The 72,089-nt window shown below is 38.7% G+C and overlaps 1 long non-coding RNA gene and 1 other non-coding gene across 2 annotated transcripts; both read right to left on the minus strand.

Moving 5' to 3' along the window:
• Positions 1 to 50,193: 50,193 nt before the first annotated feature.
• On the minus strand, positions 50,194 to 52,275 carry LOC127075619 (uncharacterized). The gene is made up of 2 exons (XR_007786613.1): positions 51,756 to 52,275; positions 50,194 to 50,533 (listed from the first exon to the last, which is right to left on the minus strand). It is a non-coding gene; the product is annotated as an uncharacterized LOC127075619 (long non-coding RNA).
• A 10,511-nt stretch (positions 52,276 to 62,786) lies between these two features.
• LOC127077400 (small nucleolar RNA R71) lies at positions 62,787 to 62,893 on the minus strand. The gene has a single exon (XR_007787214.1). It is a non-coding gene; the product is annotated as a small nucleolar RNA R71 (small nucleolar RNA).
• Between the last annotated feature and the right edge of the window lie 9,196 nt (positions 62,894 to 72,089).

Genomic DNA, 72,089 nt, shown 5'->3' on the forward strand with positions numbered 1-72,089 from the left:
AGCTCTCCAGGCAGAAACTGAAGATACTGACGACTCTGAACCTGAAGACTCTGATGATGAAGAAGAGTTGTCCCTACTAACCAGAAGAGTTAAGCAACTCTGGAAAAAGAGGAACAACAACTTCAGAAGACCAAGACCCAGAGGGGATCGATCAGAGTCAACTTCAAAAGGTAAAGCTAACAAAGATATTACCTGTTATGAATGTAAAGAAACAGGTCATTACAGAAATGAATGCCCCAAGTTAAAGAAAGACAACCCTAGGAAAGAAAGCTTCAAGAAAAACACTTTCAGAACAAAGAAAGGACTGATGGCCACCTGGGACGATAGTGAATCTGGATCATCAGAATCTGACTCTGATGAACAGGCCAACGTAGCACTTATGGCTATCACATCCAGCAGCTCAGATGAAGAATCTGAAGAGGTATTTTCTGAACTTTCTCGATCTGACTTAGAATCATGTTTGTCAGAAACTCTTACCTCTTATCAGAAATTGAAACAAAAGTTTAAAAACATTAAAGGCTGTCTTAAAGCAAAATTTGAAGAGTGTAGTGAACTTGAGATGACAATTCTAGCACAAGAAGATACGATTAGATCTTTAACATTAGAAAGAGATGGAGCTAAGAGAAATAGCTTAGAATTAGAAGAAGCGTTGTCTCAAGCACCACAAACTTCAAATAAAATTATTTATAAATATGAAGAAGCCTTTCAAGAATTTCTGAAGAATGGGATAGATAGGAGTATTATGGCATCCATGATTTATGGAGTAAGTCAGAACAATAGAAGGGGAATTGGTTATGATCCTAAGGAAGATAAAACTTCTACCAGTGACCAAATTAAATCTCCTTTTTCATATCACTACACCCACACACAAGAACACAAATTTAAAAATGCTAGAAGACCCAAAGTTATAAGAAACTCTGGGAAAACTAATCTAAAAGGACCCAAGAGATTCTGGGTACCGAAAGATAAGATTATCTATGTTGCCGATATCCTATGCAGCAAAGTTCAGACACCAGTCATGGTACCTGGACTCTGGATGCTCGCGACACATGACGGGAAGAAAGTCTATGTTCCAAAGCCTGGAACTTAAAGATGCTGGATTCGTAGGCTTCGGAGGAGATCAGAAAGGAAGGATCAGAGGCTCCGGAACTATTGGTAATGGTACTCTTCCCTCTATATCTGATGTTCTTTATGTAGAAGGATTAATGCATAACTTGTTATCCATAAGTCAATTAAGTGATAACGGTTATGATGTAATCTTCAATCAAAAAACATGTAAAGCCATTAATCAGAACGATGGCTCTGTCCTTTTCACAGGCAAGAGGAAAAACAACATTTACAAAATAAATCTTTCTGATTTAAAAGATCAAAATGTTAAATGTCTAATGTCAGTTCACGAAGAGCAATGGGTATGGCATAGACGCTTGGGCCACATTAGCATGAGGAAACTTTCTCAGCTAACTAAACTCGAGTTAGTCAGAGGCCTACCTAAACTGAAGTTTTCTTCAGATGCTCTGTGTGAAGCTTGTCAGAAAGGAAAATTTTCAAAAACATCTTTTAAAAAGAAAAATGTTGTTTCTACCTCTAAGCCTCTGGAACTTCTTCACATTGACTTATTTGGTCCTGTGAAAACAGCATCAGTTAATGGAAAGAAGTATGGACTAGTCATTGTTGATGATTACAGTCGCTGGACATGGGTAAAATTCCTAAAGCACAAGAGTGAGTCTCACTCTGTATTCACCAGTTTCTGTTCCAAAGTGCAAAAAGAATTTGACTCCAAAATTGTTAGAGTCAGAAGTGATCATGGTGGAGAATTTGAAAATAAAGATTTTGAAGAATTATTTGATTCTAATGGAATATCCCATGATTTCTCCTGCCCTAGAACTCCACAACAAAATGGAGTTGTAGAGAGGAAGAATAGGACACTCCAAGAAATGGCCAGAACTATGATCAATGAAAATAATGTAGCAAAGCACTTTTGGGCAGAAGCTGTAAATACAGCGTGTTACATTCAGAATAGAATCTCTATAAGACCTATTCTAGAAAAGACTCCCTATGAACTGTGTAAAGGAAGAAAACCCAACATCTCATATTTTCATCCTTTTGGATGCTCTTGTTTCATATTAAATACTAAAGAACATCTGAACAAGTTTGATTCCAAAGCACAGAAAGGTATTATGTTAGGATACTCAGAACGCTCTAAAGGCTATAGAGTATACAACACAGAAACCAAAATTGTGAAGGAATCAATTCATGTCAGATTTGATGATAAGCTTGACCCTGAAAAGTCAAAGCTAGTTGAAAAGTTTGCAGATTTGGAAATCACTCTTGTAGAATCTGAGAAAACTCCAGAAGCAACTGTCACTCAAGACTCTGAAGAAATTAAATCTCCAGAAATTCCAAGGAAAGTTAAAAGTCGTATTAACGTATCTGAAGATTTGATTTTGGGAAACAAAGATGAACCTGTTAGAACCAGATCTACCTTCAGAACTTCTGAAGATATTCCTCTGGGACTAGTGTCTCTGATTGAGCCTACGTCCTGTGATGAAGCTCTTCAAGATAACGATTGGGTGGCAGCCATGCAAGAAGAATTAGATCAATTCTCCAAGAATGATGTCTGGGATCTTGTTCCTAAACCCAGAGGCACTCATGTCATTGGAACCAGATGGGTTTTCAGAAACAAGCTGAACGAGAAAGGAGAAGTTGTCAGAAACAAAGCACGACTGGTAGCTCAAGGTTATAGTCAACAAGAAGGTATTGATTATAATGAAACTTTTGCTCCAGTCGCGAGGTTAGAATCTATTCGTCTTCTTGTATCTTTTGCTATTAATCATTCTATCAAATTATACCAAATGGATGTCAAGAGTGCATTTCTTAATGGTTATATTTCAGAAGAAGTGTTTGTCAATCAACCTCCAGGTTTTGAAAATTCAAACTTTCCAGAACATGTTTTTAAACTTAAGAAATCCTTATATGGACTTAAACAAGCTCCCAGAGCTTGGTATGAACGTTTAAGCAATTTTCTTCTGGAACAAAATTTTATCAGAGGGAAAGTTGATTCTACACTCTTCTGTAAAAACCTTAATAATGATCTCATGATATGCCAAATTTATGTTGATGATATTATTTTTGGTTCTGCTAATATCTCTGTTTGCCAAGAATTTTCTAAGTTAATGCAGGCAGAATTTGAGATGAGTTTAATGCAAGAACTAAAGTTCTTTCTGGGAATTCAAATTAATCAAACTCCAGAAGTCACGTACGTCCATCAAAGTAAATATATTAAAGACGTTCTGAAGAAGTTTGACATGACTGAATGCAACTCTGCAAAAACTCCCATGCACCCAACTTGCATTCTGGAGAAGGAAGAGGTAAGCAACAAGGTTTGTCAGAAGCTCTATCGAGGTATGATAGGCTCTCTCCTCTATCTGACTGCTACTCGTCCTGATATTCTCTTTAGTGTCTGTCTTTGTGCCAGATTCCAATCAGATCCTAGAGAATCTCATTTAACAGCAGTTAAAAGAATTCTTAAGTATCTGAAAGGAACTCCTAACCTGGGCCTGATGTATGAGAAAACATCAGAGTATAGACTCTCGGGTTATTGTGATGCAGATTATGCAGGAGATAGAATAGAACGAAAAAGCACATCTGGGAATTGCCAGCTTCTGGGAAACAATCTAATCTCCTGGGCTAGCAAAAGACAGTCAACTATTGCTCTATCAACTGCAGAAGCAGAATATATCTCAGCGTCACTGTGCACAACTCAGATGCTCTGGATGAAGCATCAGCTAGAAGATCTACAAATCTTTGAGAGTAACATTCCTATCTTTTGTGATAATACTGCTGCTATTTGTTTAAGTAAGAATCCCATTCTACATTCCAGAGCCAAACACATAGAAATAAAACATCATTTTATCAGAGACTATGTTCAGAAAGGGATAGTAACTTTGAAGTTCATTGATACAGAACATCAATGGGCAGATATCTTTACTAAGCCTCTAGCTGAAGATAGATTTCTTTTTATCTTAAAAAATCTGAACATTCAAAATTGCCCAGAATGAAGTATGGCTCTGAAAAAGTAAAGTGAGACTCTGATGTAAACAAATATACTTCTGCCTCTGACTCTGATACTTCTACCAAGTTAAGAAGATATCTGAGTTAGAAATCTTCAGAAACCAATCCTTTGGTATTCCTGAAGATCAGATACATTAACACGTGGAGCATTAAACGTCTAACCCTAGAACTTCTAGACAGCTGTCAAAAGAAATCAAAGGTCAGAACGTTTGAAATCTCCTAGAGCAGTGTGCGTACTGTTGGGATTAGACATTCATTTATTAGCTGTAATCATTTTCCCCCCAAAACGTGCTATTTTGGTTTTTGTGCTAACGCTGGAATGTGTGTCGTTTTGCATGTGTTTGAACTTAGGGTATATAAACACTTTCTCTCACTTTTCACACTTATCACTCTCACTCACTCTAAAACCCTAAACCCTCTTTCGAAGCATTCTCTGCAAGTTCTTTTTCAATCTTCATCTTCTTCTTCATGGATGCTCAACAACAAGAAGTTTTTAACTTCTCTCAACAGATGGAATCAAGTTCTAATCCCCAAACCTCAAACACTCAAACTCCAACGGTTACTGGCGTCACCATAACCCCTGTTTACAAAGAACCTCACGTTCTTGACCGTGAACGCCACATTAACCTTTCAACTCCCTTTGAAGGTTTGGATGTGTTGTGCAAATCGTTGGTTGATTTCGACAACCTAAGAAGAAATGGCGTTGATCTAACTGGAGAACTGCGTCAACAAGGGTGGGAGAACTATTTCCAAAGGTTGTATGGTCCAATTTACCCACTTCTGGTCAAGGAGTTCTGGAGACATGCAGATGCAGATGACAACTTCATCGTCTCATTTGTTCTGGGAGTGAAGATAGTTATCACAGAAGGATCCATTGCCTCTCTGTTGAATATGGAAAGTAGTGGAGGAAAAAGGATCTACAACATTCCTCCTAGGTCAAAGCGCATAACAGATGTGATAAACCCAACAATCTTCAAACCAAATGTTGAAGGAAACCCATCTAAGAACAAGGAGCTACACCAGAACCTCAGAGTGTGGCTGAAGATTATTCTGGGAACTATCCACCATCGTCCAGCCTCCAACTCTTCTGATTACATTAATGCAGACCAGAAATGCATTTTGTACTGCATCCAGAAAGGTGTGAAGATCAACCTCCCTGCTCTCCTCTTCAGATATCTGAGAGATTCAGTCAGAGAAACCAGGAATAACATGAAGCCCAGATCCTACATTCCTCTGGGAAGATTGCTATCTGACGTCTTCATTGAGCATGGACTGGTAGATGAGCTGGAAAAGACCAAGTTGATGGATGATCTGGCAATTGATGTGGGGAAGCCTCTGAATGCCAGAAACCTCAAGAGTATGGGGATAATCAAGAAAATACAAGTCAAGCCAACTCTGGATATATCCTGGGATAGTTTGAAAGATCAGAGGAAGATGCCTCATGGCCTTGCCAGATTCTTCAAGAACGAACCCAGAGACGATGTTGCCCTCTATCTTCATCGTCTGCTGGAAGAAGGTGTTGATGTCTCTGATTTCAGCCTCGATGACTGTCTGGACTCTGAGGAAGATTTAGTCAGATACAAGAGAGGTATTTCTGAAAAGAAGATAGCACCACCAGCAAAGAAGGCCAGACTTGAAGGAGCTTCTGGAAGCGGATCTTCAGCTCCTCTGCAATTTTCTACTGGTAAGTCTGTTCCTCCTGCTACCTCCGAATTTTTGATGGCTTCCTCTTACCCTCTCTCTTCACAACCCATTTATACCACCTCTAATATTACACCCTCAATCACCAGAACCTCCCAACCTACACCAGTTCTAAATATAGCCCGCACCTTCATACCTCCCTCTAAACCTGCACAAACTCACCAAAGCACTTCATCTTCATCATCCTCAATGCCAGAATCACCACCTTATGTTTCTGTCTCTTCTGACCATGCATTTTCTGACCCTGAATCCCCAACTATAGCCACACTTTACGCTCATAGACTTGCTTCACAACAAACACAAACCACAGAACCTGAAATAACTTCACCACTACAACAAACAACCACCATCCCCTCTGAAACTCAACCCTCTGAAATTCAACCATCTGATCCCCACACCTCTGATATCACCCCACCAAAAATTCCCGCTGCACCTGAAGCAGAATTTGAACCCTTAGACTTAAACCCTCTTTACGCTTCATCCCAATCTTCTGAACCTCAACCTGAACCAGAAATTGAACCAGAACCTCTCACTTTAAATCTCAGCCCTCCAAACTCTCCACCTCACACCTCTGAACCAGAACCTGAACCTGAGCTTTCTAAACCTACCCTTAAGGAAGCCATCTTTATGATTGCAGAGGCTTCAGCTCAAAAGGTTGATTCTCTGGTCACTAACTCTGAAATCAGTGATGATCCTGAATCTGTAAGGACACACTGGAACAGAGTCATTGGCTGGATGACATCTGAGTCCTTTAGGCTGAAGAGCATATCTGAACAAGTCAGAAATGACTACATCAGAAATGCTGAGGCAAGACTCCAGAAGAGACTTGCCAGAGAGGCTGAAGCCAGAAGGCTAGAGGAAGAGCGATTGGCCAAGGAAGCTGAAGAAGAGGCAAAAAGGCTAGAAGAAGAAAGACTTGCTAAGGAAGCTGAAATCCTAAGGGAAAAGGAAGCTGAAGCCAAGGCTCTGGCAGATGCAGAAGCTCAAGCTGCTGCTGAAGCTGAAGCTCAGCAAGCTCTGACTCTGGGGGAGTCATCTTCTGTGATTCCTATGGTTCTTCAGACTCTGAAGGAACTCAAGCAAGATCAGAATGAACTCCGGGCCAGAATGGACAAGCAAGATACTGTCAACGATAACATCCAGAACATGCTTGCTATGCTGCTTCAGAGAATGCCTCCGCCTCCGAACCCTTAGGCACTTAGGATTTATTTTTGCTTGCCTATTGTTTTGCTTCTGTCTTCTTTTGACTCTGATGTTTTTCTTGTTCTTTTGAACCTGATGTTTTGTTTGTTGCCTTTGTGCTTCTATCTATGAATTTTAAGTTTTTCTCTTTATCTATTTTTCTCTTTACTTATTTTTACTATGTCTTTTTGATTCTGACAAAAAGGGGGAGAAAGTAATTATTAGCTCTGATGAAAATATTGTCTAAAACCATCAAGCATTCTGCAACATTTTTTTTATATATAAACAAAATTATCTAACTTGGACTTAAGAAATTGCAGAAAATCTCAGAAACCTCTTTACTTAAGAAACTCTGGTAAGAACTTCAGAACCTCTGAACTCCCTAGTACTATCTCAGGGGGAGCTTCTGTCTATCTGATCTATTTTTATTCATGTTTCATCTGCTAATTTAAGTTGTTTTGTCATCATCAAAAAGGGGGAGATTGTAAGAACAAAAATTGTTCTACAACAGATTCCTTGATTTTGATGATAACAAAGGATGAAACCAAAAATGGCACCCTAACGAAAAGTTTCTAAGTGTGCAGGGTTCTAAAGAAAGAAGTAAGAAATCTGATGATGTCATCAGATAGAGTATCAGATCAGAAGCATATTATCAAATGATCAGAAGCTCTGAAGAAGAAACAAGTTCAAGAAAGTCAAACTCTGAACTAAACAACAAGTATCAGAAGCATCTTAACAGGAAGTAAGTCCTAGAACCTCTGACTCTGAACAACGCTTTCTGAAGAATCTATTTAGATCAACATCAGAAGCAAGATTCCAAGGTTCTCCAGAAACACAAATACTCTGATTATGGATTTGCTAATCATGAAAGAGTAACGTTGAAGACAAGTAAAGATTTTCAAATGGATTTCCTAATTGAGAAAGAGACGTTAATCTCCAATTTCTAAAGATAATACTACTTGTGGTAAGTAGTCATTTCAAGAAGAAAAAGTCATCCTGCATTAGCTAATTATGTGATGGCGTAACTTCATCTCAATATCCACCAGTTTCAACTACTACTTCAACTGATCTATATAAAGGATTGCAAATCAACATTTCAAACACTACACAGATACGAGAAAAAATCATACTGAAACATCAACAAGAAAAACACTCTTGCTCTCTATCTTCACGAAGCTTTTGCTTATTACGTGAAAAACTCTTGTTCTTAATTTTGTAATACTTGCTTTCTTAGAAGCACTCTAGTTTACATAAATCCTTCTTCTATTGTTTGTTGATTTCCTCAAGTGACTCTGTGTAGTCTGTATACTTGAGAGGGCTAAGAGATTTTGTATCTTAGACGTTGTTTGTAATCTTTCAAGATTAGTGGATTAAGTCCTTGTTGAAGGCGAAATCACCTTGGCCGGGTGGACTGGAGTAGCTTTGTGTTATAAGCGAACCAGTATAAAATCCTTGTGTGATTTTCATTTTGAAAAGCGCTTATTTTTCAAAACAATTCAAACCCCCCCTTTCTTGTTTTTCTCACCTTCAGTTAAGAGTTGAAAAGATCTGACCAATGAGCTGCAATCCAATAGACAAGAATGTCATATAGAAACTCAAATTCCCTTGGACATTAGAATCAAGCAAAAAATAAGGCACACAATATTAACTTGAAGAGCAAGGCATCAAATAAAGATAGTCACATCCAAACATAACAATTCCATGATCTTCTTCAAATTTGCCCATGTAAGAGATGAATTCCACAATGTTACAAGTCACAGGTTCAAAATAACAGCTTCACAATGATCATGTTGCAGATGAACTCTAATGGATCTTCAATAATGTATCATATGAAGTTTCAAATTACAAGCATTTGGTTACATGAAAGTTGGCATTGGCCAAGTCCTTTGCATAGGGAGTGTTGCCTAAATTCTAAGTCCAATTGTCTCAGATCAAACCAACAGTCCACACAAGATGTTTTTTAGGGTTTTTGTTTTTATTATGTACATTAATGGCCAAAGACCAAACAACACAATATACACAAGCAAAATATGATCCAAATGGACAAAGTGAAAATGACATCAACATAAACAATTAGAATGGTATGAATAATGGCAAATGAATAGGGCTTAAAAATAAAGTGCATTAAAGTAAATAACTTGAAAGTAAATGTTAGTTGTTAATGAGTTAGAGGTTAGTATTGCTTTTGCTTTTTTTTTTTCTTTTTAAGTCATTCTTTGGAGAACACTCAACCCACTTATCACAAGCATGGATCCTTGAACCAAGACATCTTCCAAAGGAAGGAAAAAAGGCCAAGTTTCCACACAATACCATGAAAGAGGGGAGACTTACAATTTCACTAACTAGAATGATATGCCTTTTGTGTCAAAAATTTGCGCTATGTTAAGCAATCGTAATTAGACTTATGTAGAAGTCACAACTATTTGAGGTCGGGCAATAGAATTTTGGTGCTAATGCATGTTAGAGACATATTATAATGAACTATGCTCATGAAACATACCACACACAAAAAGAATATGCAAAAGAGGTGGCCTAATCTCATCCATACTTATGTTGATTTTCAATCAACTAGCCTTAGGATATTGAGATATCATAGGACCATGACATGAATGCATAAATAAGAGGAATAAGATGAAGAGGGAGGGGAATAGATCAAAACTCAAATTGGACAAAGGAGGATTTTTACCAAATTAAGATCATTCATTCATTTTGGGAGATGGAATGTACATTCCATCAATCCTCTAAATCAAATTATCTTAACCTGGCAAAGTCAAATCAACCTTGATCAAGGCCCAACAACACAAGTCAAACTCATACAAATAATCAAAATGGCTCAACACAATTATTTGACATTTATTCAATTTAAAAATACTAAAAATAATGCATTAAATTAAATATGGTTTATCAAATTCCAAAAATCTCATCAAAACACCAAAGAAATGGCCATGAGATTTATCATAGGTCAAACAAGGTCAAAGGACCTTAGAGAAAAAATTTCAGAATTTTTAGAGACTTAAAAGTATTTTTAAACAATTAAAACAATTCACAAAATCAATTAAATCATGAAAAATATTAATAATGATCCAAAAAATAATTTTAATTGAAAACATGAAAAAGGATTTTATTTAAATTTTTTTGGTTAAACTCTCATATTTTTTGGATCAATATTAAAATTAAAATCAGAAAATACAAAAAAACGTGGACCACTTGATCTCCCTCATTAATTGAGGTGGCAGATCAAGTGGTCATCAGCGCGCTTTCCACCATGGACTTAAGTCAATGCGCCACAGGGATGGTAATCAAAACCAACACGTGAGATTAAAACATTTTGAATTGATCATGTGGCTCAGAACCTGTCCAACATATCACCGGCACTAAACCTCCGGTCAACCTTCTCAGGCGAACCTCGTCGGACTGGTTCAGTCATCACCATCACATAAATGAAAAAGAAGGACATGATTTGAAAGAAAAAATGGCGTATAACACGAATTTGACCTCAATTTTAACTAACTCCACATATATAGAAATATAGGAGGAGTTGAATTTTGAGGTGTGTCAACTGAGTTGCTTCGATTTGACCTCAAAGCAACTCAACCTTCTTGCCTACATTGGTAGGACTTCAGACAACCAAAGATCCAAGAGAATTGATGAGAATTGAGTGAGAATCGAAGAGAAGAAAATTTCTGGAAAATACCTTCAATGTTGTGAAGAACTTGGTCTTGCTTGCTTCAATCCTTGCTTGATCACACTCAGGGAACTTGCAGAAGTGGTTTGGAAATGGAACAAAGCTTTGGATCTTGGAGTTTTTGAATCTCCAAACAGTAAGATTCCAACTCAATTTTCAAATTAAAAATTCTCAGGTTTTCCTTTGAATTGTGAGGGTTTGAAAAGAGGGGGCAAAGTTTGCGCGCAAGGGATCCTTCAAATGAGCTCAGAGGGCTTGTATTTATAGCAATTGGGAATGTTATTTGCACACTTGAATTTGCTTCCAAATTTGGCAATGTCATGCACATGCTTGCATGGGCGTGTACAAGCCCATGAAGCAATCCATTTTGGTCCAAATGCATCTAAAATGAAGTTGAAATGAAGCTTGAATTGCAAGGCAATGCTATGTGATGTTTTGAACATTTGATCTTTCCACTTGATATAGACCTGTTAAGACCATGCGCAGCCCTAGCAAACCTTGTCCAAAATGGATGAAATAGGACTCTTTGGAAAGCTTAGATCAAGAGGAATAACTCTTATGTTGAACACTTTTCCATTTGGAACTTGGATCAAGGTGAATTTTGAGGTGGAAGTTTGGAAATTTCAACATGTTGAAACTTTTTCTAAGTGTCAAGTCATATACTTCAATGTTCCACCTTACTAAACTTTTTATGTGAGCTCCAAATGAGAAAAGTGTATTCATAAAAGTTGTAGATATTTCAAAGAACTTCAAAATGGTCACTAATTTGACATCATTTTTATTTAGAATGAGAGAGTTATGCATTTTTGAAGTTGAGGAAAATCACTTGTTCAATGGTATAGGTAAAAAATGACCTATAATGTATCCTCATATCACATGATCATAAAAGTTGAATTAGCTTTCACTCCAAACATAAAAGTTGAAGTAGACATCTTGAATTTTGTTCTTCAACTTGGAAATATTTCATCTCATAAAAATTGCGCAAGTTATGGCTTTGGGAAGTTGACTTTCAAATTAGGGTTTAGACAAAATGACCTATAATGTTTCAACATATGAAATGACTTTCCAAGAAAAATTAGCTCTATACTTCAACATGAAAGTTGTTTGGAATGTCATTTGGAGTAACTTTTCTCTTGGAATCATTTTCATATGGTGAAAATTGTAGGATATAGGGTCTAGGGAGACCCAGTCTTGATTAGATGAATTTATTTGGCCAACCACCATCAACCAACTTGCTAACTTGCAATTCTCTTGACTTTTTAGGCTCATGGTAGATCATATATGCATAAGATGATGAAATTTGAAGTGTCCCTTGAGAAACTTGATCAATTGGAGAGGAAGCCTGTTGAAGAAGTTACTGAATATACCCAAACAATCTAGGGTTTCCAAGGCAAATTACCTCCAAACTCTTGAAGAATACTTTATCAAAGTAACATGTAAAGATCAATGGGGACTCATATATGATGATTAGAGACTTTGTGGATAAATCTTTGGTTGTGATCTTAGCCATGAGGGTCGTAAACCCTAGATATGAACTTGGTAAATCAAATGCGGATCATGCCCTTCCTATAAAAGAGTTAGGCAAATCCAAAGACATATTTTTGGTATTTTGGTTAGTAAAAATGATAATATACAAGTATGATACAATCACATAGTGCTTGGTGATCTCTCCCAAAACAAACCCAATGAAAAAAAAAGGGTAAGGAGGATGTCAAGGTATGATCCCAATGCTAATGCATATGATGAGATTGCATGAGGGATGTTAGGGTCAAAATTGGGGTCTTACATACACCTTGGATGAATAAGCTGAATATAATTAGGTTGATGTTGTAAATGATTTATGGAAACAATGAATTCATAAGGATAGACGATAAAGATTGAAATATCATATCCTTTGCATCGTGAAATATATGGTTGTCCCGGGAGATTGTAGGTATCTCGATAACAGACAACAGTAATTTTATCTTTGAAAGATAAGAATTTAAGTAATGAAGAACCATTATTAGGTGCACAATAGAACTGATATTCAAGTTGAATATTAGGTGCACAATATAATAATGAAATGCAAAATATGTAGATTTCATAAGTAGTAGTGTTTTGCAGTACAACATCTATATAGTTCGTTGTGTAAAAATGCCAAAAAAAATATTTGTACGTTTCATTCTTGCGCCTATTTGCTACAAGCATGAGGTTGGTCAAGATTGTCGTCACTCGCCCCGGTCAACGAGAATCCATTCACATTCCCCTATGCAGTAACGAAGTAAGTTTAAAATTTTACCTTCTAATTTATTAGAATTTATACTACAACTAACTGTAACTAATATATTTTCAATCTTTTCGATCTAGGTGGTCAGTTAAAGGGATGAACTACAATAGGTGTCCCAAACTCGCTGTAGTAGTCTATCACAATCTTTTATACCACATTGGACCAGACAATGTAATACTACTACACAACTCTACATTTGATTTAAAAAAAATATCCAATTACATATCCTCTAATCATTTCATATTCTTGTACAGTTTATCTTGAGGCTGTATCTGAGTCTTGATCATCAGGTTAACCATGATGATGTTGCAGTTTGGACAACAAAAATACCAATTATTGGATTCACTGCAATGGAGATAGCAAGTGTACTATTTTGCCTTTTATAGTAATAATGGGGAAATTCCCCGAATGTCGATCTCAAGGACTGCACGTTAGTATTGAGTTTAAATTATCATTCAATTAAACAAAAAATATTAATTTGGTTTTTGAGTGTAAAAAGAAAATAATACAGAAATATGAAAATAAGGGTTTATAGAGAAAAAGGAACAATGCCAGGGAAGGTGTATGATTTATCCCTGTAACAACTCTGGGTTACTATTGCATCAACAAATATCAATTACTACCAGTTCTCAAGGGTATTTTCTCCCAAGTCCTTGGTGAGAAAACCTTTAATCAATCTACCCTAATTCCTATGTCCATAGCCAATTAGAGTGAAGTTAAGCTGGATAATATCAAGAATGCTCTGGTTCATACAGGGTATCCCTAGTCCTAGGTGATATCTACTGCAGAGTAACCTGATGAAAACCTTATCATTGGCGGTCCAGCCTAAGTGATAACCATAGATCAATCTCAATTGGTCCGAAAGAGAAAGCAATAAACACATCAAAAGGTTATCGTACACAAAATATTATAAATGCAAATGTAAACTCAAATTCATTACAATTTTAAATCAGGGACACCCCCCTAGCATTTGGGGGTTTAGCTACTCATATTGTTTAAAACAAATTCAAGATAAAAATTACACATTAAAAGTAATTTGATGACTTTGATCTTCAATCGCTCCCGCTCATGAATCTCTTCATTTCTCCAAATACCTTGATCTTTGTAATACTTGATTGCTTCACAATACTGTGGTTTGCTGTATTCCAGGATAATTTTTCCTTTGGCAGAAGATCTCTTTTTATAGTGAAAGTTCCCAACAGTAGTTGGACAGGTCCAAAAATGTCTTCAAAAGCCCGAGAAAATTGGAAATATTGGGCTTGGGCTGACACGGCCCGTGTCAGCTGACACGGCCCGTGTCAGCTGACACGGGTGGCCGTGTCAGCCTACTGTTTCTCCTGACACGCCCATGGCAAACCTAACACTGGGGGGGGGGGGGGTTCTGCCTGACACAGGTGGCCGTGTCAGGGTACTTGTTTCCTTCTTCTGCTTCCCTTGCCCTGACACGGCCCGTGTCAGGTGACACGGGTGGCCGTGTCAGGTGACACGGGTGGTCGTGTCAGGCCTCCTGTACCGGGGTTTTCTGCTCTTTTGCGTGCCAGACTCTCGTACCGTCGAACAAAAACACAGCTATCCCATGCATAAAATCAAGATAAACAAAGTAAAACATAACAAAGATTAAAAATGCGTAAATAAAATAACGAAAGTAAAACTACTCGAATTGTACCTTAAATGCTTGCACAGTGTATCAAATGTCTCTGTTTTGCGTCGGATCAGCAATGAAAACTTACTATAAACGGTGACTGATCACAACCCCAAACTTAGCTCATTGGTTGTCCCAAGTAATGTTTCATTATCACTCCCCATAATTCTTTATGCTTTCCACCACTGCTGAGATCATTCGCGAACGTCTTCCCTTTTCCTTCCACAAATCCTACCCATCCTCGTAAGTCATCATTCACACTTCCACTTTAAAGCACCGTTTCACCTGTCAGTTTATTTCACATTCTCACCAATTCTCTCGGGGTTAGCTGTTTACACTCATAATTCAACGTATGCAATATCACTCACAAGTTTGAATAGTCTCTCTTTTCTCATCACGTACACATAACACACACACTTTTGAGGTCTTTTGGGTTGTAGCTTGGCTTAGGTTAGGGTATGGATTAAAAAAAAAGGGAAACAATGGGCTTTTGGTTCAGAGTCGATGTTGCATCCTGTGTTGGTTTCTTTTATTTCCTCGGTTTTCTTTTCTTATTTCTTTATTTTCTTACCGACTGCCTTTTTCCGTCCTTCTTTCTTTTGAATCATCGAGTATTTGATTTTTATTTTTCTTTCTTTTTCTCGATTCATCAATTTTTCTTTTTCTTTTGTTTTTGCACTTTCTAGGGCTTTGAGAGCTTTTGGGGTTTTTTACCCCAAACTTAGCTTTTCAACACAGCTGGAATATATTCTCATGACTCTGATCAGGGTGAGGAAGTGTTTTGGCCAATGGTTACATTCATGGTGTTTTAAACAAAAAAATGGATATAGGCTCAAAGGGGGTTAACGAGGGATATAATAATTCGGGATGGCTAGAAAGGCTTGGGGTTAATTACAAACAACGTGCCTCAGTGTGTGTATCATGCAGTGACAGTCCCAGAGAGTCTACGCAAATTTAGAGTGATAAAGACAAACCTGAATGACGCTCATGATGATTAATGTGTTTGGATTTTTATGACTCACTTGGTTTGGCTCAACTTTGACAGGATCCACAGTGCTCCTTAATTTGGTGCAATTGTTTTCTTACTTCGGAATGTGCAGGATACTCGTGTTGGTTAAGCTGTATACGTTGCGTCCGATCTTTATTTACAGCAGTGTTACTTTCTGGGGAGATCCTTCACAACAAGCCATGGTAAGTGGTATGATCTTTCATCCACTCTCAATTATGATCATTACTTTTCCAACCTGTCAACACAGACTTGACACACACATTTGCAGCATAATGTACATTCAACAAACAAATTCAATCTAGAATACAAAATTAAAAAGTAAAAATAACACAAAACAGGGTCCTACTGAGGAGGTGGGTGCGGGAAATGCAACATCAACTGTTGCATCATGCTGCTCATCTCATCCAACATCGCTCCCTGGCGGGCTTGCTCGATGCCTTGCCTTTGCTGTTCAGTCCTCAAGTCACCTATCTCGGTCTGTACCCAACTCCATTGGTCAGTTGACTAAGATGATGAACCTGCCGCCTATTAGGTGGGTTCCTGAGGTTGTGGAACAAACTGCTCAGGAGGTGCTTGAGGATATTCTTCTTCTCGTTCCGTTCCTTCTTCCTGGTCATCTACAAAGTGCTCACCTGCATTAAAATGGTCTGTTTCATGGCCTTCATCCGTATTGGGATCGGCGCTTACATGTAACCAATTAGCACAGTCAGTAATAACAACTCTGTCCGGATCCGGCAGAGTGATGATAAACCTTTTATGAATGAGTACGGAATAATAAGTAGGGGTAACCGCAATCATACCTTGGGAAATTAGAGCAGCCATGTCAATTTTTGTATTACCTGAAATTGGCGTGTCCTCGAGTAAAACAGCCTGATACCCGAAATGCAATGCAATTTGGGTGATCATACCTCCCACGGATATGCCTCCGGAGTTCGCTCGGTCGACTCTCCCCAAGTAGTCTACTGCAAATGCAGCTACATTGATGGTCTTGGTTTGAGCCATCGAGTACATGAAAAATAGCTCTCTCTGAGTAGCTACTCCTGTGTTGTCGCCTCTCCCGAACAGGGTATAGGCTAAACCTTTTAAGGCGTACCTGAAATAGGGATTATGGATGCCCGAGGCTTTCGCACCTTTGGAGGAGTAATCCGTCCTCCCAATTATGACGATCCAGAAATCCTTCGGAGAGAACCCGTCTGGGACCGCTCCAGGTCCGTTCAGCGGGAATCAGAGTATTGCAGCTAACTCCTCAACAGACAATTCATGATAATTGTTAAACAACCGGAAGCGTAAGGTGCCAAAATAATACCTGGTTGTGTTAATCCACCGCTTTTCCAGCTGGAACTCCAGGGTGCTGAGGAACTCGAGAGTAATGCGCTCGTAGGTCAGCGCCTCCAAACTCATAAACTCGAGCATGCCCAAAACATGGAACATTCGGTCTACCTCAATTTTCATCCCAAGAGCATTCAGAGTATGCTCACACATATACCTGGTTGGCGTGAGCTTGCGCTTCCGGTGAATTTGGTAACGTCGCTCTTGCTCTGGATTATCAAACACAATACTGTGGGGATTAGGATTCCGGCTCGGGCGTTTCCAGGACTTCGCCATCTCTACAAGTTGTTGCTTTCCGGTAAGGATTCTTCTCGGGGGCATTTTGGACCTGCAAAAAATAGCAATATTCCGAACTTTTGAGTTAGAAAAATCTGAAACCGTGGTTACGACTGGGACGACGAGGTGAGAAATATTTGTGAAAGGGTGTTTGAGCTATAGGTGAGTGGAACTTGGGTGCATGAAGGGTTTTGTGTGGTGAGGTGAGTGAGTTTTAATGGAGTTTGTGAGAGAGTGAGAGGAGAAGATGAAAAATGATGAGAGAGATTAATGAGGTATGTGGTAAAAATCTGATAATGATGAGGTGATAGGGAAAAGTGTGTGGTTAAGAATGGATTAAGTGGGTGGGCCCCACGAAAAATTAAAATTTTCAAAAAAAATTCAAAAAATCTGCACGCCTGACATGGCCGTGTCAGTCTACTGTTTTACCATTTTCCACAACTTCTTTTACAGTGTTCCTGACACAGGCCGTGTCAGCTGACACGGCCGGCCGTATCAGGCCACTATTTTACCAAACTCAAAACCCTTTTTCTTACAGTGCTCCTGACACGGCCCGTGTTAGGCCACTGTTTTCAAACATCCTTCATGCATTTTCCCTCAGTTAACACGGCCGGCGTCAGCTGACACGGGTGGCCGTGTCAGGCTGTCCTTTTGGCCGTTTTTTTGGTTTTCTTGTCAGGTTAACCGCTGGTTCCTCCTTGTAGAACTCCTGTATACCTACAAACACATACAACTGATTAGAAATAAAAAGCGTGGGTTGCCTCCCACGAAGCGCTTCGTTTAACGTCGCATGGCTCGACGGTTCTCCGTCTGCTTAGGTGAGACGGATTTTTTCTATAGGACTACCCTCCTGGTCTTGTATGTAAGGTTTCACTCTCTGCCCATTTACCTTAAACGTGTCTCCGTTCACTGGACTTCTTAGTTCAACGGCTCCATGTGGAAATACCTTCTGTATCTCAAAGGGTCCCGCCCATCGGGACCTCAGTTTCCCTGGGAAGAGTTTCAACCTTGAATTGAATAATAGCACCAGTTGTCCTTCCTGAAGGTCTTTCTTCTGAATGCGCCTGTCATGCCAGGTTTTGGTTTGTTGTTTGTATATCTTGGCATTTTCATATGCTCGATTCCTGAACTCTTCCAGCTCTTGTAATTGGAGGATCCGAGATTTACCTTCTTTGGCCAGATCATAGTTGAGGAATTTGGTAGCCCAAAATTCCCTATGCTCAAGTTCGAGTGGTAGGTGACACGCTTTACCATAGACTAACTGATACGGGGACATACCTATTGGTGTTTTGAACGTTGTTTGGTATGCCCAGAGTGCGTCATCGAGCTTGATTGACCAATCCTTTCTTGAGGCACTGACAGTTTTTTCTAGGATTTGCTTGATCTGACGATTGGATACCTCAACCTGTCCACTGGTCTGGGGATGGTACGGTGTGGCGATTCTATGCTTGGCATTATATTTCCGCAGTAGGTTTTCCATCAATTTATTTAGGAAGTGGGTACCTTCGTCACTAATCAGTGCTCTTGGCACCCCAAACCGTGCGAAGATACAATTTTTGAGGAAATTGATTACCACTTTTGCATCATTCGTGGGCAGTGCAACTGCTTCCACCCATTTTGACACATAGTCAACCGCAACCAGAATGTATTGCTTTCCAAAGGAAGGTGGGAAGGGTCCCATAAAATCTATCCTCCATACATCGAACAGTTCGACTTCTAACATGGCATTCTGAGGTATCTAATTTCTTTTAGATATGTTGCCTGTTCTTTGACATCTGTCGCACTATTTTACCACTGCTTGTGCATCTTTGAATAGTGTGGGCCAATACAATCCTGACTGGAGGACCTTGGCCGCGGTTCTGTCTCCGCTAAAATGTCCTCCATATTCTGAGTTATGATAGACTTTTAAGATGTCCCTCTGCTTTTCCTCTGGAACACATCTTCTGACTAGGCCATCTAATCCCTTTTTATAAAGGAATGGATCGTCCCATACATAGAACCTGCAATCATGCAAAAACTTTTTTCGTCTGTTAGAGTCAAAGTCATCAGGTATCAGTCCAACTACCACGAAGTTCGCGTAATCGGCGAACCATGGGATATGCTTAACGGCTAGAATGCGTTCGTCCGTGAACTCATCTCTGATGGGGTGCATTTCTTCTGTTTCTTGAATCGGAGTCATCCGAGACAAGTGATCAGCAACAATGTTTTCACTACCCTTTTTGTCTCTGATTTCCAGATCGAATTCCTGTAGGAGGAGGATCCATCGCAGCAGCCTCGGCTTGGATTCCTGTTTTGCAAAAAGATATTTCAAAGCAGCATGGTCAGTGTATACAATTACCTTTGATCCCAGCAGATAGGATCTGAATTTGTCAAAAGCGTATACCACCGCCATGAGTTCTTTTTCTGTGGTTGCATAGTTCATTTGAGCAGGGTTGAGTATATGGCTTGCATAGTAGATCACATGCAAGAGCTTCTCCTTGCGTTGCCCTAGTACCGCCCCCACTGCGTTATCACTTGCATCACACATTATCTCAAAAGGAAGAGACCAATCTGGGGCAATAACTATGGGTGCTGATACCAGCTCCTTCTTTAAGGTCTCGAAGGCTTTCCTGCATTCTTTGTCAAATAAGAACGGGGTATCTTTTACCAACAGACTAGTCAATGGTTTGACAATCTTGGAAAAGTCTTTTATGAACCTGCGGTAGAAACCCGCATGTCCTAAGAAGCTTCAGATGCCTTTTTCATTCACCGGTGGTGGTAAGTGTGTTATTACCTCCACTTTTGCTATATCCACTTCGATACCCTTGTTGGAGATCTTGTGTCCCAATACTATTCCTTCCCGGACCATGAAGTGACATTTTACCCAATTCAGGATCAAATTTGTTTGCTGGCATCTTTCTAAAACAAGTGACAGGTTAGTCAAACAGTTATCAAATGAAGAACCGAACACCGAGAAGTCATCCATAAATACTTCCATATGCTTTTCGAGCATGTCAGCAAAAATAGAAGTCATACACCTTTAAAATGTGGCCGGTGGGTTGCACAAGCCAAATGACATTCTTCTATAAGCGAAAATACCATAGGGGCATGTGAATGCAGTCTTCTATTGGTCTTCAGGGGCAACCGCAATCTGGTTGTATCCTGAATAACCGTCTAGGAAACAATAGTAATCGTGTCCTGCTAACCTTTCCAGCATTTGATCAATGAATGGTAACGGGAAGTGATCCTTCCTTGTTGCCACGTTTAGCCTTCTGTAATCGATGCACACTCTCCAACCTATAACAGTGTGGGTTGGAATCAACTCATTCTTTTCATTCTTTATTACCGTTGTGCCCCCTTTTTTTGGTACCACCTGGACTGGACTTACCCAAGAAATATTGAAGATAGAGGTAGATTAGGCCCGCCTCCAAGAGTTTTACAACCTCTTTGCGCACCACTTCTTTCATGGCTGGGTTAAGTCTTCGTTGTGGTTGCACTACCGATTTGTGGTCATCCTCCATTAAGATCTTGTGCATGCAAACAGTAGGGCTTATACCTTTTAAGTCCTCAATTGCCCATCCGATTGCACCCTTGTATTTTTTTAGCACTTGAATGAGTTCTGCCTCTTGGACGCTCTATAGACTAGCATTAATGATGGTTGGACATTTTTCTTCAGTGTCTAGAAATACATACTTCAGATTTGTTGGCAACTGCTTCAGATTCACCCCTTTTTTGGGTTCTTCCGTGACATCAGATGGTGGTGGTCTTAGATCTTCCCACCTGTGTGGTCTAGATCTAATCCATTCAGGTTATTTTTCCATCAAAGCAAGCACCTCAGATTCTTCTTCATCTTCATTACTTTCAAAAATGGACAAGCTTAAGACCCGGTTTAGAGGTGACCGGGGTCTCTGCTGGTCACTTTCTTGAGCAATTACTTGGTCGATTATCTCTATAGTGTTGCTTGTGCCGACATCATCTTTGTATTATATGGTATTCCTCACATCTATCTTTAACTCTTCATCATAGACCTTGAGGGTCATAGTTCCTTCCTCAATATCTATCATACACCGTCCTGTTTCCAAGAAAGGTCTTCCCAATATGAGAAGGATCTCCTCATCCTCCAGCATTTCCAAAATGACGAAGTCGACTGGAAAGACAAACTTGTCATTTTTTACGAGAACATCTTCCATAATACCATAGGGTCGCCGAACAGAGCGATCCACAAACTGAAGGGTCATTCGAGTATCTTGAACACAACCGATGCCTAATTTATTATAGATGGATAGTGGCATCAAAATTACACTCGCTCCTAAGTCAATCAGAGCCTTCTTGAATTTTCGATCACCAATAGAGCAAGGAATAGTAACCGATCCCCTATCTTTCTTTTTCACTGGGATTTTCATGCCTTGGAGAACAGCACTGCATGTTTCAGTCAGGATGATCGGTTCAGTATCAATGGAACGCTTCTTGGAAATTATGTCTTTCATGAACTTGGCATATATTGGCATTTGTTCCAATGCTTTAGAAAAAGGGATATTGATTTTGAGTTTCTTGAACATCTCCAGAAACTTCTCGAAATTCTTCTCATGTTGATTTTTCTTCTTCTGTCGTGGAGGGTAAGGAAGTTTGATTATGGGTTTAGGAACCTTTTCCTTATCCTAGACAGGAGGTGGTATTGCTTCTTCATCTTGGACTTTTGTTTTCTTGATTTCTAAATCCACCTCTATTAATCCATCTTTTTCTATATCCTTTACCTCAGTTGACTTTCCACTTCGGGTTGTGACAGTGTTATGTTCCCGCGGATTTGTCACCGTACCACTAGGTAGGGTTCCAGGGGCTTGAGAGTTTGATGCTAACTATTGTGCTATCTGTCCCATCTGAACTTCAAGATTTTTGATGGAAGCTGTGGTGTTTTTCTATTTAGTCCTTGTTTCTTCTTGAAACTGTATACTGTGGGCTGCTAACTTTTCAATGGCAATCTCCCATTCAGCCTTTTTAGGTGCCTGTTGTTGTTGTTGTTGTTGCTGATACTGAGTCTGATATTGCCCTGTACCTTGTTGCGGAACATTCCCTCTCTGATCTTTCCAGGAGAAGTTTGGATGATTCTTCCAACCTGGGTTGTAAGTGTTAGAGTAGGGATTATTCTACTTCAAGAATTTGACCTCTTCAATTTGTTGGGGAGTCGCAAAGCAATAGACCGTGTGATGAGGTCCATTACAGATTTCACAAGTACTCGCCTGAGTTGGCTGAACTTGTGCTATTTGTTGAGTACCTATATTCATAGCTTTCAACTTTTTGTCTACTTCGGCAGCAACAGTGTCTTCCAGACGGATTTTCTTTGTCTCTAATTTAAGATCAATTACCCCGTCTGGCTGACTGGTACACCTGTCATATAGCTCTAGATGCTCATTAGCAGCTATTGCTTCAATAATCCTCTTGATACCAGTGGCTGTTGAGAAATTTGTTGAGCCACCGGCTGCTGTGTCAATAAACTGTTTTGTCTTTATTTTCAGCCCATTAACGAACATCTGCATTTGTTATGTCTGATCCATATTATGAGTGGGACACGCGGCTAAGATCCTTTTGAATCTTTTGTAAGTATCTCCCAATGATTCACCATCCTTCTGTTTGAAATTTAGAATTTCATACCTTTTCCTCAGGAATACTGATGCTGGAAAATACTCATTTAAGAATGCAGTTTCCATCTCCTCCCAGGAAGTGATACTACCGGCAGGGAGAGAATAGAACCATTCTTCCGAGTCTTCAGCTAAAGTGAACGGGAACATTCTTAATTTTTTTGCTTCATCAGTGTGACCATCAATTTTCAAGGTGGTGCTCATGGTCAAAAATCTCTGCAGGTGTTTGTTGGCATCTTCATTAACCTTTCCGGTGAAAGGTTTTCTTTCCAATTGATTGATCGTGCTAGGATGCAGTTGAAAATTTGTCACATTCACCGGTTGGTTAACAATGGTCAGTCGATCACCCGGTGCGTTTGCACCTCCATAGTCACCTAGGAGTCTTTCCGGAGGTGGAGGAGGTGGATTTGGAGGAACTTCAGCCATTGGTTCCTTGACTTCTGGTTGATCCGAGGTACTTTCTTCTGTAGAATCCACTCTTTGTTCTCTGCGTCTTCTATGAAGGGTTCTCTCGATCTCTGCGTCAAAAAGAATTTCAGCTGAGGGTTTTCCTCGCATACACTGGTTAGTAAAATATAAATGACAGAAAAATAATTTTATTGCAGAGCAACAAATTTTAATTGAAATAAAATTAAACTCTATATTTTTGGCAGTCCCCGGCAACGGCGCCAAAAACTTAATCGGGAAAATAGCAAGTGTACTATTTTGCCTTTTATAGTAATAATGGGGAAATTCCCCGAATGTCGATCTCAAGGACTGCACGTTAGTATTGAGTTTAAATTATCATTCAATTAAACAAAAAGTATTAATTTGGTTTTTGAGTGTAAAAAGAAAATAATAAAGAAATATGAAAATAAGGGTTTATAGAGAAAAATGAACAATGCTAGGAAAGGTGTATGATTTACCCCTGTAACAACTCTGAGTTACTATTGCATCAACAAATATCAATTACTACCAGTTCTCAAGGGTATTTTCTCCCAAGTCCTTGGTGAGAAAACCTTTAATCAATCTACCCTAATTCCTATGTCCATAGCCAATTAGGGTGAAGTTAAGCTGGATAATATCAAGAATGCTCTGGTTCATACAGGGTATCCCTAGTCCTAGGTGATATCTACTGCAGAGTAACCTGACGAAAACCTTATCACTGGCGGTCCAGCCTAAGTGATAACCATAGATCAATCTCAAAAGGTCCGAAAGAGAAAGCAATAAACACATCAAAAGGTTACCGTACACAAAATATTATAAATGCAAATGTAAACTCAAATTCATTACAATTCTAAATCAGGGGCACCCCCTAGCATTGGGGGGTTTAGCTACTCATACTGTTTAAAACAAATTCAAGATAAAAATTACACATTACAAGTAATTGGATGACTTTGATCTTCAATCGCTACCGCTCATGAATCTCTTAAGTTCTCCAAATACCTTGATCTATGTAATACTTGATTGCTTCACAATACTGTGGTTTGCTGTATTCCAGGATAATTTTTCCTTTGGCAGAAGATCTCTTTTTATAGTGAAAGTTCCCAGTAGTAGTTGAACAGGTCCAAAGATGTCTCCAAAAAGCCCGAGAAAATTTAAAATATTGGGGTTGGGCTGACACGGCCCGTGTCAGCCTACTGTTTCTCCTGACACGCCCATGGCAAGCCTAACACGGGGGGGGGGGGGGGGGGGGGGGGGTTCTGCCTGACACGGCCCATGTCAGCTAACACGGGTGGCCGTGTCAGGCTACTGTTTTCCTTCTTCTACTTCCCTTGTGTAGCACCTCAAATTTGCCCCCCTCATTCATGCATTCATTTTTAGGTCATTTAACATTTCATATTGCATTTCATCATGTCAATCAGAATCAGATCCAAGAAGCTTGAACGTCATCCAAGACACTTTGTGGGTTCTATCTGGGTGATCAGTCAACACAAGGGAATGGCTTGAGATACTTCCAACATGTTCAAATGGGGTCTATTCATCAGTCAAAACGTTAATCTTGAAGGAGCAAAAGTTTGTTCGTGAGCTGTCATGCTCGCTAGGCGAGTAGAATGGGTCGCCTAGCGAGTCCCAAGAAAAGCCACCAGAATCACCTACGCTCAGAGGAATTTCTTGAACTGTCATGCTCGCTAGGCGAAGCCTACGCGTTTTGAAAATAAAAAAAATAAAAAAAATAAAAAAATATTAAAAAAAACGAAAATATATATATAAAAAAAACGAAAAAACGAAATAAATAAATAAAATATAACAGAAAAATCTTGGACTTGGATCTCTCTCATTTGAGCCCACAAAGCCACGAAAATCAAGTTATAAATTCTATAAAAAATTCAGTGGAAAAACTCTAGAGAGATTTTAACTAATTCAGAGCAACCTCCAGAGACTGAAGGGAACTCATCTGCAAAGAACCAATTCCCTCTCATATAAACCCTAAGATTATTCTGCAAAGCCAACGGTGCAATTCAATTTCAATCGATCCTCCCCAATCAGGTATGCCCTATTTCCACTACTTTATACTTTCAACCTTAAATTTCTGAATGTATGAGGTATTATGGGTGAATTTGGAAGAGTGGGTATCGTTAGGTTTTGCATGTGGGCACATGTTTTAGTATGTATGTCATGCCTTGATGTGTGGATCCTTGCCCCCTGACTTTGAATTTTGATACCCTTTTGATGCATGTGTTTGACAAGAGGTTTAGGCCTCCTACACTTGGTTGCTTTTTGTGAGCTCTTTTTGAGAATTTTAATGGCATGATTCATGTGGTTATATTTTGATTTGGGGCAACTCTTGATTGCACCCCATCTTGTCACTCTAACCTGTTTGTTGAGTTTTTTGTGAGGGCTCACATGACTCCTGAAAGGATAGCTTGCTTGGCATTCCACTTTATTTGTGGGATACCATTTGGAGATTTATTCCGATTACCTTTATTGACTTGCTTTCTTTGATGGTGCCAGCTCGAGAGATCTCTGGGTTTCTTATTTCTTTAGTTGTTATTACTTCGGATCTTTATCCGTGTGGTAGACCTCTTGATCCCTTTATCTTTCCCGCATTTTACCGCTTTCTTAGCTGGAAGACCTCGATAGGAGGCAATATTTTCTTTTGTTTGTTTACTTTTGTGCCCAAAGATCTCCAAAAGGAGGCACCAGTGCTAAAGACCTCCACGAAGAGGCAATTGACGGATAAAAGGGATTAGTAATCAATCCCCCGTTATTCAGTGTGTCGTTCTTTATGCTCGCACTACGTGCTGATGCTTCAGAACAAAAGCCCAAGATCTTTTGTCTGGTCAGTCAGTGGAGAGGGTTCCACCTTTATGAATCCCCACTTTTTGTCATGAGCTCACCCTGTCCAGGGTTAAGAGCTATGAGGTCTTATCCTCATTACCCTTTTGATCTGCTCACCCTGACGTTTAATGTCAGTGGTTAAGAGCCCATTTGATTACCTATTCCATGGCTTGTTTGTCAAGGTTGATATGACCCCTCTTGACTAAAGCCCTACCCATGTAGGTTTGAGCCCCTTGGTGGCATTTTACTTTATGCATGTTTGTTTTGTATGGTGTGATCATATCCCCACAGGATTGTTAGGCTTCGTATAGTCTCTCGTTTGCATGTCAATTAAGGTAGCATTGTTCCTTCGTCTAGGACTTCCTTTTTTGCATGAGCATTCCTAAAACCCAAACAAACTCATTGATTTTTCTTCTCCTAAGAACACGTTAACTCCTTCTACTACAGGCGAGTAAGTCTCCAAAGGTCGAGCATCCGGTAGATTGCGTAGTAACGTCGTTCATCTAAAAAACACAACCCTTAACTCGTAGTTAGCCGAACTACGGTTTGCTCTGATTCTCATTCCAGATGAGATACATAGGCATAAGACGCGATGTCTTAGCGAGCACACTCCTCTTTAACCTATAGGTAGCCGAGCTACGAAGACTCTGATTCTCATATTCAGATGAGATACGTATGCAGTGGATGCGATATCTGTGCGAGTCATTTTCTTTTGACCCCTTCTTTTAGCAAATAGTATATTAGATAAACCCACACCCTTTAGACAAGAACAACAAGAGTGGATCCCGTAGAGTACTACGGATGTGTAGGGGTGCTAATACCTTCCCTTCGCATAATCGACTCCCGAACCCAAGATTTGGTTGCGAGACCTTGTCTTTTCCTTTCCTTTTTCCAGGTTTACTTCGAGCGTTTCCTTTCCTTCCTTTGGGATAAATAACGCGCGGTGGCGACTCTTCTGTCATTTCTTTCTCGCCGGTTGTTTTTTCGCATCTCCTTTTTTAGGCTGCGACAGCTGGCGACTCTACTGGGGACCATGGTTTCCCTGAGCGAGTCCCTCCTAGCTTTTGTAGGTTGTTTGTTTATTGGGTGTTCATTCTTTTGTACAGTTATTTATTTTTCAGCATTTACCTGCTTCATTGCATTGTGTACATATCATTGCTGTATCTGTTGGCTCTGCTGTTGGTTTGTTTGTTTGTTGGGATGGGGTGTTCTATGAGAGATAAGCCCATTACCCAGGCTTGAGTGTACACACAAGTTTTAGAGTGGATAGTCATGAGGCTTGCGTGGCGTGTTGCTACGTTAAGTCGTTCATGAAGACCCACACCCAGACGAGGTTTCTTTTGGATGTATTTTGTCCTATGGGTGTTCCATAATGACATGATGTTCCTCTAAAAATCGTCGACTCTGGTGACCATTTCCCGGGAACTCAGTCGAGGCCTCTCCTCCGAGACGTGATTATGTTAGCTCTGGTGGGCGTATTCTCGCCGATCAATCCGAGGACCCCGAGACTGTGAACTTGCTATTAGGATACCCTGTTGAGGGGAGTCAGTGGAGGTCTTTTGTCTCGTAATAATGTCAAACCTTCAGTGGTAAACGTATTATTCTCGACTGAAGGGCCGAAGCTGACGAACTCTGTTCTTAGAACCTACCAGTGAGGGGCGGGCTAAATTCAGGAAACCTTAACCTCCAACCAACCCGATTTTCTGGAGCAGAGTTCTGATCTTGTATTATATTCTTCAGTGGGTTTCTCTTCAGACAGTGCAACCTGACAGATGTTCAAGCAGATACATATCACTGCATTCCCATGTCACTGCATTGCATCACATCATTTGCATTCATATCATTTAACATATGGTTATCTATTCCTAGGGGTTTATATCTTCTTCTTGATTCTAGTCGGGGTTTTCTTCTTACACTGTTTATCAAATGTGAGACTGGAATCAAGGGGGTAGAATGCCCTTTGGAATTGATAAACATGTCATTGCATTTGCATACACATTAGCACGTCTTGCATAACAGGTACCGCCGCAGTGTTCTCAGTTGTTTGGTGTTCCATCAGCAAGATAGCTGACTCAGGCATTCATCGGTACGGTACTCGCAGAAACCACCAGAGAGCAATGGAAAGCCTACAAGCAGAGCTCGCCGAGATGAAGATCCGCATGAACCAATTCATGGATGTGGTTCAAGGGATGGCTCAGGGACAGCAAGAGCTCAGGCAGATGATGCAGAGGAATCCCGCCATTACTCAACCAGAGACGTTGACAGATCCTCCAGCTGGAGAGGTTAACAGACCCAGTGGACCGGGGCCTACCCCGATCCTACTTGTCAACTCCGGTCAACAACCCGTCCATGATGACCAGGAGGATCAGTTCCCCTTGCTTCAGGAAGACTTTGGTATGGGTCATGGTATGGACCCTATGTTTCGAAGACTGGAAGAGAGGTTGAAGGCAGTGGAAGGACAGAGTCCTCTGGGAGTAGACGTTGCTGACTTGGGATTGGTCCCAGGCGTGAGGGTGCCACCGAAATTCAAGGTCCCGATATTTGACAAATACAGTGGCAACTCTTGCCCAAAGACCCATGTGCAAACCTACTTCCGTAAAATGGTTGCATACTCTGACGATGAAAAGTTGCTTATGTACTTTTTCCAGGATAGCCTAGTTGGGGCATCCCTGGAATGGTATATGAGGCTGGACAGAGCCCACATCCGCTGCTGGAGGGATTTGGCTGAGGCTTTCGTGAAGCAGTATCAGTATAATGCAGACATGGCTCTGGACAGAACTCAACTTCAGAATCTGTCTCTTAAAAGCAATGAGTGCTTCAGGGAATATGCTCAACGCTGGAGAGAAACAGTTTCCCGTGTTCAACCTCCTATGTTGGAAAAGGAAATGGCTAACATGTTCATGAACACTCTGCCCGGACCTTATTTGGAGCGCCCGGTGGGTTGCAATGCCTCCAACTTTGCTGATGTAGTCTCTACCAGAGAGAGGGTGGAGAACTATTTGAAGACATACAAGATCCAGAGTGGAGGTGGATCCTCATCAGGGGAGAAGAAGCCATTCATTCAGGGACAGAAGAGGAGAGAAGGGGATGCAAGGGCCATATCTTCTTATCAGAACAAGGATAACCGGAGGAATAACTTTCAGAACTATCATCAGCAACCGTATGTTGCGGCTGTGACCATTCCAGCTGCAGCACCACTACAACAACAACAACCCCAGCGTCAACCAGCTCAGTACCAACCACAACAACCGGGTAACAGACCCGCTTATCAACAGAGGCAAAGGATGATGGACCGGCGTTTCGACACTCTTCCAATGTCGTACGCTCAGCTACTTTCTAGTCTTCAACAACTACAACTTGTGCAGTTACGCACTCTGGCTCCTCCCGTTGGTAGACTTCCGATGGGTTACGACGCCAACGCTAGGTGTAGCTTCCACTTTGGGGCACCTGGCCACAATATTGAGAACTGCAAAGCTTTTAAGCACGTAGTTCAGGATCTCATAGATTCAAAGGCCATCGACCTTGCATCGGCTCTGAATGTCGTCAACAATCCCATGCCCCAGCATGGTGGTGCAAATGTTAATATGATGGAAGGGGAAGCCAGATCCGTCAAAGATACGTTGAAGCTGAAGACTCCGTTGTCAGATATCAAGGGATACTTGTTGAAGGCCGATGTTTTCCCCGGTTGTGGGAAGGGTTGTTTGGATTGTGCTACTCATAGTGGAGGTTGTTTGAAGCTACAACAGGGTATCCAGGCCTTGCTCGACAAAAGTATCCTCCAGGTTGAAGATTTGTCTGTCCAAGAGTCTGTGGAAGGGGTTGAGGAAGAGGTGTTTGAAGATGTTACTGATGAATTCGCAGATGTTGTTCCTACTGATTCTGTAATCCATGATGTAATTGAACTTGATTCCGATGTTTCGGATGTGTGTACTTCAACGCCTCAGACTCGTCAGGGGCCGATTACTTTCTCCAGTGCTGGCGTCATTCAGTATGGCCAGGTCTCTGCGGTCAACGATGAAGATGGGGATAGCGATTGCGACATCGATAACTGGGTGTGTCCGAGGATCCCAGGTGAAGTCATCAACAATTGGTCTTCTGAGGAGATTGTCCAAGTCACTTTTCTGAAGGAGTAATTTTCTTTGTTTATTCATGCATATCCAAGTCTTACATTCCGCCCAGGGCGTAATGACTCATTGTAGGGCTCATCTACGTGGATACCTGCATTTTTTTATCATAAATAAAGGACGTCTTTTTGCACTCAAATATTTCGTTCACTGCCTTTCTATTTTTGCAGTTTTCAAAAACCAAAAAAATATTTGGCAATGTTTTGTTTAGTTTTTACTCTTTGTTCACACTCATAAGCACATACCATCACTCATGCAGATGCATGTCACCGGATCCTATTGATAACGGTTCTGCTATGGCTCGCTTCGACTTTGAAAATCCAATCTTTCAAGCTGAAGAAGAGGGTGATGAAGACTGTGAACTCCCTGAAGAACTTTCCAGGTTATTAAAATAGGAAGAAAGGGTCATTCAACCGCATCAAGAGTCTGTGAAGTGATTAATCTCGGCACCGAGGACGCCAAGAGAGAAATCAAGATAGGGGTTGCTTTGGAAGATAATGTGAAGAAAGGGCTGATTGAATTGCTACAAGAATATGTTGACATCTTCGCTTGGTCTTATCAGGACATGCCAGGGCTTGACACAGGTATTATGGTACACCGTTTTCCTCTCAAAGAAGGTTGTCCTCCGGTCAAGCAGAAGCTCAGAAGAACAAGACCAGAGATGGCTGTCAAGATAAAGGAAGAAGTGCAAAAACAGTTGGATGCAGGATTTCTAGCAGTCACAAATTATCCGCCATGGGTTGCAAATATCGTTCCAGTACCTAAGAAGGATGGAAAGGTACGGATGTGTGTTGACTACTGGGATCTGAACAGAGCTAGTCCTAAAGATGATTTCCCATTACCTCACATCGACGTTTTGGTGGATAACATAGCTCAGTTCTCGGTATTCTCCTTCATGGATGGCTTTTCTGGCTATAATCAAATTAAGATGGCACCAAAAGACATGGAGAAGACAACATTCATAACCCCATGGGGCACCTTCTGCTACAAGGTGATGCCGTTTGGTCTGAAAAATGTTGGGTCAACATATCAACAAGCGATGGTGACTCTTTTCCATGATATGATTCATCATGAAATCGAGGTTTATGTTGATGATATGATTGCCAAATCTCATACGGAAGAAGAACATTTGGTGAATTTGCAGAAATTGTTTGAGCGTTTGAGAAAATTCAAGCTGAGGCTTAATCCGAACAAGTGTACTTTTGGGGTGAGATCTGGAAAATTACTAGGTTTTATTGTTAGTGAAAAAGGGATTGAGGTGGATCCGGCCAAAGGTAAAGCGATACAGAAAATGCCTGAGCCAAGAACAGAGAAACAAGTCCGTGGTTTCTTAGGGAGGTCGAACTACATTGCAAGGCTCATCTCTCACCTAACAGCCACATGCGAGCTAATATTCAAATTGCTGAGAAAAGATCAGGCTATCAGGTGGAATGATGATTGCCAAAGGGCTTTCGAGAAGATAAAAGAGTATTTGCAGAATCCTCCTATCCTTATGCCTCCGGTCCCAGGGAGACCGCTGATTATGTATTTGACAGTACTAGACAATTCCATGGGTTGTGTTCTCGGTCAACACGACGAGATAGGTAGGAAAGAGCATGCCATCTACTACCTGAGTAAGAAATTCACAAATTGCGAGTCGAGATACTCGATGCTTGAAAATACGTGTTGTGCACTTGCATGGGCTGCTAAGCGATTGAGACAATACATGTTGTCTCACACAACCTTATTGATCTCCAAGATGGATCCAGTCAAATACATATTCGAGAAGCCAACTCTCACCGGAAGGATTGCTCGTTGGCAAATGGTACTGACAAAGTACGATATCCAGTATACATCCCAGAAAGCCATCAAAGTGAGTATTCTGTCAGACTATCTTGCTCAGCAGCCGATTGATGATTATGAGCCGATGAAGTTTGATTTTCCAGATGAAGACATCATGTTCCTCAAGATGAAAGACTGTGAAGAGCCAGTTGTTGAGGAGGGACCTGATCTAGACGAAAAGTGGACTTTGTTGTTTGATGGGGCTGTCAATGCCAGAGGAAGTGGAATTGGCGCTGTCATTACTACTCTGAAAGGTGCCCACATGCCTTTCACCGCTCGTCTGACTTTTGAATGCACAAATAATGAATCTGAGTATGAAGCCTGAATCTTGGGTATTGAGCAAGCCATTGATTTGAGAATCAAGACTCTGGACATCTTCGGAGATTCAGCTCTAGTGATCAATCAAGTGAATGGTGATTGGAACACCCTCCAGCCCAATCTGGTCCCTTACAGAGATTACACGAGAAGACTATTGACTTTCTTCACAACAGTAAAGTTGTATCACATACCTCGTGATGAGAACCAGATGGCAGATGCTCTTGCCACTCTATCCTCCATGATCAAGGTGATTCGATGGAACCACGCTCCCAGGATCAATGTGATGCGCCTTGACAGGGCCGCGTATGTGTTTGCTGCTGAACTGGTAGTTGACGACAAGCCCTGGTATCACGACATCAAGCGCTTTCTGAACAATCAAGAGTACCCTGCAGGGGCATCCAATAATGATAGAAAGACTTTGAGAAGATTGGCAGGCAGTTTCTTCTTGAACAAAGACGATGTGTTGTATAAGAGTAACTTCAACATGGTTTTGCTCAGATGCGTGGATAGACACGAAGCAGACATGTTAATGCAGGAAGTTCATGAAGGCTCCTTCGGTACTCATGCCGGCGGACATGCAATGGCTAAGAAATTATTGAGAGCGGGATATTACTGGATGACCATGGAATCTGATTGTTTCAAATATGCTCGGAAGTGTCATAAATGCCAGATTTATGATGATAAGGTACATGTGCCGCCAAATCCTTTGAATGTGATGTCTTCGCCGTGGCCTTTTGCTATGTGGGGCATCGATATGATTGGAAAGATTGAGCCGACCGCCTCCAATGGGCATCGCTTCATCCTTGTTGCCATCGACTATTTCACCAAGTGGGTCGAAGCAGCATCGTTCGCGAATGTCACCAGACATGTGGTTGCCCGTTTCATCAAGAAAGAAATCATTTGTCGCTATGGGATTCCCGAAAGAATCATTACTGATAATGGTTCTAATCTCAACAACAAAATGATGAAGGAGTTGTGCTAGAACTTCAACATTCAGCATCACAATTCTTCCCCTTACCTCCCTAAGATGAACGGTGTTGTTGAGGCGCCAAATAAGAACATAAAGAAGATTGTGCAGAAGATGGTCGTTACGTACAGAGATTGGCATGAGATGCTACCCTTTGCCTTGCATGGGTACCGTACTTCAGTACGCACATCGACCAGGGCAACCCCTTACTCCCTTGTGTATGGTATGGAAGCAGTCCTACCTGTTGAAATGGAGATTCCTTCTCTAAGAGTCCTATTGGATGTCAAGTTAGACGAAGCTGAATGGATTCGGACAAGGTTCAATGAGTTGAGTCTTATCGAAGAGAAGCGAATGGCAGCCATTTGTCATGGGCAGTTGTATCAAGTCGGATGAAGAGAGCCTTTGATCAGAAAGTGCGTCCTCGATGCTTCCAGGTCGGAGATTTGGTGTTGAAAAGGATCCTTCCTCCTCAGACAGATCACAGGGGCAAGTGAACTCCTAACTATGATGGACCGTATATTGTCACCAAGGTTTTTGATGGTGGGGCCTTAATGCTTGCAACTATGGATGGTGAAAACTTCACTTCCCCTGTGAACTCAGACACAGTTAAAAAAATACTTCGCATAAAATAGACCCGCTGGACAGTAAAAAGAATAGTCCAGGCAAAAATGGGCATCCCGACGAACCAAGAAAATGAAAAGGTTCGGGCAAAAATTAGGGATTAAAAATGAAAAGATTGTACACCCGGTAAGTTGAAAACCTGAAAAGCAACTTAGGCAAAAATGGGTATCCCGGTGGATTGAAAACCCGAAAAGGGCGATCCAGGCAAAAGTTAGAGATTAAACGAATGACTGCGTTCTGAGTAGTTCTGAATCTCATCTCGTGTCAATGACTGGAAACTTTTGAAGGATAGGAAACAGTCCAATCACTCTTTTCAGAAAGCTGATCATCTGGAGGATCTTGAAGACGAGCAAGTCATAGCAGAATTGGAACCCAATAGAAATCCATTTCACATTGCCATTAGATTAATTTCTGTTTTTATCTTTTGTGCGATTACCTCTTTCCAGGGATTGCTTCCTGATGTAGATGCCTATTCAGAGGCCATTCAATCAATAAAATCATGTTATTCAGTATATCTCTGTTTTCATTTTCATTTTACTATTTTGTTTGCAAAAATGACGTCCGAATTTTTGATAAACATTGCATCATGAAACATAAGAGCTTCACAGGTACATGCTTAGTAAACATTTAAAATTGCTGCAAATTTTAAGTGTTTTGGGTCGTCTATTCAGGACAGGTACACTCGGGGCATTTCCTTAAGGTCCCCATCAGATGATCGCGGATGTTTTTCCTCAACAGTTAGAATTTGGTATCTTATCCCTGCAGAGCTGGTCCAAACGTTAGATTCTTCAATTCCCAGCAGGTTATCACTACTGTACTTCCCCAAGCAGGTGCTTCAGATTATACGCTCCCCAGTAGAGTTGACAGTGCCAGACTATATATCCCCAGTGGAGTTGACAGTGCCAGACTGTATCTTCCCAGCAGAAGCGGCTGCTCCTCAGGGTTCGATGCCAGATCGATGATCTCGACGCCAGATCCATGGTCTCTTTCCTTGAAGCAGAATCTTGGTACCGTATCGGTGTTTGCTTCCCCTGCTAAGTCGTCTCTCTCGTAGATTATGGTTTCCAGAACCACTATCGCTTTCCCCAACAGCAGGTTTTCAGTGTCGTTCTCTCCCCAGTCAGAGTCTCGGTATTTCGTCATTGCTAGAACACCGTGTGGCGGGTCATTTCCCCACAGAGTTCTTTGCGCTGTGCATCTCCAACAACCTTGCCAGGGTCCAGAAGATAGTGATCATTTCCCCAGTAGATTCCCTTGCCTCGGCTTGGCATTCTACCCAGCATTTCGCATCCCTGCATGTAGAATCATATTGCATTGCATCCTCCCAAATCGCGTAGCATTTCCATTTTCATGGAGCATTACGCCATTGAAAAATTTAAACATACGCATGTAAGCATAAAACATTCTCGGTATCCCAAGTGATAAGCCAGAAGTTGTTTCCGGTACTCAGACTGAAGATTGTTCATGACTTACCTTTATTATCCCCAACAAGTGTCATTGGCCCATGCGCCGCCTTTATTATCTTTCCCTATTTCTGCCGATGCTGACATGCATGAAGTTTTTCCGGTATTCAACCGAAGTGGCATTCAGGCCAATTTTCCGATGTTCAGATCGAAGAAGTTTCCGACATTCAGGTCGATGCAACTTGTGGCATTCAGGCCAATTTCCGGTATTCAGACCGAAGTGGCATTCAGGCCAGTTTCCGGTATTCAGACCGAAGTGGCGTTCAGGCCAGTTTTCCAATGTTCAGATTGAAGAAGTTCCCGACATTCAGGTCGATGCAACTTGTGGCATTCAGGCCAGTTTTCGGTATTCAGACCGAAGTGGCGTTCAGGCCAGTTTTCCGATGTTCAGATCGAAGAAGTTTCCGACATTCAGGTCGATGCAACTTGTGGCATTCAGGCCAATTTCCGGTATTCAGACCGAAGTGGCATTCAGGCCAGTTTCCGGTATTCAGATCGAAGTGGCGTTCAGGCCAGTTTTCCGATGTTCAGATCGAAGAAGTTTCCGACATTCAGGTCGATGCAACTTGTGACATTCAGGCCAGTTTCCGGTATTCAGACCGAAGTGGCATTCAGGTCAGTTTCCGGTATTCAGATCGAAGTGGCGTTCAGGCCATTTTTCCGATGTTTAGATCGAAGAAGTTTCCGACATTCAGGTCGACGCAACTTGTGGCATTCAGGCCAGCCTCTCGGTGTTCAGACCAATATTAATAATCTCATATCTTCCGATGTTCAGATCGAAGTCATTTCCAGTATTCAGACTGATGAGCGACATTCAGGCCATGGTTATTTCTGTGTTACCATTTATTTTGGTATCCAGGTTAACATTCTTTTTTGGTATTCAGACTGATTCTCACCGTATCAGACGGATTCTTCTTTCAAGACCACCTCTTTTCCGATTCTGACAGGCATTGTTACTTCACTTCACTTCAGTGCAAATTTTCAGGCTTTTATTGTATTCAATCCCTTGATACCTCGAAAGTGCGAAATCCGCTGCTTTCTTCTTTTCGGGTCTCCAGTTGATTGAATAGGGGCAGCTGTAGCACCTCAAATTTGCCCCCCCTCATTCATGCATTCATTTTTAGGTCATTTAACATTTCATATTGCATTTCATCATGTCAATCAGAATCAGATCCAAGAAGCTTGAACGTCATCCAAGACACTTTGTGGGTTCTATCTGGGTGATTAGTCAACACAAGGGAATGGCTTGAGATACTTCCAACATGTTCAAATGGGGTCTATTCATCAGTCAAAACGTTAATCTTGAAGGAACAAAAGTTTGTTCATGAGATGTCATGCTCGCTAGGCGAGTAGAATGGGTCGCCTAGCGAGTCCCAAAAAAAGCCACCAGAATCACCTACGCTCAGAGGAATTTCTTGAACTGTCATGCTCGCTAGGCGAAGCCCACGCGTTTAGAAAAAAAAATAAATAAAAAATAAAAAATAACGAAATAAATAAATAAATAAAAAACGATAAAACGAAATAAATAAATAAATAAATAAAATATAACAGAAAAATCTTGGACTTGGACCTCTCTCATTTGAGCCCACAAAGCCACGAAAATCAGGTTATAAATTCTAAAAAAAATTCAGTGGAAAAACTCTAGAGAGATTCTAACTAATTCAGAGCAACCTCCAGAGACTGAAGGAAACTCATCTGCAAAGAACCAATTCCCTCTCATATAAACCATAAGATTGTTCTGCAAAGCCAACGGTGCAATTCAATTTCAATCGATCCTCCTCAATCAGGTATGCCCTATTTCCACTACTTTATACTTTCAACCTGAAATTTCTGAATGTATGAGGTATTATGGGTGAATTTGGAAGAGTGGGTATCGTTAGGTTTTGCATGTGGGCACATGTTTTAGTATGTATGTCATGCCTTGATGTGTGGATCCTTGCCCCCTGACTTTGAATTTTGATACCCTTTTGATGCATGTGTTTGACAAGAGGTTTAGGCCTCCTACACTTGGTTGCTTTTTGTGAGCTCTTTTTGTGAATTTTAATGGCATGATTCATGTGGTTACATTTTGATTTGGGGAAACTCTTGATTGCACCCCATCTTGTCACTCTAACCTGTTTGTTGAGTTTTTTGTGAGGGCTCACATGACTCCTGAAAGGATAGCTTGCTTGGCATTCCACTTTATTTGTGGGATACCATTTGGAGATTTATTCCGGTTACCTGTATTGACTTGCTTTCTTTGATGGTGCCAGCTCGAGAGATCTTTGGGTTTCTTATTTCTTTAGTTGTTATTACTTCGGATCTTTATCCGTGTGGTAGACCTCTTGATCCCTGTATCTTTCCCGCATTTTACCACTTTCTTAGCTGGAAGACCTCGATAGGAGGCAATGTTTTCTTTTGTTTGTTTACTTTTGTGCCCAAAGACCTCCAAAAGGAGGCACCAGTGCTAAAGACCTCCACGAAGAGGCAATTGACGGATAAAAGGGATTAGTAATCAATCCCCCGTTATTCAGTGTGTCGTTCTTTATGCTCGCACTACGTGCTGATGCTTCAGAACAAAAGCCCAAGATCTTTTGTCCGGTCAGTCATTGGAGAGGGTTCCACCTTTCTGAATCCCCACTTTTTGTCATGAGTTCACCCTGTCCAGGGTTAAGAGTATGAGGTCTTATCCTCATTACCCTTTTGATCTGCTCACCCTGACGTTCAATGTCAGTGGTTAAGAGCCCATTTGATTACCTATTCCATGGCTTGTTTGTCGAGGTTGATATGACCCCTCTTGACTAAAGCCCTACACATGTAGGTTTGAGCCCCTTGGTGGCATTTTACTTTATGCATGTTTGTTTTGTATGGTGTGATCGTCTCCCTATAGGATTGCTAGGCTTCGTATAGTCTCTCGTTTACATGTCAATTAAGGTAGCATTGTTCCTTCGACTAGGACTTCCTTTTTTGCATGAGCATTCCTAAAACCCAAACAAACTCATTGATTTTTCTTCTCCTAAGAACACGTTAACTCCTTCTACTACAGGCGAGTAAGTCTCCAAAGGTCGAGCATCCGGTAGATTGCGTAGTAACATCGTTCATCTAAAAAACACAACCCTTAACTCGTAGTTAGCCGAACTACGATTTGCTCTGATTCTCATTCCAGATGAGATACGTAGGCATAAGACGCGATGTCTTAGCGAGCACACTCCTCTTTAACCTATAGGTAGCCGAGCTACGAAGACTCTGATTCTCATATTCAGATGAGATACGTATGCAGTGGCTGCGATATCCGTGCGAGTCATTTTCTTTTGACCCCATCTTTTAGCAAATAGTACATTAGATAAACCCACACCCTTTAGACAAGAACAACAAGAGTGGATCCCGTAGAGTACTACGGATGCGTAGGGGTGCTAATACCTTCCATTCGCATAATCGACTCCCGAACCCAAGATTTGGTTGCGAGACCTTATCTTTTCCTTTCCTTTTTCCAGGTTTACTTCGAGCGTTTCCTTTCCCTCCTTTGGGATAAATAACGCGCGGTGGCGACTCTTCTGTCATTTCTTTCTCGCCGGTTGTTTTTTCGCATCTCCTTTTTTAGGCTGCGACACCTTGCCCTGACACGGCCCGTGTCATGTGACACGGGTGCCAGTGTCAGGCCTCCTGTACCGGGGTTTTCTGCTCTTTTGCGTGCTGGACTCTCGACTGCCGTGTTCTGAGTTCTCTGGTTCTTCTACCTGGATCTGTCGGACAAAAACACAGCTATCGCACGCATAAAATCAAGATAAACAAAGTAAAACATAACAAAGATTAAAAATGCGTAAATAAAATAACGGAAGTAAAACTACTCGAATTGTACCTTAAATGCTTGTACAGTGTATCAAATGTCTCTACTTTGCGTCGGATCAGCAATGAAAACTTACTATAAATGGTGACTGATCAGGCATGCAACAACAAATTCCAGAACCTCCGACATGTTTGGGAGATTGGCATCAACAAAGAGTCGATGGCTAGTGTGATTATTCTGATTAAGGAGACTTTGCAAAAGAGATGTGTCGTCATTGGAGGAATCAATGATAACACATCTTAAATGAACCAGTCATACATGGTGCTAGACCAACTCAACATTATATGGCATGGTTTAGGTCAGTTACAACGTCACAGTTTGTGTCTGAGCCAAGGTATTTGATTGATCCATGCCAACGAGCTTCGTCATCAAACACCCAATAACAAATCCCCACTCAAGAACAATGTCAACCCACCCAAACCCAACGACCAACCTCACACCATCATCCTACCATATACACCCAATCACCAATCACTCAACCTCGCAAACAATTTATGCCACACACCCAAACTCAAAACCAGGAATCAAACGCTAACCACCAACAACCATACGCAACCACCACAACAGTCTATAGCCTAGATGATTCATATGATTCAACATCATGCCATCGTAACCCTTCACCAATGAACACCCATACATCCCATCGCCACAACACCCAACCATTGTTTGACTTTAGTACACCACATGAATCATTGCTTCGTTTCCAAGACGATTCAATGTCCCAATTCGGGCAACCATACCGTCCACAATCCACCCAACTACAACGACCCAACTATGACAACATGGACACCGAACTCAATTACGGAAGCGTCGTTGGCGACAACCCCATCAGCTATTGGAGAGAAATGATGACAAATCTATCAAATATCGTTGGACCTTCCACCGGACCTTCACACCAGCCACCATTGCATCATGTCAGCACTCAAAGACCCCAAACACCTCAGGAAAATCGTGGAAGACAGACTAACGCACCTGGATGTGGAACATGGGGGCGTTTCAATCGGACGGATCATTGATTTTCTTGTCAATTTTATGTATTTTAACTTTATATTATAATATTATTTTTCATTTAAATATTTAATTTAATTAATTATAAATATAAATAAAAAATACAAAAAAATATGCATAGTGCATGCGTCACATGCATTGGCGAATACATCGACGTAGTGTATGCATGTGCCAATGCATGTGACTTCAAGTCATGCATGCGTCCATCCCTATGACACCTATGCTCAATTGCAATGCATGCATGCGCTAATGGCTAGGGCGCCTCCATTGATTGGCAATTAGATGCGTCAATTCAACTGACGCATAAGCAATGAAAGGTGGTTATTTCGATAATTAATTTAAAAAATATGTTATTCTAGAATTTAAATTAAAAAATGTGATTATTTTAAGAAAAAATTGAAATAACATAATGTACAAAGAAAATCAATTTTTGTCCTTTTATGGTATAAAATATTTAGAATAAAAGTACTATCTTTTTAATTTTAGGGTATAAGGGTTTTAATTAAATTATTTAATTAATAATATTAAAAAATTAATTAATATTTTTATATTAAAATTAATTAATTTTAATATTTAATTATTATTTAATTAATTGATTAATTAAAGAATTTAATAATGATTATATAAAATAAATAATTGGAAGGAGAAAAAAAAATCAAATGGGCCAAACAAGTAGTCTGACAGGTGCATGTAGTGGAAAATAATATTTAGCATTTTGTGTCATAAGATAGTTTAAAAATTAAACTATAAGATAATTTGGGGGGAAATTAGGAAAAAAAATAGATTATTGTAATAAAAAAAATATTTTGAAACACAAAAAAACACAAGAAAACATGCTTTGTTTTCAAAATTCCAAGGCGACATATCTTAATTCCTTTTCTTACACAAGTAGACACTCCATGTGATCATGAACCCACCTCTCTTATTCAATAGTTGTTGATTGATAATGATCTTTGTTCCCATAAATAAATATGACAAAATTAAAATGATTCTAAATGTCACTTTTTTTTTTATTTAGAAAACGCGTTTTGTTTGTATGATTTTCTTTGGATTAATATTTCTGAAATGGAAACTTCTTACATAATGATTCTTTAAGCTCAAGGAAACATCCTAATTTGTATAAATGTGAATATTATAAACAAGGAACGCAATCTACATATTTGGTTAAATAGGACAATTAAAATCAATTACAATGAATTTCTTTAGGTAATTGTGAAAAGAACCCAAATTGTAAGCATACAAGTTTCAAAATTCAATATAACATCTCACGTATTCACTCTTAAGAATTGAGATTTCAGCTATTATATGAAATAACATAAGTACATTATTTTTTTATGTTGTTTGATGTACCATTAATCTTCTTCGCTTGAAATTATTATTTGGTGTGAGAAAAAAGCTAGCTTTCGTAATTCATTGATGGACGTACATTAACATAATGCAAAACTGCTATATGTCCACGGGGAAGGGAATATTTAGCTGTGCAGCATAAAACAAAAACGAAATTACTTTATTTTGTTATCAGATACTCAGGAAATTAAAGTACGAAGAATATCACAGCATTATTTGTACCTTTATACGTACAAATGATTTCAACCTATATTCTTAAAATGATTTACACCGCCATGTTTTTTTATTTTAAAACTTCTATTTTTTTGTTTAGATATGTTCATTCATTACATCATATATTATCTATGAACCTATATTGAGAAAAACATGTTTGAGTTACTCATTGAAATCGCCTGAGAGTTCGTGTGTGTATATATATATTCTTTCTGTTCTTTTCTAATATGAATGAGAAGATAATTTTAAAAGTGTTTTTTTTACTCTTCAAATGGGGACTATCACTCATAAATAACCGGAAGATTATTCCTTAGTTGTTAATATTCTTATTTTCTCGTCAAATTAGATATTGATTTATGATGTCTACATAATAATATTATCTTTCATGACATTCATGCTTTACCCACAAACTTAATATTATCTCTTTAAGTCTTGACTAATTAAACAATGATTCTAATACCTTATCTGTTACATTTGTGACTCAAAATTCTATCAATCTATCACCGTAACTTTAGCTACATGTTAGACTTTATAAGCTAAAATAAATTTCATCATATACTCCACACTTATCCAAATTATCTCGTACATTAGTCATGTTATTATATAGAATCAAAGTGATTTTCATTATATCAATCATAACAAAACTCATCAAGGACTACTAATAGTGACATAACTAAATGACATAGATGCATGTGTAGCATGAAAGTCACAAGAATATGGTATATACATTTCGATTTTCAATTTGTCATATTTTACTTTTAGTGAGATAATTCAATAACTTTATTGTACAATGTATAAATAGTTGAATATCAAACTTTATAAATTAGATAAAATATTCAAAACCATAGTATGCATACATATCAAACATATAACACAAAATTAATAAATGACTAACTCCCACTAAACTAAAGTTTTCTCAAACTGTAAAACACTCATGTGAGCAGTGTGCTCATAAAATATCTTGGGTGGAAGATCTTTTGTAAGAGAGTTTGCTATCATGGAATTTGTCCCTGAGAATTCTATGGAAATTTGTTAACTTTGTACCATTTTCTTAACAACTATGAACATGATGTCAATATGTTTTGACTTAGTCGTGCTCCTATTATTGTTGGAATATAGGCCAGTTGATTTATCGTCACAGTATAACTTATGTGGTCTTTCAATTGCTTCCACGATTCTCGAACTACTAATAAGGTTCCTCAATCAAATCCCATTGTTAGATGCCTCAAAATATGCTATAAATCCTATTGCCATGATGGATGAAACAATAAGAGTTTGCTTGGCACTGCGTCAAAAAACTGCACCACCAGTCAACATGTAGATATATTCTAAAGTGGATCTTTTACTATCTTGGCATCCAACAAAATTAGAGTCAGAATATACATTAATATCCAACTGGTATGACTTCTTATATGTGAGCATATAATCTTTTGTTCTCTTTAAATACCTCATAACCTTTTTGACTATTTTCCAATGATTCATTCCCGGATTCTCAAGTATCTGCCTAACATACCAACTATGAATGCAATTACCTAACACGTATAGACTTGGGAATTCATCAGACTCCCAACAACTGACGCATAAGGAATCTTTGTCATTTCTTGAATTTATAAGTTTCTTTTTTGACACTGATTAAGACTAAATTTGTCTCCCTTAGCAACTGGAGTATCCTTTGGTTTAGATTCATGCATGCCAAACCTTGAAGTATCTTTTCGATATAGCTATTTTATGGTAATCCTAGAATACCACAAGATCGGTCTCGATGTATCTGAATTCCTAATACAAAGGAGGCGTCACCAAGATCTTTCATTTCAAATCTTCTTGACTGAAATTTCTTGGTTTCGTGAATCATGCATATATCATTTATGGAAAGTAGTATGCCATCAACATACAAGACCGGGAAAATGTACTTGCTCCTAATGAACTTTTATACACACAGTCTGAAGAAAAATTGCGATCCAAAACACAGCGGAAATTAAAAGTTTCCTGTAGTGATCGTTACGAATGGGTATGATAAGAGATAGAAACCGTTACCTCTTGTGGCGATTGAAACCTTTGATACAGATCTAAGGAGTGATCATGAGCGTTGAATGGTGACAACGACTCTAATCAGTCCATACGAATGGATTCCTTCATTCTCAGTGCTAGCTGCTACGAATGAAGGCTTTAAGTGAGTGAGAGAGAGAGAGAGAGAGAGGAACGAAATTTCATCAAGTGGAATGCTTATGCACAATAGAACCACTTGTTTGGATGCAAGCTAAAAAGGCCACTTAAGTGTATGTGGCCCATATCTTATGGTATACCTAAAATCACTTAAGTGTGTGGTACCTTACAACATTTCTTATTCTACTTAAGTGCACCGTACCTTACGATATTCTACAATTCATTTAAGTGCACCGTATCTTACAATGTTCCTTATTTACTCTATCTTTCATTAATTTGTCCTTTTGTGTGCGACCCTGTAGGTTTTCGCGAAATTGGCAATTATATTAAATCACATATTTAACATGATAAACAGTGAGCGATATCTAGCAACACATCACTGCTACCCAAGACACGAAAATGTCATATGATATGACAAATCATTTTTGTGATAATACTTGTGTGTACAATTATATTTGCCCTTATGTCCATATTGAACACAAGGCATATATCGTGTCATCCTTGTCCAGTTCAATATTGGGCCCTTAGACATTTATCCTGTTACGCAAAATGGGCAAATTCCATCTAGGTCACTCATGTCCCTCAACATGCTTCGTGGAGTACCCATCAACTGTCTTTATGGTCATCCAGTTACGGACAATGTTTGATCAACAATAAATCACTCGACTCTACATCTAGGGTCTATAGTGGTTTCAGGTTGAAGGGTGGTATACACCAATATCACCATGAGAATAAATTATGACACTTTGCATAATATTCTATGTAGTATTCTCATAGCGGGTCAATCCAGTATAAATATTACTCCTAATATTCATACCTATGTTTAAGACTTGATAACTCCTTATCCATGACCCATGAGATGTGATAATCAGTTTATATACATAATAGTCTTAATGCTTTAATGCTATCCCACTTTGCAACAAAGCTCAACTACGGATACTTTAAGAATAATATCCTTATGTTTAATAGGATCTCATGATTAAGTCACACTTGATACATTAAACGGACTAGCTATTCTAGGGACTTTATTAAACAAACATAATAAAGATTGGTACCTATCCAATGAGCATCACTGGGATCAGATTGGTACCTACTCGTTTCACTTAAAGCATACAAGACATTTGGTCGAGTGCATAACATGGCATACATGATAGATCCTATTGGAGATGCATATGGAATCTTATTCATGGGATCCCTTTCTTCCTTAGTTGAAGGGGACTGTCTTTCTGATAGACACAAGCAAGGTTGCATAGGTATGAACCTTCTTTCTTGGAATCATGCATATTAAAGCGTTTCACCACTTTGTCTATGTATGTACTTTGACTTAGGCCAACCAGTTTTTGCGATCTATCTATATAGATCCTGATTCCTAATATATAGGCTGCTTCACCTAGGTCCTTCATGGAAAAGCATTTCCCCAACTAAGTCTTTACTTGTTGCAGGGTAGGGACATTGTTTCCAATGAGTAATATGTCATCTACATATAATACCAGGAAGACGATCATGCTTCCACTAACCTTCTTATAGACACAAGGCTCATCTTCATTATTGATGAATCCATATTGTTTTACTGTTTTATCAAAACAAAGATTCCAGCTACTGGAAGCTTGCTTCAATCCATAGATTGATATCTGTAACTTGCATATCGTTTGGACTTCTTTTGGTATGTCAAATCCTTCAGGTTGTGTCATGTACACATCCTCGAAAATATTCCCATTAAGGAAAACAGTTTCGACATCCATCTTCCATATTTCAGAATCATGATATGCAGCGATAGCAAGTAAAATCCGAACAGATTTAAGCATTACAACTGGTGAAAAGGTTTCATCATAGTCAACCCCATGAATTTGTTTATATCCTTTTGCAACCAGTATTGACTTATACGTATGTACCTTACCATCCATGTCAGTCTTCTTTTTGAATACTCACTTGCATCCTATAGGGTTAACTCCTACAGGAGGCTCTACCAAGGTACAAACCTAGTTTGTGTACATGGAATCCATTTCATATTTCATGGCTTCTAGCCACTTCTCAGACTCAGGACCAGTTATAGCCTCTTGGTAGGTCACAAGCTCATCTTGATCCATGAGTAATATATTACCTTGATCAGTTATGAGATATCCATATCTCTCAGGTAGGTGACGTATCCTGCTTGACCTACGTTGGTCTTGTTCTACTTGAGCAGATTTCTCTTCCACAACTACATGTGTCTCCTTCTCTAATTCCTCTATCGGTGTATCAATGCTTTGTGATTCCTGAATTTCTTTAAGATCTACTTTCCTCCCACTGATTCCTTTGGAAATAAAATCTGTTTCTAGGAAAACTCCAGTTCGAGTGACAAACACTTTGCTCTCAAAAGGATTGTAGAAGTAATACCCTATTATTTCTTTAGGATACCCCACAAATAAGCATTTTCTAGATTTGGGCTTAAGCTTAGTTGAAATTTGTCATTTCACATAAACTTCACAACCCCAAATCTTCATGTAAGATATATTTAGTTTCTTACCACTCCATATCTCATATGGTGTCTTCTCAACCTTTTTGGATGGAACACAATTAAGTGTGTAAGTTGTTATCAATAGTGCATGTCCCCAAAAGGATTTTGGAAGATCGGCGTGACTCATCATGGATCGAACCATGTCTAACAAGGTTTGATATCTTCTCTCAAATACACCATTCCGTTGGGGTGTTCCAGGAGAGACTCCCACACTCCTTCAGATGGTCATCAAACTCTAGGCTTAAATATTCACCACCTCGATCTGATCAAAGAATTTTAATATTCTTATCTAGTTGGTTTTATACTTCATTCTTGAATTCCTTGAACTTTTCAAAAGGACTCTGATTTGTGTTTCATTAAATACACATAACCATATATACTGAAATCATCAGTAAATGTGATGAAGTACTGGAAACCTCCTCTGGCTGGTATGTTCAGTGGTCCACATGCATCAGTATGTATGAGGGCCAAAAGATCATTAGCTTTCACCTTTTCCAGTGAATGGAGACTTTGTCATCTTTCCAATTAAACAAGATATGCATGTCTCATGTGATTCATAATCAAAAGAGTCCAAGAGTCCATCTTTATATAGTTTGGAAATGCGTTTCTCATTTATGTGGCCTAATCAACAATGCCATAGGTAAGTTGGATTTAACTCATTAGGTTTCATCCTTTTAGTATTAATGTTATAAATAAGCATTTCAAGATCAATGACATATAGTCCATTGTTCATTTATGCAGTAGCATAGAATATATCATTCAAATAAATGGAGCAACAATTATTCTTTATTATGAATGAAAAAACAAACTTGTCCAAACAAGAAACGGAAATAATATTCCTGCTAATTGCAGGTACATAATACCAGTTCTCTAACTGAATTATTAAACCACTAGGTAAAGTTAATACATAAGTTCCTACAACTAAAGCAACAACCTTTGCTCCATTTCTAAGTTGTAGGTCAACTTCACCTTTTTCCAAATCTCTACTTCTTTTTAGCCCCTGCACATTGGTACAAATGTGAGAACCGCATCCAGTATCTAATACCCATGATGTAGAAGTAGATAAATTAATTTTAATAACAAAAATACTTGAAGTTGAAGTCTCTACTCCATTCTTCTTATCTTCCATGTGCTTTGGGCAGTTTCTCTTCCAGTGTCCGGTCTTACCGTAATGGAAGCAGGTGCCTTCCTTTGTTATGCCTCCACTAGACTTCAAAGCAGGAGTAGTGGGTTGAGGTTTGGTAACTTCCTTGCCTTTCCCTTTACCACCCTACTTGGTGGGTCTTTTGTTTTGTCTCTTTCCATTTCCGATCATCAGAATGTACTTCCCTTTTGACTTCAAATTCTGCTCAGCTGTTCTTAATATTGCCTAGCAGTCCATGAAGAGTTTTGTCCATATCATTCATGTTGAAATTAAGGACAAATTGACTGAAGCTATCTGGCAACGACTGCAAGATCAAAACAGTTGCATGTTCTTTCCAAGGGGAAAACCAAACCTCTCAAGGTTCTCCACATACCCAATCATCTTGAGCACATGGGGACCTACAGGGGCTCCCTCAGCTAACTTGCCTTGAAAAAGGGATTTTGAAACTTCAAACTTTTCATGCCTTGTCTGCTCTTGATAGAGCATCTTCAAGTGTTCGATCATATCGAACGTTGCCATGTTCTCATGTTGCTTTTGCAACTCTGAATTCATGGTAACTAGCATGAGGCAAGCAGTTTCATTGGCATCATCGACATGCTTCTTATAAGCATATCTTTCTGCCTTAGGTGAAGAACTAGGAGGTTCCTCTTCAGGAACAGGTTTCTCCAAGACATACAACTTTCTATCATGCTTGAGGATAATCCTCAGATTTCGGTGCCAATCCAGAAAATTTGTCCCAGATAATTTTTCGTTATCAAGGATTGATCGTAAAATGTTGTTAGAGGTGTTTTTCTCTCATGTAACATCACAAAGCCCAACTTGTTGGTGTAAGCCCTAGAGGCCACATTCCTCTAGGCCCTAGACGTTGTTCACATGAACCGTCATATCTACTGTAATATTCACCGCCATAGTCATATTTGAATTTATTAATTCTTTTGTTGAGTTGATTCTCAATTTCAATTTTAAATTATTTGAACACATTTAACAATTGAGACTTTTCATGTATCAAAAATATGTATGCATATCTAGAATAATCGTCTATGAATGATATAAAATATTATTGATTATTCCAAGAAGGTGTAGGAAATGGTCCACAAATGTCCATATGTATCAATTCTAAGACAGTTGTAGCTCTATGTGCACCAAGTTTCTTTGTTTTGGTTTGTTTATCTTTAACACATTTAATACAAACATCAAAACTAGTGAAGTTAATGGAATCCAAAACTTCATCTAACGCTAGTTACTCAACTCTATTTTTAGAGATGTGACTTAGACGCTTGTGCCACAATGCTCTTGAACTGTTATCATAAGTTTTACGCTTAGTACCATGTGATTCCACATTCAAGGATTCGCTAGGTAGCTAGTGTGTCAAGCAAATACATATTATCATAACCCATGAGTGAACTAGTTCCAACCATATCTGAGTTGAAATACAACTTGAACATATTGTTTCCAAATGAACAAAAATAACCTGATTTGTCCAAATAAGAAACTGAAATAAAATTTTGTCTAAATGGCGGAACCACAAAAATGTCTTTCAAATCCAAATAAAACTCAGTACACATCAATAATCTAAAATGCCATATAGCTTCCACCTCCACCGACTTGCCATCCCCTAGATAGATGTATCTTTCAACATCATCTAGATTTTGGTAGTTCAGGCATCCCTTCATTGAAACACTAATGTTAGTGGTTGCTCCAAAGTCTAACCACCAAGTGTTTCCAAGTAATGAAACTAAATTGACCTCAGAGCAGACCAAACCATGACTCATGTGATTCGAGTGATCTGACTTCTCATAATCTTTCCTCTATTCAAAGGTACTAGATTATATAAGAGAAGTCAGTTGTTTCGTTATTAATGCAAGGTTAAGATCCATGCATCCAAGAACAATTTCCATATTCTCTTTCCAATCCTTGAAATTTTCCCCATTAAGGATCGGAACTGAATTTAGATTACCAGATATTGAACCAATTGTAGCTGAAAAAGAACAAATTTAAATATTTTAAATTTACTCACATAAAATAAAAATCAAGTCATCAATATTATTCAAATAATGAAATAACTTATCTCAAGATACCTAATGCCCCATTGTCATACCCCAAAATTTGCCCTACATTTTCCCCATTTTTATCTCGCTCATGATCCTATATGCATCTGCATAGTCATGCCATAGTCATCTAGATCATTCATTTGCACTTACATTTTTCAAGAAAAACATCATTGATTCAAAAGGTTTTGTTATTTATGTTGCAAAGTAATGGATTGTGACGAGGAGGTTAATTCAAGAGCTAGGGTTTCTATGATGCACTTGTGAATCAAGCCTATGGGTTTCATTATGCTTCATCTTGAATTTTTGGTTGTGGACACAACAAACTTGTGGTTGATCATTTTCTTGGATGAAGGCTTTTGATTATGTGGATTACATCATGGATAGAAGAACTTTGAAGTAATGGACTAAATTGACTTTGGTTAAAAAAGTCAACTATGGAAGGTTGAATTTTTGTTGACCAATTTCTTTACGGGACCTTTTACATGATAGTATTAGTCAGCTATTTGTTTTATGTTTCAAGACATTCAAGCATTCAAAGTTCAAGATTCAAATATTTTGATTTGGAGGGAAATAACTTATTCTTGAGAAACAAGTTAGAAGTGGCTATTCAAAGGCCAAGAATCTCATTACAAACACCAAATTTCATTACAAAATCCAAATTTACAAATTACATACAAAAACTATTATTTGGCCTAACGCTGACTTTTTGTCAACGGTTGACTTTTGGTCAAATAATTGACGAAAGTCAAACTGACTCATAATCCTACTTTTTCTCCATCCTCAAGACATTTCATGTTTATGCCTCCAAGTCTACAAGTCTCTAAAACCTATTCATGTCTTTGATGCCATGCCTCCATAATGTCATGCCAAAACCTTAATCATGCCTTGCCAACCTTGATAATCCCATGCCCAGTCTCCTTTATGCCATCAACCCTGCAGCAATGTAAACCAAGTCATGATACATAAAATGATTACGATACACATTACAAAAATCAAGATAATGGTTCCAAACAAGTAAACCAATTAATATCCATTCAAATAGCATAACCAGTTCATTAACTTAACCCATTTCCAATTCCAAAATTCCATAATACGTTCAGCAATTAACCTACATTTCTAACTATCGTACATTGATTAACATTTGTTCAAACTCCTCCTAACATCTAACAAGTTCAATTCCAATTCCTACTAACATTTCCATCCAATCAGCAATTCCAAATTGCTAAATTTCAACAAACTCCTAACATACTAACTGTCACAACTCCAATCAACACATTAACTAACTTCTAACAGTTCAATTGAAAAACTAACATCATCTAAAAGTTATAAGTCAACACAATTCCAGTTAGCATAGCATTGAAATTAACATCTACTGTATAATACCATAACATTTCCATAGCAGTCCATATATAATTCAACTACCGATTTCCAAGCCAATTAACATAACAATTCAAGAACGTAACACTAATAGTTCATATCAATTTAGCCAAATTTCTAACTACCCTAACACATTTCAGTAACAAGTCAATACCAATACTAACTGACTTCAATTTACTAACAATTCTCACATAGTTCACTTCTATTCTAACAGTCCAACTAACATTCATAACAATACACTAACCTAACTCTTTAACATAACTAATTATCATAGTTCACTAATCAACTAACTAACACATTCTAAGATTCTACTAACACTTCTAACCAAACTAACTTACTAACAGAATTTCTAACTGTCCAAAATTCAAACTAACAGTTTAAACTAATAGTGTTAACTAATTTAACTACTTTGCTCATGAATTGAATTAACACTAAAACCTGACTTAACCTTAATAATGTTTCCCTAACCATATTGGTTATGAAATATCCATCCAAATTAGATATATTTAAACTCCCTTCCTCAATCATCTTCACTCATCATCACTCACCCTCTGATCAGAATTCATCGTATCTCTGCAACTCTGTAATTCTCTCACAACCTCACCAAGCTCACTTAAAGCTCTCCATTCCTAAGTTTCAGAGCTTCATCAATGGAACCTCTGAACAATTGAGATAAGCATCCTATCTACACTCTTCACTCCCTTCTCATATCAACCACAATAACACAACAATTTTCAACAGTTCCTACGGACTACATTCAGGAAAAGAAGAAGAAGACATTGTTATAAAAAGTTGAAGCATCGAAGTGTTTATCTGCTGATACATCTCTGGTATTATCTTCATTAGCGTATTCAAGCAACCTCAATAATTCCTAGGGCGAACCTCTGCCTTGTAGGTTGGATCCTCTTCTTTTTACTTCTTTTTGCTTCAAGTTAGTTACCAAGATGTAGAGGAAGATGAGGGGAATTGAATACCCAAGGTTGTTTGCTTTGATTCCGATCCATTGTGATTTTATTTAGGTTTGAGTGTGTTAGGGTTCTTGGTTCTTTTTGGTTCAAATTCAGAATCCAGTAAAAATCAAGTGAATTGGAGTTGAGAAATGGAAAGATAAGAGTAAGAGGGTTCTATTGGTGGTGAATATGGTTGGATCTAGGTTGCTTCGCCGCCTCCAGCGCGGTGGAGCGATTTCTGGCTAAGGGTCATAAGAGATGGAGAAAGTGCAGGTTGGGAGTGGAGATGGAATGAAAGTGAGGTATGATTTCCTTTTTCCTTTGATCCCTCAAACGCGTTGGGCTTCACCACATTAAGCCCAAAGGATTTTCTAGCTACACACCCCTTGCTCCTTTTGAAATCAACAATCAACACACCTTGGGCTTCTGATCTTGGGCCCAGCGCCCATGTGTTGGCCACACACCCTGGTTCAGTATACACCCCCTGTAGAGTGCTACATTATTTCTTTAATTTTTGTTCATTCTTTTTTTTCTTTTATTAAAACACATAAAAACATATTAAATAGATAAAAAATAGTCATTAAGAAAATATAATTCATCTCATTAGATTATAGTTAGTGTAACGGTAAATTCATGACCATCAAGCTATGGATAAACTTAACGTCAATAAAATCAGAGTCGCCACCGCGCTTTTATTGTTTCCAAAGGAAAAGGAAAAAGTACAAACAAAATCCAAAGATAAGAAGTTTTCAAATCAAAACTAATAAAATTCCAGAGATTACACGTAAGGGGGTTGGTTACACAAAGGGAAGGTGTTAGCATCCAAAGTATCCTAGGGAGCCCTTTTTTATGTGTGTATGTGTTTTTGGTATAAAAGATGTTTGATAAAAAATAGAGTGCGGGGATGAGAAAAGAATTCATTGATTATATTTTTTGTGTTTGACAAGACCTTCGGACTTGTGCCTACGTACCAACATAAAAATGAGGGATCAAAACCACGTAGTCCGTGGTATCAATTTCAAAATGAGTCGATTGCTTTTAATCAAAATTTAAGTTAAAAAGGGGACACAAAGAGCCCAAAAGTTTGAATGAGTGTTAGTTATTTTTGTCTTTTGAAATTTTAAGTCATTATGATTAGATTTATTTACAAGTTTGATTTAAGAAAAGAGTTTGAAAATTCATTGGCATAAGGCCAAAGTTTCTATTTTGAAATCACAAGCAAAGAAAGATTTTGAAAAGGGGGAGAGATTTTGAAATTTAAGAAGTGGGAGGAGATGAAGAGATTAACCTAAGCATAAAATTAAAAGTTTAAGAGTTGGAAAGATCTGACCAATGAGATGCAATCCAACAGATAAGAATGTAATATAGAAAACCCATTTTCCCTTTGGACTTTGAATCAAGCAATAATCAGCAAGCAATTAGCAATTTTAGACATCATGAAGATCAAGACATCAAATAAAGATAGCCACATCCAAGCAAGAAAAATCCATAGCTAGCAGTCTTCTTTGTCTTCTTATGTATCAGATGAAATACTCCTTGGTTAACTTAGAATAAATCATTAAACATAAGATCAAAATAACAGTTGTATCAAGACCATGTAGCAAATGAATTCAAGTGGATCCCAAATACTTGCATCAGATGAAAGCTCAAATTACAATAACTTAGTCTCAGAAATGTTGGCATTGGCCAAAACCTTTTGCATATGGAATGTTGCCTAGTCCTAAGTCGAAAAGTTCAGATCAAACCCAACAGTCCACACAAACGTTTTTTAGGGTTTTGGTTATTTATTGAGTATTTTAAGGTCTTAAGACCACAAGCACAAACAACATACACAAACAGATATATACAATCACAATATAATGGTTCAAATGAGCAAAGTGAAAATGACATATACATAAACAACTTAAATGATATGAAAATGGAAATTAATGATAAATGACTTGAAATTAAATTGCATAAAGTAAATGACTTGAAAGTAAAGCAAAATTAATAATGGTTAGTGTTAGTCAAAGTTAATTAAATGTTAGTTGGTTTTGCTTTTTTAATTGATTAAGTCATTCTTTAGAGAACACTCAACCCTCTATTCACAAGCATGAATCCTTGAACCAAGACATCTTCCATAGGAAGGAAAAAATGCCAAGTTTCCACACAATACCATGAAAGAGGAGAGATTTACAATACCACTTACTAGAATGTTATGCCTTTAGGGTCAAAATTTAGCTCTATGTTAAGCAATCGTAATTGGATTTATGTAGAAGTCACAACTATCTGAGGTCGGGCAATAAAAAGTTAGGTGCTAATGCATGTTATAGATTTGGTATAATGAACCAAACTCCTAAAACATACTACACACTAAAAGAAAAGATCAAAATGGATGAACCTATCTCATCCATACTTGTATTGGTTCATCTGACACAAAGTCATTGATGAACCAATTAGCCTTAGGATATTGAGACTTCATTGGTTAATGAAAGGAATGAGAAAGAATAGGGATGAAGATGAAGAGGGAGGGGATATGAGAGAAACACAAATTGGTCATGGGAGGAATTTTATCAAATTAAAATCATTCATTCATTTTGGGAGATGAAATGTACATTTCATCAATCCCCTAAATCCAATGATTTTTACTCAACAAAAGTCAAATCAACCTTGACCAAGACCCAAACAAATAGTAAAACATCACAAGACCATAAAAATGGCTCAACATAATTTTTACACAATTAATCAATTAAAAATCAAATTAAAAATGCATTTAAATTCAAATTAATTTGGTTAAAACCTAAAATCTCTTCAAAACACCAAATAAATGGTCAACAAATTTATCCTAGGTCAAACAAGGTCAAAGGACCTTAGACAAAAAAAAATCATGATTTTTAAAAAAGTCAGAAGTATTTTTAAATAATTAAAAATATGCACAAAAACAATTAATTCATGAAAAATTCAAAATTAATCCAAAAAATAATTTTAATTTAGAAAATGAAAGAGGAAAATATTTAAATATTTTTGGTGAAAGTCCCATATTTTTTGGATTAAAAATGAAATTATTATGAATTAAACAAAATAAAGCAATTAAATGAAAAATCAGAAAATACAAAAAAAACAAGAGCCATCAGATCTCCCTCATTAATTGAGGTGGCAGATCTGATGGACAAAACACGCGCTCCATCATGTTCCCAAGTCAATGCGTGTACACGCATGGTAATCAGAAGCGAAGACCATGATTAGAAGATGGGGAGAAGATCTGGTGGATAGGAGCATGCCCCCACACCACCAGAGTTAGGGCTCCGGTTGTCTTCTCCGGTGGACCTCACCGGACTTGTCCACCATCAACCACCACTAAAATAAAAAACAACGACATGGATTTAAAGAAAAAATGCTCAGGAGCTCGAATCTGGTCTCAATTTTCTCCAATTCCAAGTATATAAAAAGATACAGGGATTTGAATTTTGAGGATCATGAACTAAGTTGCTTCGATTTGACCTAAAAGCAACTCAATCTTGTTGCCTACATTGGTAGGACTTCAGCCAACCAAGAATCACAAAGAATTATAAAGAATTGAGAGAGAATCGAAGAGATGAAGTTTCTGAAAAATCACCTTCGAGTTACTTCAAATTCACTTGATCTTGATCTGGATTTGCTTGCTTTCTCTTCCTCTTGCTTGCAGAAACCAATTAAGATAAAAAGGGCAATGACTTCTTGGAGTTTGAACTTCCAAACAGAAGATGAAGTTCAAGCTCAATTTCAAATGAATCTTCAAGAATTCTATAGAATGGAGGGTTTGGATTTCTCTAGAAAAGCTTGGGCAAGGTGTTCCTTCAGTTCTGATCACATTGCACTTGTATTTAGAGCCAATTCAAATTCTTTTCACACACTTCCATTTGAATATCCAAAATTAGTAACTTCCTTCATGAGCTAGCATGGGTGTGTGAAAAGCCCAAATAATCATTTGAAAAGGTCCAAAATCATGCATAGGTCATGTTGAAAGTATTGCACTGAGCCATGCAATGTTGAAATGAGTTTGATCACGAAATCCTTCCAAATGGTACCATACATTGCACCCATGTGCAAGTCCTTCAATATTGATCCAAACGAGATGATCTTTGACTTTTTGGAAAGGTAAGATCAAGGGGAACAACTTTCATGTTAAACACTTTTCAATTTTAAGCTTGGATCATGATGAATTTTGAGGTGGAAGTTTGGAAAATCAAACATATATGAAAATTTTCGAAGTACCAAGTCAAATATTCACTTCTTCCACCTTGAATAACTTTTGCTATGGACTTCAAATGGAAAAAGTTCCTTCATCAAAATTGTATCTCTTTCAAACCTATTCAGTTTAGTCACCAATTGGACCTTATTTGGATTTTTCATGAAGGAGCTATGCATTTTAAAAGTTAAGGAAAATAACTTGTTCAATGGTAATTACCCCAAAAGACCTATAATGTTTTCTCTTGGAACATGAATTTTAAAGTTGAATTTTAACTTCTTACAAACATCAAAGTTGAAGTAGACATCTTGGATTATTAATGGAATTTGAGTGGCTTTCATCTCATAAAAAATGAGCAAGTTATGGTCTTGGGAAGTTGACCTTCTAACTAGGGTTCAGACAAAATGACCTATAATCTTTCACCATAAAAAATGACTTTCCAAGAAAAACTAGGTCTTGACTTAAACATGAAAGTTATTTGGAATTTCATTTTGAGTAACTTTTTCCTTGGAATAATTTTCATATGACAAATATTGTAGGAGATAGAGTCTAGGGAACCCCAGTTTTGACTAGTTGACTTTCTCTGGTCAACCACCATGAACCGTCTTGCTAGCTAGACATTCTCTTGACTTTTGGAACTCGTGAAGGATCATATATGTGTAAGATGATGCAATATGAAGTATCCCTTGAAATATTTGATCAATTGATGAAGAAACTTGTTGAGGAAGTCACACAAGATACCCAGATGAATTAGGGTTTCCAAGGTAAAAAAACTTTAAACCCTTGATGAATTCTTGATCAAAATGATATGTGAAGACCATAGGGATCCATATATGATGTCTAGAACCAATGTGAACCGTTTGTTTATTAGTCTCCTTGCATTAAGGGTCTCAAACCCTATATATGAGCTTGATGAAGCATAAGTGAGCACACACATTACCTACAAAAGCAACAAACTATACATTGACATATTTTTTGGTATTTTGGTTAGTAAATAATGAAAAATAAAGTATGATACAATAAAATGTGTTTGGTGACATCTCCCAATGCAAACCCAGTGAATGAGGGGTAAGGAGAATGCCAAGGTGTGATCCCAAAGCCAATGCATATGATGAGATAGCATGAGGGATCTTAGGGTCAAAATTGGGGTCTTACAACTGCCCTTATTTAAGGACATTCTAACTAAGGATGTGAAGGTTAAAATCTTCGTATCGATTCAGTAGAATGGACTTAAATAACAAACTATAGAAACGAATTTTGGTCCCTAAGATACCTCGTGATGCATATGATATGAATGTTAAAAGTAATATATGTGGGGAATATATTGTCATAGAGAAAAAGAAATAGGAGACTCTGAAAGTCCACAGGAGCATATTGCATTCCATATGGAAAACTCACTGGGGAGGCAGAGACTCTAGGGGATAAAAGTTGTGCATATGCCAGGCTATGACTTGAAAACTGTTAGAGGCAGGAGGTGAATTCCATGAAAATAAATAAATGGAAAGATACGGTCGGGGATAAGGGGAAATCTGCAGGGGAAGCAAGTGGATCAGAACAAAACTGAAATACCTGAACCAAACAGGGGATTAGCGGCTTCACTAAGGAAATACACGCTCAAACGCAATTCGGGAAGAATGAACTTAAACACAGGAATACCAGAAGTATATTATCTATTACCGGTTACTGGGTAGGAAGATAATGTACTATGTCAGAGGGACATCCGTCACCGGTTAGGGTAAACATATCAAGGATGATTCGCTGAAAAGAAGGAGGCGTATTCGTTACCGGTTATCGGTTACTGGGTAAGAACAACTTGCTAGGAAAATATCAAATAGGATTTACATCTACCGGTTACTGGGCAGAAGACCAAAGAGAGAATATCTGTTACTGGTTAAAGTGAATATATCAAGGATAGACTCATAGGAAGAATATCTGTCATCGGTCAGGATGAACTTATCAAGGATAGACTGCTAGGGGAAAATAGAAATTATATTAATCAGTTACTGGATAGAATACCACAAAGAGAATATTCGTCACCGGTTAGAGTGAACATATCAAGGATAGACTCAGAGGAAGAAAGTAGGGTTTACAACTACCGACTATTGGGCAGAAGACCACAAAGAAGAGAAAACCCGTCATCGGCTAAGATGAACATATCAAGGATTAACTCTCTGGGAAATGAAATAGGGATTACACCTACCTTTTTACTGGGTAGAAAACCACAAAGGGGAGAATATCCGTCATCAGTTAGGATGTACATATCAAGGATAGACTGCTTGGGGAAACGTGAAAATGAATCCAGTGGGAAATATAAATGAGGTAAATTACTTTTACCGGGTATTGGGGAAAAGTAAAGTATTCACAAATCGAAAAGAACATTACCGGTTACTGGGTAATATACTTTTGGGGGACCAAAAATATCTGTCTAGGTAAGAGCTAGAAAGAAATGGTCAAGCAAAGACTCAACCCGATGAGGATATAACTTAGGGGAATGGTTCCATCCAAATAATTTACTGGTGGGAAAACTGAAAGAATAATCATCCACGGGGAAATAACTCAGTGGGGAATGAGAAAGGTTAAGTTCTTTATTCTTAAGGGGGTGACACTCTATCATTTAAAGAGGATAGACACACCAAATCTGCATAGGGGAACAATATCACCATAACAGGGGATCAGACAATAAGGAATCAAATGCAATAACATGCATAATGAAATATCTGATGTATGAATGTATATGTATATGATTGATGATTATGCTGACAAAATAATCACAAAGGATACAAATGTCACTGATTTGAATCATCGCTACAACACTCGGCTAATCTCGACAAGGTGGAAACACCAACTGGAGAAATATGCTGAGACTGGATGCAAATCCACTGGTTCTGAATGTCTCAAACCTGGATGGGGATAGGGAGAGGAGATCGGATGAGGACCTGAATTGTCAACTTGGTTGGGAATTTTAGGTCACCATTATATAAAATGAGACAACCTTGCAAGGGACCAGATTAAATACTACTAAAAAATTAACACTGCTAGGAATCAGAAGTGAATTCCATTGGGGATTTACAGGAGATAAAAATCCGTGTCCGGTCCATGCAAACTGTTGAGAACGTGATCCTACAACTCAGCTGGGGAAACTGCCTTTCTGTTGGGGAGGAAAAGGTTACCAAACCAAACGCTTGGGGAAAACCAACGATGCTTCGCACTTTAGGACTTAACTATTCTCAGATTGTTGTCGATATTCCTTATTGCCATTAATTTTGCCTTTTAAGTAATTGCTTTTATTATTTAATAAAAAATGATTTTTATTAATTCAAATTTCGAAGTTATCATCATAAAATTCAATTTTATTTAGCTGAAAAAAATAAAAAAGAGTAGAAACAATTGGATAAAAAGCTTAACTTTATTTAATAGGATGACAGTTTGTAAATGACAAGACTCCATGGATCTTTTACAAAAGTTAAAAAATGGTAATTAACATGGAAAAGGGCTACATTGAATACAATGATCACTAATCCTTCTACCATCTTCAGTATCCGGTGCGCTCTTGGCTTCTGTTGAGAATGATGAATCCGAACTGACTGACTTGCTCAAAAAAGGTTCCCATGACTAGGATCATCCAAATGTAGTTACTTGCCATAATCCCTGATTTTTGAATAAATTTCCCTAAGGTAGGGTATTCAATCTATCGGGATAAATATTCTGTTTTATGTCTCTAATTTTTGCCTGGATCGCCCTTTCAGGTTTTCAATCCACTAAGACGCTCATTTTTGCCTAAGCCGCCCTTTCGGGTTTTCAACTTAGCGAGTTGTTCTTTTCTTCTTAGACAAACTATTTCTTGAATGCGTCGACATTCACAGGACGAGTGAATTCTTCACCATCCATAGTTGTAAAAATCAAAGCACCGCCTGAAAAGGCTCTCTTCACAACATATGGGCCTTCATAATTAGGAGTCCATTTTCCCCTAACATCAGGTTTAAAAGAAAAAAATCTTCTTGAGCACAAGGTCACCTTATCTGAACACACGAGGCATGACCTTCTTATCAAAAGTTTTCTTCATTCTTTGCTGATATAACTGACCATGACACATGGCAGTCAATCTCTTCTCTTCAATTAAATTCAGCTGGTCATACCTGGTCTGCCACCATTCAGCTTCTATCAACTTGGCTTTCATCAAGACACATAATAATGGGATCTCAACCTCCACTGGGAGCACAACTTCCATACCATAAAGAAGTGAGAAAGGGGTTGCCCTTGTTGAAGTGCGGACAGATGTACGGTACCCATGCAGAGCAAATGAGAGTATCTCATGCTATCTTTGTACGTTACAACCATTTTCTGAATAATCTTCTTGATGTTCTTATTTGCAGCTTCAACAACCCCATTAATCTTAGGTCTGTAGGGAGAAGAATTATGATGTGCAATCTTAAAGTCTTTACAAAGAGAGCGTTCACCATATTATTGTTCAAGTTAGATCCATTATCGATAATTGATAACACTGAAACACACTGCGTATTTGACTCAGATTGCATATGCTTAATAGGTTTTTATTGTCATTTTCTTGTGTTATGTTTGTTTTTTGTCTTATTTTCAGATATTTTTCCCTACAGAAGCCTTTTGTGAAGAAACGAAGCCGAACGAGCAAGAAATCGAAGTTTTTGTGGAAACTTGTTCACATAGCGTCCAACATGGCGTCCGCCAAGGAAGGTGCCATGATGTGTAAGCTGTCAACCGGTGGTAACTGCCACGTTTTCCATGATCTTTCCATGTTGTACACGCGGTGGGCGCCTTGGTGGGGATGGCGGGCGCCACCTTTTTTGATACGACCCCACTAAGGGAAGTTGGAGGATAATTTTGTCTTTGGCTAGCTTTTTAGAACTTCTATAAATAGGCGTTTTCACTTCACGAAAAGGCATCCATCTTAGTTCACAACACTAAGCCTATAGTTCACCATTGTAAAGCGATAATCTGTCACTTCGGGGGGTTATCTCACTTGAGTTGTAGTTAGGTTGGAGCACTGTACAAACAATCTTGCCGCCATTTTACTTTCCAGTCAAGTTTTCTTTTCAAGTGTACCAGATTAAAGTCTCCGATTTGGAGCGGGTTTTTTATTCAAGTTATTCCCATTTATGTTTTATTTATCTTGCATGATTTACTTTATTTATTTACATGTCTCTCTTTTACATACTCGCTTATTTAACTAGCACATTCTATTTACTCGCCCTTTTTAAACATGATTAATTCTGCTATGTTGTTTTCTATTTCCATGTCTGGCTAAATCTTTAAAGGTTAGGATGTAAGGGTCATCATTAAGATGATACTCCATTATTTGTATCTATAGAAATGCTTTAGGGGCTGTTTTGATTTTGACACAAGTTTTCAGTGCTTATTTTGTTCGGTAACTATGGAAGTAGAGCCTAAGTATAGTTGGGTAAGATCGAAAGTCGTCCAACTCTTAAAGATAAACTTGGTTAGTTTTAACTGGTCAAAAGTAGAGAAAGCACTTTGTCCGGTTAATTGGGAATTCTTAACACTATTAGAAAACAATTTTGAAACTATTTTCGGACGCGTTTGTAGGTTTAAAATCCGGATCCTTGAGCGAAAGTCATGGATCCCTTTTAATTTAAAATTTCCAAATAAAAATCACTTTTCAATTAAGTCAAGAATTTAATTTCTTAAAAATAGGTTTACTAATGCGATTAACACCCTTCATCTGTGACAATTGAGGGCATTAATTAGAGAGTAAACTCGGTTATGAATACGCGAAAGCGACAGTTCCTGTTAAATTGATTCTTCTCTAAGTAGAAAATATTGCCCCATAAGTAGATTTGTTTAAAAACAATTGGAGTATTTCCTAACTGATGTGAGTTACATCTGAGCCTGCATTTTATCTGAATTTATTTACTTCATTATTTCCCCTTCAGTGTACTTAAACCTACTTATTTGACTACCTTAGATAAGCACCGTAACAATAGAAATCGATAGATTGACAATTTGGTCTCTGTGGGAACGATAATCTTTTGTATTACTTTGACATGTTCCGTATGCTTGCGGATAACATATTGCACAACCCATCAAGTTTTTGGTACTGTTGTCGGGGACCAATTACGTCAAATTTTCATACCCTGTTATTGCACCGTCTAGACTAAGACCCTATTAGCCGTTAAATGCGAAAAACTCGCAGTACCGGATGTTTAGAAGATCCAATAGCTAAACCAGAGCGATATGCTCGCGCACGTCGTTTGCTCCAAAGAATTAGGAGAGCAATGGCCGAAGATTATAATCGAAGACCACTTACGGAATTTTCCCAACCTTCTAACGAAGAACCTAGTTCTAGTATAGTAAACCCGATATTCCTGCTAACAATTTTGAATTAAAACCCCCTTTCTTACAACTAGTACAACAAAATCAATACGCGGGTCTCGCTACAGAGAACCCAAATCAACATTTAAAAGTTTTTATCCAACTAGCTGATACATTCAAGACTAACGGTGCTTCACCTGAGGTAATTCATCTAAGACTATTCCCGTTTTCCCTCAGAGATAGAGCACAGTCTTGGTTAGATTCCCTTCCGGATAACTCGATAACTACTTGGGAAAACCTCAGGAGAGTGTTCCTTGCAATATATTTTCCCCAGAGTAAGACCGATGTCCTTCGAAACCAAATAACTTGACTCACTCAAAATCAGGGTGAATCACTTTTTGAAGCTTGGGAAAGATATAAAGAACTACTAAGAGCTTGTCCACACCATGGCCTAGAACGATGGTTGATTATTCACACCTTTTATAGTGGATTTCACTATAATACAAATATGTCCATCGACGCTGCCGCCGGTGGTGCTCTGATGAACAAACCTTACCCCGATGCTTGCGCTCTCATCGAAGATATGGCACAAAATCATTACCAATGGGAGTCGGAACGAGCATCAGTGGAGAAAAGGGATACCAAAGGAGGAATACATGAGGTCAATTGTATGGACATGATGAAAGTTAAAATGGACGCTTTAGCCCTGAAGGTTGAAGACATGTCTGCAAATCCTACAACTGTAGTAGATGTAGATTATGAAATTTGTGGAACCAAAGGACATCTTGCACCAGAATGCAATCTGTTAACTGAATTAAACTCAGACCAGGTCAATTATGCCCAAGGAAACCCGTTTTCAAACACTTCCAAACCGGGATAGAGGAATCATCCAAACTTCTCTTATAAAAACAATAAACATATTCAAAACTCTACCCATCAAAGACCACCAGGTTTTCAAGCTCAAATACAAATCTAACCTATACAAGTCGTTCCTCAAAACTCAAACCTTGAGAAAATCATGGAGAGTTTCATTTCGGCCCATACTCAGCAAAACAAAGAATTCCTAAACCAAGATATTCATATAAATGAACTTATCACACAATTAGGAACTAAGGTTGATTTAATAATCACTCACAATAAGATGCTTGAAACCCAAATCTCACAAATAGCACAACAACAAGCCCCCCATGCCACACTTGGAGGGCAATTTCCTGGACAACCTCAACCAAACCCCCGAGGGAAAGCTAACATTGTTACCCTACAAAGTGGGACCACTTATGATGAACCTGTAAAACCAGCCATGAGTGAACCAAAGGCTTCTAAGAAAAACATTATGTCTATAGATGAAGTAGAGGAAGTAGAGATTCAAAAGACCAGGAAGTAAAAGGTAAAGGAAAAGATAAAGATAAAGTTTATGTTCCACCCTCTCCTTATAAACCACCAATTCTATATCCGCAATGACTTAAACAGATAAAAAATGATAACCAATATAAAAAGTTTATAAAAGTGATCAAGAAAATCCACGTAGAAATCCCTTTCACCGAAGCCATCACCCAGATACCATCTTATGCTAAATTCCTTAAGGACATCTTGACCAACAAATGTAGGCTGGATGATCCCAAACCTTTAGAGTGCAACTCCATTGTTGAGAATAAACTTACTAAGAAGGAAAAAGACCCCGTAATCTTTTCCATACCTTTTATTTTAGGGAATCATGTTATAGACAAAGCGTGCCTAGACTTGGGAGAAAGCGTAAGCCTGATGCCTTTAGCAGTTTGTAGAAGGCTAAACCTAGGAGAATTACAACCAACTAAGATGTCTCTTCAATTAGCCGATAGATCTATAAAATATCTAGTAGGCATATTAGAAGACATTCCAGTTAGAACCAGACAACTTTATATCCCAACAGATTTTATGGTAATGGACATTAAAGAAGACGACGAAATCCTGATCCTCCTTGGTAGACCCTTCTTATCAACAGCGGGATCCATAATAGATGTTAAAAGAGGAAAAATAACTTTCGAAGAGGGTGATGAAAAGATAGAATTTATACTTTCCAAATTCCTAATGGCACCAGTCATAGAAGACTCTTGTTCTGCCATCGATATCATTGATGAATGCATAAGGGAGCTAAATCAAGAAAGACCTCCCGAGACAATAAGATATTGCTCGACTTCCATAAGAGAAGACGACAGATTTAGACTGGAGCCTCACATGGATGACAACCTTTATGAATTCTTAGCACTTACCCCGAACCATATGCCATGTCCTAAGAAACCATCTATAGAACTTAAGGAACTGCCCAAGAATCTAAGATATGAGTTTTTAGATCAAGAACTAAATTGCCCAGTTATAGTAAACGCCACCTTGAATAGAGATGAAACAAACCAAATTGTAGATATCTTGCGAAAGTATCCCCCAGCTTTAGGATATAACATATCTGATCTCAAAGGGATAAGCACATCTGTGTGCATGCACCAAATCTTGCTGGAGGAAGACTCTAAACCTTCCAAAGAACATCAACGACGGATAAACCCTATCATGAGTGGTGCGGTTAAGAAAGAAGTACTAAAACTACTAGAGGCTGGTATAATTTACCAAATTTCAGATAGTAAGTGGGTGAGCCCTGTATATGTGGTACCTAAAAAAGGAGGTGTCACAGTTGTGGAAAATGAGAAAGTCGATGCGCATAGGCTAACCCCTATAATGAGCGATGTGGTTAAGAAAGAAGTACTAAAACTACTAGAGGCTGGTATAATTGATCAAATTTCAGATAGTAAGTGGGTGACCCTTGTACATGTGGTATCTAAAAAAGGAGGTGTCACAGTTATGGAAAATGAGAAAGGCGAGCATGTAGCTAAACGTGTAGAAAATGGTTGGCGTATGTGCATCGACTATAGAAAACTAAATAAGGTAACTAGGAAAGATCATTTCCCTCTCCCATTCATAGATCAAATGCTTGAGTGTCAAGCTAGACACTCTTACTTTTTCTATTTAGATGGATACTCAGGATTTTTTCAAACTCCTATTCACCCCGAAGATCAAGAGAAAACAACCTTTACATGCCCTTACGGAACGTTTGCCTATAGATGAATGCCTTTCGGACTTTGCAATGCCCCAACCACCTTCCAACGCTGTATGATATCAATCTTCATAGACTTCCTCGATGATATTATGGATGTTTTTATGGATGATTTCTCGGTAGGCGAATTCAGTTTTAAAAACTGTCTAGCTAACCTTGAGAGAATTCTAGAAAGATGCGTGGAAACAAACCTTGTGCTAAACTGGGAAAAATGTCACTTTATGGTTATCGAAGGAATAGTATTAGGACACATAGTCTCTGAAAAGGGCATTGAGGTTGATAAAGCCAAAATAGAGGTTATAGAAAATCTCAAACCACCTAAGACCATTAGGGAGGTCCGTAGCTTTCTTGGACACGCCGGTTTTTACCGACGTTTTATTAAAGACTTTTGTAAAATAACAAAACCTTTAACTAGCCTTCTAATGAAAGATGTCGAGTTTATTTTCGACGAAAAATGTATAGAAGCATTCAACCTTTTGAAACAAACACTAATCTTCGCGCCTATTATGCAACCTCCAGATTGGAACCAACCCTTTGAAATTATGTGCGATGCTAGCGATTACGCTGTTAGTGCTATTATAGGGAAAAGAAAGGATAAGAAATTAGATGTAATTTACTATGCTAGTAGAACCATGGATGCTGCCCAACTTAACTGTGCAACAACCGAGAAAGAACTCCTCGCTGTTGTCTTTGCTATTGATAAATTTCGATCTTATCTGGTCGGAGCTAAAATTATAGTTTATACAGATCATGAAGCTATTCGATACCTAATAAGCAAGAAGGAAGCTAAACCTAGGTTACTTCGATGGGTCCTTTTACTGCAAGAGTTTGACTTGGATATTCGAGACAAGAAGGGCACGAAAAATGTAGTTGTTGACCACCTTTATAGGCTTAAATACTTAAAACCAGTCCTAGTGCCAATAAATGACGATATTACTTATGATAGACTCGTGGTGAAAATCAAAACCATTCAAGACGATAACTCCGATTTTCCAATGGATTGGAACATTGAAAGAACTCTAGAAATGACCAACATACCTTGGTACGTTGACTTTGTTAATTACCTAGCTGCTGATATCATACCCCCGACCTTAACTACCAACAGAAGAAGAAATTATTTAGTGATATAAGGTATTTTTATTGGGATGAACCACTCCTTTTCAAAAGAGGGACAAACAACATTTTTCATCATTGTGTCCCTGAAGAAGAGGTAGACAACATCATAAAACATTGTCACTCCGCACCTTATGCTGGACATGCAGGCACATCTAAAACACGCTAAAATTCTACAAGTCGGACTTTACTGGCCAACTTTATGGCGCGATGTTCATGCTTACATTACCAGATGTGATTGGTGCCAACACACTGGGAACGTCGCAAGGCGTGACGAAGTGCCATAAAGAAATATCCAAGAAGTAGAAAACTTCGATGTTTGGGGGATTGATTTTATGGGACCTTTTCCATCATCAATGGGAAATAAATATATCTTAGTAGCTGTTAACTACGTGTCTAAATGGATTGAGGCTATAGTCTCACCTACAAATGACACTCTAGTAGTGATTAAATTATTCAAAAACAACATATTCCCTAGATTTGGAGTACCGCGTCTTGTTATAAGCGACGGTGGATCACATTTCATATCCAGAATTTTTGATAAACTTTTAGATAAATATAGAGTTAAGCACAAAGTAGCAACACCATACCACCTGTAGACTAGTGGACAAGTGGAAGTGTCAAATAGGGAGATTAAACAAATCTTAGAGAAAACAGTTTCAACGTCTAGAAAATATTATTCTCAGAAGCTTAAAGAAGCATTATGGGCCTATATAATCGCTTATAAAACCCCTATAGGAACCACCCCGCACCAGTTAGTTTACAGAAAATCTTGTCACTTACCTTTTGAGCTAGAACACAAAGCCTATTGGGCCATTAAAACCCTGAATTTGGATTACCTAGCAGCTGGTGAAAAGCGCATTCTAGACATTCATAAATTAGAGGAACTACGTCGCAGTGCTTATGAAAATGCCATAATATATAAAGAAAGAACCAAAGCGTGGCATGATAAGAGAATTGTAAAAAAATATTTCAACATAGGCGATCCTGTTCTCCTTTTCAACTCTAGGTTGCGACTTTTTCCTGGTAAGTTACACTCAAGATGGACTGACCCTTACGAGGTCTCAAAGATCCTAAAGTCTGGCGCAATTGAAATCAAGAACCACTCTTGCAATCCCTTTGTAGTAAATGGGCAAAGGCTGAAGCACTACCAAGGAGGTGACATCCCTACAAATTACTCTTGCCACACTCTGATCGATCCACCTGTCCCTGTTTCTCAAATATGAATCTCTAATCGTCAAGCTAAAGACGTTAAACAAGCGTTGCGTGGGAGGCAACCCATGATTTTTCTCTATTTTCTCACTTTATTATTTTTGCTGTCTTTATTTGATGTTTTATTTATGTATTTAACTGAACTAACATTAGTAATATTTATGTTTCAGGTTTCAGGTCTCATTACTCTCCGTAGCATTCTCCAGTAACCGTATTTTTCAAGATGTAGAGTTTTGATGATATGCATGTTGTGTTCAGATACAAAATTTTGAGAAAGCGTTATGCGATCCTATCTGAGCGTCCCATGTTACCCACTAGGTACCCTGACCCTGATTTCATGGAAACCTTAGGTCCTGAGGCAAGCGTGAGGTATTTATGCAATCAACTTCAATGGAAGGAATATGCTGGTGCAATGCATGTAACCTACAGGAACCTGACCATGGAATTCTTAAGATCCCTCAGCTATGAACCCTACATTGGAATCGGTTTTCAGAGAGGATATATTAATTTCAGATTGTTTGGAATTGAGTACATCTTCAATCATAAGGAGTTTGCTGAGTTACTTGGTTTTTAGTATGGCCCTGATGCTATGCCTGAAATTCCTTTAGGCTATTTTATGTAGGATGATATAGACAAATTCGGGAGTGATATCACAGAAGGAGGAAGCCTTGACCCTTCCACCCAGCTATCCAACAAAATCCATAACCCAGCCTTCCGCTAATTCCAGATGATCCTAGCCCACATTTTCCTTGGAAAAAGTGATATTGATACCCATGTTAGTGCTGAGTAAATCCTTTTCCTATTTTGTATCACCCAGCCACGCCCTATAGCCTCAGGAAATTTCCTGATTGACAACCTTAACCTTACAGCCAACTCTTCTGAAGGACTTATTCATGTAGGAGGAACTGTGCCACATATAGCATCTGCCGTAGATCCCCTCCAGTACCAGAATATCATCCATTGCCACCGTCATATAGGATCACTGTGCTTTCTAATGATTTTGATCTGCAGAGACGCGACGTTCACACTGAGATTATTGAGTTACGCAGAGAACTAGCCATCCTTCACTAGGAAGTTACTGACCTTACCTTGCAATTAGAGGTATTCGATGCTACTCATGCCACAGAGGCTGATTTCCTATACGAGGAAATCGGTGAACTCCTTCGTCAGCTAGAAGAGGCACGAGACTCCGGTAGCATTGAGAAACCATCGACATATTGAGGACTATGTTTTCCAGCTTTTATCATTTTATTTATTTTCCGCATATTCAAACATATATCTATATCTATTTCCTAATTTCTAGATTTAGTTTATTTCCGTATAGAATTGTCTTTTTCAGTATTTTTTTCTTATGATATTATCTCATTATATAACATCATTTCTTTTATATTTTTTTGTTTCCTTAAATTATTTTATTTTGTTTTATTTTATTATGTTAAAAAAATGAATTATATCATGCATGTACAAACACAAGAAAGAAGAACATTTAGAAGATGTTGTACACACCCCAAAATAACTCAAAACCACAAGGCCCAAGTCCAATTCAACAAATCCAACCCAACTTGATTTACAAAGATGTCGGGCTCCATCTAGCCATAGCGGGCGCCATGGGGTCTGAGCACTATCTCGGGCAGAAGCAAACCAAACCTGCATTTTCACTCAAAAACTCATCTTAAACCTTCCAAAATCCCCATTTTCTCAGACCTCCATTAAAACCCACTCAAATCCCATTAAAATTCCACTCAACCAAAAACCCACTACTAATACTACTTCCATTTCCAATTTCTACCATTAAAATCCCATTTCACCATCTTCCACTATAAAACCCATTTTCACCCTCATTCACCACCAAGAGCAAAAATGGAGCATCATCAAATCATTTTTCGCAGAGGAAAACCCGGAGAAAGGCAAAGGAGATTATTCGAGGAGTTGCAGACAAAAAGCATTTTTTCCACCAGGTATATCTATGAAGACTGTCTGTATAATTTGGGAATTTATCACAGTGTTTTCTATATGTTAGACAATTTAGGATTGCATGATATTTTCATTAGGAAGGAACCTACATTTGAGTACCTGACCCGGGAATTCTTGAGTTCCCTGATTTATAATGTTCATCCTAACACTGCTAGCACATCCGGTACAATACAATTTAGAATGTTTAATGTTGAATATCAGTACACTACCGATGAGTTAGCAGGTTTATTAGAATTTCCTTACGGGGAAGGTTCCCTCTGTGAGACACCCTTGGACTCAGAACGGTCATATGAGGCGTTTGAATTTTGGAGGAAATTGACAGGTTTAGATACTGACTCTTTTAAGGGGAACCTGGCCTCAAGTATTCATAACCCGACCATACGCGTTTTTCGCTATCTGTTGGCTTGCTCAATTTTTGGCTGGGAAAATCCTAATAAAATCAATGCCAAAGAACTTTTATTTTTACAGGGTAGCCTCAGACAGAGAAGAATTAACTATGTTCCCTTTATGATTGCACATATGTGGGTTGTTCAGAAAAAGGGAGGTACTATTTCTTTTGGAGGTTTAATCACCTCCATTGCTAGAGCTTTGCACCTTGACACTGAGTTGGCTACATTAGAACCACTACCTCACTGCATTATAAATTTAAAGTTTTTAAAAGATATGCGATTATGCAGAGTGAGGAAAGAGGGCGGTTTTAACCTCATGGTCCACAATGTAGCTATCCTGAGTGTAGGTTTACCTTTCTCTCGATGTACAAATGTGCGCCTTGAGAGAAATTGGATTTATGATCTGCAAGCTCCACCTTTTACCGGCCTGTTTCCACCCAACATACCTTTTGAAGAAGGTCACGAGACCAATGATGAGTATGAGCGGAGAGACCAATCTCCTGTTCCGACCATGCCTTCACACCATGCATCAACAACACACACTGCACCATCTTTTACTCATTCTTCTGCAGGTACATCCTCTGGATTCCACATTACTGAAGAAATGTGACGAGAGCTGCAAGCTCGAGAAGAAAGGCGGGATGTCTTATTATCTGCCATGAACCAACAACTGAAGGACAACATGGACTTCATGTCTGAATCACAGCGGCAAACTGATAATTCACTCCGCAGCATTATGGAATCCCAGCAAACCCTCCTCTCTATCCAGCAGCATCAGCAAGTGCAATTTTAGAGTCACCTTACCCTGATGGACGCCACTCAAGGCGCCGTACTAGGTAACCTTCGACAACTACGGGAATCCGATGCCTTATTATCGGCTAGATTTGATCGCTTAGATGTTTCAAGAGAGAAGTGTCGTCGTAACAGGAGTCGTCGTCCCACACATTCAGAGCCAAGAGGTGAAGGTACCAGTGGTCAGCAGTAGTGTCATCTAGGTTACTCCTTTCCTCATCTTTTATCGAAACATTGAGGACAATGTTCGGTTTAAGAGTGGGAGGAGATTTCTATGCTTTTATTTTCTTTTAATTTTTGCATTTTTAGTTTTTTTAGTTTATATTAATCTGTTTTCAATATATTGCATGTGCTAGACGAGTCTTCTGTGTAGTGTAACCCTACTTTCCCATTCTTGAGCCTTACAAAAAAATTTGACAAAGAAAACAAATTTTATTTCAAAAAACTTGGGCTTTTAGACAATTTGGGATAGGATGTTAAAGACTTGGGAAAACTTAAAAAAAAAAAGATATCGCCTTAACACCGTAAGCTTCTTGACTTTGAAAACTGATCCCGATACTTACTATATTATAGCCTTAATTTTAATCCCAAATAATAAAGCCCTTAAGTAGTTTATTTCAGCAGTCAGCTCCGGCTTAAGCATACTCTACGCAAGGAACCCGATGAAAATAAGTGAATGATTCTCGTATACCAAAAAACTAAATAATAAAAATTTCCGTTGTAGTTGGTTCAGAGGTATATGGTGTTAAACTTGGTAGGGCGGATCACAGTCTGATCCCCCACAGCTACAATAGGGAAAACAAAGGGGTTATGCCAATTATGTATCAGATCCCCGTACAAAAACAAGAAAGAGAAAAAAATACCCATTATTAGTTGGTTTAGAGGTGTCTGGTGCTAAACTTTTGTAGGGTGGATCACGTTCCGATCCCTCGCAACTGCAAATGGGTAAATAAAAAGGGGTTACCAAACTTATATACGAGAACCCTATGTAAAAATATCAGAATCACTAATCGGTCTCCTTACTATGAGTATGTACGTATAACAGGCTTAATGTGATTGCGCTTGAATGAAAAGGGATTTAAAAATA

The sequence above is a fragment of the Lathyrus oleraceus genome, chromosome 4 (assembly GCF_024323335.1).
Source record: "Lathyrus oleraceus cultivar Zhongwan6 chromosome 4, CAAS_Psat_ZW6_1.0, whole genome shotgun sequence".
In the NCBI taxonomy this organism is placed as follows: domain Eukaryota; kingdom Viridiplantae; phylum Streptophyta; class Magnoliopsida; order Fabales; family Fabaceae; genus Lathyrus; species Lathyrus oleraceus.